A 60,948-nucleotide genomic window follows, 5' to 3' on the forward strand; every position below is an offset into this window, starting at 1 on the left:
GTCTTAGTCGGGGGGAGGGGTGGACTATTCGTTCGATTTGTGTGCTGGTGGTGTAAATTAATTCGTTCCTTTCCAAATGTTGGGTATGCTTGCGATTTTAATCAATTTTAAAAGTTAAAACTTTGGCTCTCAACTCAACTTTCAAGCGAGTGCCTTTTCTAAATTCGTTTGTACATGGGGGCTTGACGAATGATCGAACGAAAGACAATTTCGCATTACAATACTCCCCCGAACCTTCCCGGGAATCCATCTCTCGCGTTCGTCAACGCGGAAGGAATGATTGAGACGTTAAGTAGCTGGTACTTGGTAGGATTTTTAAAATTAACGAATGTTGACGAGGATCGCAGAGATTTTACAGTTTTTTTTTGTGTTTTGTTTATATCTAAGCGAATTGCGCGAACCCAACGTTCCTCTTCCTACCGCGAGCGGGAAACATGCGGACATGATTTCGTCCCTAAGAAATATTGCACAGAACTTGATCCATTTGTATCGAGAATCCGTAAGATCGAGGGATAGGGCTGGCTGCTATGCGAACAACACCAGTGCGCACTTTTCTTGGTTGGCGCGTGATCGAATTTTCTACACTGGGGCTTACACACAAGGAAAATTGTCGCGGGCTTTTCGCAGCTTTTCGTTGCCGGTTGTTAGGGTAAGGGGTTGCGAAAAATTTAACCCCACCCAGAGCACCATTTCGCAACTGCCGGCTGGCGCGAGCTGGAACTAAACCAAATGATAAAACAATGAACCAATTGTTCACGTACAAACGCACACATACACACGCACATACAGACAGACAGAGACAACACACACTCTCATCAACACGCACATCGCAAACTGGGTTTTTTAGCTATTTTTCCCCGCCCTTTCATCTTTAATTTTCTAATGTTATAAAACGAACAGATCACGTGCCGATTAAAAAATAGGATGTTGCTTTCCTGCCTTCACTTGGGCGCTACGGTCCTGGACACAGAGATGCACAGATGTACGTCTCGTCTTTGTATTTCTTTGTGTGTGTGTGTGTGTGTGTGTGGAAAGGTTGTGTGCCGCCCGCTCGTCCACGCGACAAACAAACACACACACAAACACACAACGGACATTTGTTTCTAATCGCTATAGCGAGCTTATCTCTTACCGCCTTAAGCACTAGGAATAGTTAAAATTATAATTTACATTCTCGCTTTGTTAAACCGCTGGCCACACTCTGTAGGGAAGAGAGGAACGGAGAAAAAAAAGGTTACGTTTGAGTTACGCAGTAAAAAAATTGTCTAATGAGACGAAATAAAACTGTTTTTGGTTCAGATAAAATAATTCACGCAAAATATGTCAATAAGAAAATGGCGGCTACTCACGTTAAAAGAGACGGGTTCGTTTCCGGCTGATACCAGTACTGAGGTACGTAGCCGCCCATCTGCGGTGCGTGGGTCGGTTGCGGGGGTGCGTGGTTGGGCTGCGGTGCCATCTGCGGTGGTTTGTGGTCGGCCCAATGCGGCGGCGGTTTCTGCTCCCAGGGTGCTTGCGAGGGCGGACTAAGACCTGGAATGCGGCCGGTAGAGAGCGAATAGCGCTATTAGTCTTCAGCGTACGTATGGGTGGGGGGAATGCAGCGAGGGTGGCGCCGCGGGACGAAGATGCTACTTACCAGGTGACAGCTCCGAGACGGGCGTACTCGACGGCGTTGGACTGTGTCCGGGAGGTAGGAAATGCGACGGCGATCCACTGCTCGATCCTCCACCGGGTCCTGCGCGCGGAGGGAAAAGAAAAAGGACACAGGCATGTCGATTAGAACAGGGGTCGTCCTTTGCCTCAGTGCAGCCATACGAATGGCAGCATCTGGAGCGTAACGGGAGCTCGCGATCGCACGGCCCAATTATTAGTTCAACCGAAAGCCCGAGAACCGGGAACCTGGGGCCGCCCGGAATGGAAGCTATAATTATATCCTAATTTACTTTCGGCTTTTCGGCTTTGGTGACCCAGGTTAGGTTCGGGTGGACTTGAATCGACCGAACGACCGGCGTTAGCTTTTCGGCGCCGGCCCCGGCGGGCAAATAGATTTCCGGCCCGGGCCAAGTTTTCCTTCCCTTACCTTGATGCATGTTCTGATGCTGCGACGGACTGTGCCCGCCCTGGTTCGGTCCACCCAATGGAAGTCCTCCGCCGACGCCCGGTGCCTGGGCGGCTTTCATCATTTTCTTGTACTTCGACCGTCGGTTCTGAAACCAGATCTTAACCTGCCGGTGGAGAGAGAGAAAAAAAACGAGAAAACGAAGGGAAACAGTTAACGATTGGTTCAAACGGTTCCGTCGGTGTCACGCGACACATGTATGTCGCGCGATGTGCCGCTGTAAGAAAAAGTATGTTTCACATGAACGCGTTCGTTAAGTGGTGGAAATCAATTTTCCTTGAAAATACAAACGAGAAAATCGGTATTTTATTTGAACAAATCAAAGGTGGATAAGATAAATTTGCAAAACAAAAAATCCTTCATATTCTGAAACCTCAGACGAAGTCCATGATCTAAACTGTTATGAGTGACTGTTGACAGTGCAGTGCGTGTTTTAGAAGTGCTCTACGTTTTCGGATATTTTTGCTCAGTCGAGGGCAGATTTAACATTTGTTTTCGCTGTGCAAATGTGTCCGAAGTGTCTGTTTAGTGTTTGGTAGAGTTTGTTTTTGTTCATGGTGCATCGTTCGGTGATAGCGGTTGGTTTTGTTCTTGGCGGCGTCGCTTATCAGTGGCGTTAGCTGGAGCGGTATCCATATCGCCGGTTATCGTAACGGTGTGCTTGTAGTGGTCTAACCGGCCAAACGAGTAATTTGTGTTTCGTGTGGGTGAGACGGCAGCGTGTGGAGCGGGCGGTACGTATACGGTGTTTGTTTATTTGCGTGCGTTTTTGCTCGGATTTTGTTTTACGGCCATGGAGTGTAAAAAATGCTCCGTGGTCGTTTCAACTAGCGATGACCCGATCGTCTGCAATGATTGCGGCGGTCATTTTCACCACCTGTGCGCCGATCTGACTAAATCGGCTGCAAAGGCGGTTAAAAAGTCAAAAAATGTTGTGTTTATGTGCGATACTTGTATCGCTTGCAATAAGAAACCGGGCATGCAGGATGTAGTGGTGGGAGAAAGCCGACCGTCAAGCGGAGAGCAATCCCAAGCCCTACAAGCAGCAGATTTAAAATTGTGTGCACTGATTGAGAGTGCTGTTAAGAAGGGACTGGAAGGAATGAAAAAAGAAGTGTATGAGGCGGTAAAGCGCCAAGTTACATCAACTTTGCGCGATGCCACCACCACTACATTGAGAGCCCCTCCTGTACCGAAGGTTATCATTGAGAAGCCTTCGCCGGTGAGTGCTAAGGAGAAGGGGAGTGAGAGCTTTGCTACAGTAGTGGCCAAAAAAAGTGGGGCAGATAATAGTTTGAAAAATAAGGTTCAAACTATTATTAGTAATTTTGACGTGGGAAGAGCTAATACCAAGCCCACAGCAACCAAGAGTGTTGTGAAGGAGGCTGGCTCTGGGCCCAAAATAGGTAAAAAAGACGTGGCTAAAGTGGCAGAGCAAAAACTCTCCAAGTCTTTAGTAATTGTACCGAAGGTGGATCAATCTTGCGACAAGACAAGAGTTGATCTACGCGCCCGTTTGGATCCGAGGAAGCAGCAGGTTTCGGACTTCCGTAATGGTAGAAAAGGTCAGGTTTTTGTACAGTGTCCTGCATCCGCGTTAGATGAAGTTAGCAAGGAGGTGCAGTCCAAACTCGGGGATGCTTATTCCGTTCGTTTACCGTTGTCCAGAGTAAGGATAATGGGAATGACGGAGAAGTATTCTGGTGAGGATGTGATAGCACTTCTGAAGGAACAGAATGCAGGGATCCCGTTTGCGACACTGGAGCTTGTTGGAATGTACGAAAGTAGGTTCTACAAGTACCAGAAGTACAATGTCGTAATCGATGTAGACAAGGAATCGGCACAATGTCTAGAGGACCTCAAAAAGGTCAAAATAGGTTTTGACAGTTGTGCGATAAGCACTTCTGTTCATGTATTGCGATGTTTCCGGTGCGGGCAGTTTGGGCACAAGAGCACCGAGTGCAATAAGGAGGAAGCCTGCTCTAGGTGCAGTGGTGCACACAGGACGTCGGAATGTAAGTCGGCGGCCTTAAAATGTGTGAACTGCGTGTTGGCGGGTTCAAGGGGGAGCACGGAACATGCTGCTTTTAGTAGCGAGTGCCCCATATACAAAAAACAGGTATCAAAGATTGCTAAGCATTCCCAATAGCAGAGATTGCTGGGGATAGGACAGCGATATGAAATCATGTATTGCAATGTCGCTGGCCTATCGTCAAGCTATGTTCTGTTACGCGACTCGGTAGAAAGGATGCAACCCGCGTTGGTCCTTCTATCTGAGACGCATATAACGGAGTGCGAAGCATTTGATCAGTTTAGTATACCGGGGTACAGGGCCGTGTCCTGTTTGTCCCACTCACGACACACAGGGGGGGTTGCAGTTTATGCTGGGAACTCGGTTGCCTTGAAGGTGATTCTAAACGAGTCGCTGGAAGGCAACTGGTTTTTGGGGTTTACTGTGACTCGAGGCATGGCGGCTGCAAACTATGGCGTTCTGTATCACTCACCTAGTTCAAGTGACTCACGATTTGTCGAAATTCTGGAGGACTGGTTAGACAGATTTCTAGATTTTGGCAAGCGTAATGTCTTGGTTGGGGACTTCAACATTGATTGGTTCAATGATGTGAGGTCCGAAAAATTGAAGAAACTTATGGACTCGGTGTGCCTGAAGCAGAAGGTTAGTGCAGCTACCCGTATTACGAACAATAGCAGGACATTGATTGACCATGTGTACTGCAACACAGACTCAATTAGCGTGGTAACAGATGCTTGTGCAAAAATATCTGATCATGAAACTTTGCTTTTAAACTTGAATGATGAACGTTTCAGGACAGTTCAAAAACAAGTTAAATGCTGGAATAGGTACTCTAAAGAGGGTCTTTGTCAGGCAGTCACTTTGGGTCTACAGAGGGAAACTACAAATTTCCATGAAGCTGCAGATCTATTGAAGGATACACTAGAGAGTGCTATGAATAGTTTAGTTTATGAAAGGACCGTGGAGACTAGATACTCTGGCAGATGGTATACGTTGGCTCTGGAACGTCTAAAGCGGAAAAGAGACAAAGTGTACAAAAAATTTGTTCGGACTAATCTGGCTTCACATTGGTGTGAGTACACTAAGCTAAGAAACGAGTACAGTAGGTCTTTAAAAACTACTCGTGAGGAATACTTCAATAGGGAAATTAGCAAGCATCAGGGTAATAGTAGGGAACTTTGGAAACTTCTTAAAAGCATGTTGAAACCCGACGAGAATACAGCTTCATGTGTGAAATTCGATAATTTCGAGTCCGATGAGGCGGTGATCGCAGCAGGGTTCAACAACTTTTTTGTGAATAGCGTCACACTTGTTAACAGCAACATTCCGACGGTAGACGAACCAGTCGAGCTGAGACAAGTTGATGCTCCCAGGCATAGATTTTCTTTTCAACCAATAGACATGAGCAAGCTTAGGCAGATATGTTTTGACCTGACCAAAACGGCAGGAATAGGGAATGTAAATGCAAAAACTTTGCAGGATTGCTTTCATGTAGCGGGGGAGACGCTCCTGGATTTGATTAACCAATCGATGGAGAGGGGTGTTTTTCCGGAGACATGGAAGGAGTCATTGGTTGTACCTATTCCAAAGCTGACTGGAGCTATCAAAGCGGAAGAGTTCCGCCCCATCAACATGCTTCACACTGTCGAAAAGGTCCTGGAGGTTGTTATCAAAGACCAATTGGTGCAATACCTGGACCAGACCGGACTGCTGGCCCGGGAGCAGTCGGGATATCGGGAAGGACATTCCTGTGAAACTGCACTGAACCTGGTGCTTGCGAAGTGGAAGGGGTTGATGGACAGTGGACAGCCGGTGCTTGCAGTTTTCTTGGATCTAAAGCGGGCATTTGAAACAATATCGAGACCCTTGTTGCTCACAACACTTCGACGATTCGGTATTGAGGGGAAGGAACTCAGTTGGTTCAGCGATTATCTGACAGGTAGAACCCAGAGGACAATTTTCAAAAAATCTGTTTCAGATCCCATTGAAAACACCCTTGGGGTTCCACAAGGAAGTGTTCTTGGACCAATTTTGTTTATCATGTATATAAATGACATGAAGCAGGTCTTACGTTCCTGCGAGATAAATCTTTTTGCTGATGACACAGTAATATTTATATCGCGAAAGGACGTGAAACAGGCAGAGTCCCTTTTAAATGCAGACTTGGTGGCTCTGGATGGCTGGTTGAAATACAAGAAACTCGCATTAAACATTAGTAAAACACACTACATGGTGATGTCGAGGAGGGAGTGGATCGGCCAGCTTTCCATTGCCATCAACACGGAACCAATTGACCGAGTCTCCCAGGTGAAATATTTGGGAGTCATTCTTGACGACGGACTTACATTCAGTGCACATATTGATGGGGTCATCGCTAAGGTGGCAAAGAAGTGTGGGGTGTTAAGTAGACTGGGGAACAACCTAAATTTTTTTGGGAAAGTTCACCTCTACAAATCCATTATCTCACCACATTTTGATTTTTGTCCATCAATATTGTTCCTCGGCAATCGGACACAGCTCAAAAGGTTGCAAAAAGTGCAAAATAGGGTAATGAGGTTAGTGTTGTGTTGTAGTCGGTACACGCCGTCTGCTGTTATGCTGGATGTTCTGCAATGGATGTCGGTAGAGCAGCGGATAGTGTATCAGACTATGATACTAATATTCAAACTCCTGAGGGGCTTGTTACCGGGGTACCTTGGAGAAAGAGTAGTTAGGGGTTCTGACGTTCACCGGTACAACACTCGAAGGGCTCATGATCCTAGAACGTCGAACTTTTCAACAGTATTTGCCAGAAATTCTTTGTTTTGTAAAGGTATACAATGGTATAACAGCATGCCTAGAGAGATTGCCGAGGCTGCAAACGTTCGCGAGTTCAAGCGCTTGTGTGCCGTGTACGTTAAGCAGGTTGTTAAGTAGCACCCAGTAGAATGTGCAATGTCTCGTAGTTGTCTATTGTGAAAATTTAATGTTTGTAAGCATCGCACTTGTCATCACGATCTCACAGATGATGATGATGAGATTTTTGTTTTGCAAATTTAAATGTAAATAAAAAAAAAATGGAACAACATATCTTTGAGACACGCGCGCGTAAAAGTGGAAATTTGAAGTTGATCTTTCTGTAGGAACTGCATCAGTCGCTCTTGTGCAATCACGTGGCAGGCGCCTCGAATTCATCCATTGATGATATTTTCGACGTGACCAACTGTTTCGCGGATAAGGTTTGCTTAATTTGCCAATCCTGGAAAGTGGTAACTCCCCTCCATATGTTGGATAAGGGAGATACCGGCTACACGAATAGGAGAGAGCATTTTTTGGCCGTGCACTCCGGAGAGCGGTTCCACGACTCCTGTCTTATGGAAGTTGTGCTAACCGCTGTACGCAAGGAAAAGAGAGCTGACTGGTCTTTTTCGTGAAGGGTCACTTTGATCCCACCACTTCGTGATTTGCCTTGGATATTGCTTACAAATATCTTATGATAACTCCGCCATTCTCAAACCTGTGTTGGGGTAAGAGGTGGGACTCATCATCATCATCATCATCAACTACACATGAAAACTGGAGTAGATAAATTTTCATCTGCAGATCTTCATCAAAAAGATCATCCACAAATCTATAAATCGCTTGTTCAATGTGTACTTGATATCTTTGGATGTTTTTGTAAGTTAGATCTAGTAAAGCTGATGCTTAACCATGTAATTTAATGTTAAACTAATTAAATTATTTTCTTCAAAAAAAAAAACGAAACATTTTGTCAAATCTCTATTTCAATAACATTAAGAGTCTATAGGAGCAGAAAATCTCAAAACTTCATAACTCTAATTATATGTTTCAAAGGAGTGTTCGGGTCTTTGAGATAGGGATAGAAAAAAAAATGCAATGTAAATCCAATGCAGTTCAAACACCAACATTAAAAACCTTTTTAAGTTAATCAAATGAATGTCCTTTGGATTCTATGTTGGTCTGTGAACAAACGCACCAAATCAACCCCAAATGTGAGATACCTTTAATTGTTTGTATATTCAAGCTACATCCTTTTACTAAAAGTAAAATGTGAAAATTTAAAAAAAACCAAAACTTTAAGTGATACAGTAGCGGTGCTTTTCGCTGGATAAGAAAGCAATAATGCTGCTGATGGAATATTCAACACACCACTCGCTCGGTTTGAAGCGTGACTCGACGAAGGGCGAAGCCAAACGGGAAGCAAACCATCTCGTACCCGATAATTAAAAGTATACGTGTATATGCTAGCGCTTTTATTGTTGTTTAGGAGGATCATTGTGATGGTTTGTTGTTGGTTTTCTTTTTTTCCCCCCATTCCCTTTCTCTCGAGCTCCTGTTTATGATTATGCTTTTTTAATCGTTACAAGGTCGTCACGGCACTCGAACTGCATCGATGGAACCATCGGACCGACGGCGGGTATACGTTGATGTGCTCTGGACATTTATTGCTCACTTCGGTAGAGAAGAAAAACATGATTTATGGCGATGCGTCCTTTTGGCTGGTTCAGTCGAAATTAATTTACTGACCCTTTACCATGGGTTCACAAGAGGACAGTACATTTTGTAACGAGTTTTTTAACACCTTTAATGGCTCGAATGTGAATGTCGATTCGAACGACCGGGAGTGTATCCTATGACGGGCAGAAATTATCATGGAAACATATTTCCTCATCAATAACACATGCGTGCATCATACATTTAGATCCGTTCATCGACGCAGTTTAGGCTAATTTGCATGCTTTTGGAAAGGGACGAAAAAAGAGTAGACTGTCACCCGGCGTAGTCCGTAGAGTAGTATTGGCGCAATTTCAGTCCATCCTTATGCTCGGACGGGTACAGAATTTATGAGATACATGCCGGTCAAACCTCGACTTTTGCACCTCGTCACCTCGTCGACGACACCATGTACCGTTCGGGCATCCCGACGGTGTTGTGATAAAATCGCCACTAGCCGCAAACTTAGTCGCGCAAATGTGCGTACACAGGCTGGTCCGGGCTGGCGGTTGGAGGGAATAAATTTTCCATTTTAATTGAAATATTATTTAAATGAGCTATGGATAAACACGAGACTGGAGCAACGATGTGTCGGTGTTGTCGTTGGTTTCGAGTTGCGGTGTGAAACAAGGTACCGGTAGGGGAGAAAAATGTGTAAGTTGAGTGGAAAAGGGACACTCTGTTCCGAACTGTGGGCTGTACTACAACTGATCAGTTTGGTTGATCGATTGCCATTGGAGGACTTTATTGATTCGAATAAGTTGAACAAGAAGGGTTCAATAAAGATACATGGATATTTTGAATGTAAAAAAAAAATGAAAAAAGCTTTTATAGCTCAAGTTCAGGACATTCTATTTGGCTTAAAATAGAAAAAAAACGTATAGCAAAATTTTAAGCCAAAACAGAAGCCAGCAAACGGACGACAACCTGGGACATCGAACAAACAAAACATGAAGCAAAAAATAAAACCCAAACATAACTCTCCATCAGTAAATCACGGCTGATTAAAGCTGATTAGAGCACGCCAACAACGGCCCGAACCAGCGCGACGATCCGCTCGCGAGCACCGACGGGCCGGCCGGGCGGTGGTGGGGACGGAAAATCTCCCATGGGAGTTATTTAAATCAATTGACCACAAGCCGCGATATGCCGGCTCGCGAGGACCGGGAGTGGATGCCCGAGTTCGAACGCTCCCGGGGCTAAATCAAAGAGGATCTTCAGATTTTGGAATTGAGTACGGAGGGATTATTAAAGCAGCCGTCGACGCACGGAACAAGCGGCTTGTCACTGCACTGTCCTTCTCCCGGGGACGACTCCATCCGATCCAGTTGCCGTTGGACGTCGGTCACCGCTGACACAGTTTTTGCGTCGACATTCTAACGCAAGCCAAGACGCCCGTACGGAGGCGCACAACCAAACCCAAACCCGGTGGGGTACGGTCCAACAACTACCAGCACCGTTTGAGTGGCGCATCTCGCAGCGAACGCACTTTGCGTCACCGCGTGGACGAACATAAATAAAAATTAAAACTGATAAACAGCGATTAATGAAATGTTTCCGCCTTTCGAAAGAGAGCAAGACGCGCACTCGTGTTGGGATGGCGATACAAACCAAACAAATGCTCCGGCCCTTCATGACCAGTTAGAGAGAGAGAGAGAGAGAGAAAATGGTGGAGTGTGAAGAGCTGGTTAGCATGGAACGGATTTACTAGCGCAGAGTTGGCGTGGTTAGACAGACCAGAGATATACAACCTCGGAAGTTCCTATCCGTTCGGGATAGACGCATTAGACCGCGGGGGATTTATGCTGTAGCCTTTCCTTCACAGCAGAGTAGGCGAGTTTCCACCATCAGTTGGAGAGTGCTATTAACGTCGTGGACTACTATGATAATTCAATTAGTAGCTACTTCGGGGAAGATCAGCTATACGCATGAGGTCTCATCAGGAAGGAACACGAAAGATCTTTCGTTCGCTTGAGAGACATTCAAAATATGACAAAGATTTAGAACTTCAAAAACTTCAAAACTTTAAGTTCCCAGCCAAGGAGTAGTAGCTTTAAGCTATATCCAATCCCTTGCTGAACCCACAAAGCCACACACTAACAGCATAGACCTACTCCTGCCATCCTCGTTTGACCCGTTTCCGTCGCTGGGAAATCTTCTGCGCCATGTTTTGTGTCACTCTACATTTCCGTACCAACTTCAGTGGTCCAGCCACAACTCAGGCGATGGAACGAACGATACGATTACTTAACCCACAGCCACGAGCGCCAAAGCCGTGGAGCTGTCCATCAAAGAGCTTGGATCCCCTCCCACCCCATCCGTCACGGTTCCACCGAGCGCCGAAACGTCGACCTGTCCTTGAGTCAAACGCCTCGTGTTCCATGCTACACCGCTTCTAGCCCTCTTCCTCCCACCTACTGACCCTAGGCTCTTATGGTAGGTAACGTGCAATACAAGACCCAGACCTCCTCGCTCCACGGCGGTAGTCCCCCGTTCCATGGAAAACACCCCACGAACTTCCTGCCACTAATTTATCATTTCGAAAGCAGCTCGGAAAGCCGCTCGCGGTCCCTTCGGATATTCGTGCACTCCATTCCGAGCGTGGTTTGGATGGAGGACTCTGGCGCCCTGCCACATGTTAGTTAGATGTAGTAGTTTCACCGGTGCTTCTTGAATTTCCCCCCCAAACCGCTTGGGGGTGGGAGGGCGGAACGTTGGCGGTTTGCAGGTTTCGTTTTGGAAGATTACAATCGGCAGTGACACACGGCGGTGACCGGAGACGGTGGCACGCAAACGTCGCTTCCATGTCGTTCGGGTGAAGAGCGAGTCCTCGCACGCAGCCGGTGCTTTTGCAGTGCGCTATTTGCAGAGATGACTCCTGTTCGTGCCTGTACTTCCTCGAGTACAAAATGGGGAGGGTACTACACTAAGAACTTCGTAGCCGGATACAAACATCAATCATGCCCGTGCCTTGGGGAACCCTCGGGGAAAATAATGTCACCGTGGCGAGTGTACCCCAGGAGTTCGCTCCTAGACCTAGTTCCCGCCTTCAATGTATCGACTTTCGTTTATGCACATGCGCAGCGTGTATCTTTCCACGGGAGTTGTGGAGTTTCCACCCTCAAAAATGATCCACAAAAAAAATACTTGAACAACCACAGCATATTTGGGGGCGGAGAGTTCCCTCCTAGGCGCAACACTACCGCAACCGCCATGATAAGAACCTAGATGAAGTCTAGTAGCAGGCAACCGGAAAGCTTTTATCATGTGAACAACGGTGTTTTCCCCCGGCACATCTATCCTTACAGTTTGGCTTTGGTGGGACCTCTGCAGCACAGTATACAAAGCCACCTACGAAGGGTACTACTACTATGGACTGCATATAAAATATGTAACTTCTGACCGGAGCTAGAACACCGCTTCCATAATACCAGGCTCCCACGAGTTTCTCCACGCCGCCGCCGCTGCCACCGGTTCACACAACCTTGCGTGGCATACAAAAACCCGAAGGAAACAACATGTTGATCAATGTTTTACTGACGTTTTATGCTGATGCCCGTTTTGTTTCATTCAGGAAAGGCTCGATCGGCCTCCCTCTCACCGTCGGCATTAAACCTCCAATCCAAGAGGTGAAGAGTGAGCTCCATAAAACAACCCGCTCTTTGGTTTTTTCTTATTCGTTTGATTCACTATCGTTTCCCTCCCCGCATCGGCGTCGGTTCGAAAAGGCTGAAACTTAACCCGTACCCCGAGGGGAAAGATGCGGAACATTTTACTTGCCATCCTCCGCCTTGCCACTCAACCGAAAACGGGGGATCTCTGGGACGGTCCTGGGCCATGGTTCCGCCGGTACAAGGAACCACCATCTTCTCCACCTCTTTCGAAGAAGACTAAACAAAAACGGTCGGAACAAGGTTCCCGCCCGGGCGCACTGGATCTGGACCGGCTTCTGTGCAGGCCGGAGGCAACTTCTCGGAACCACAAGCCGGGACAGCCTCCAATTCCGGGGTCCGGCGGTTTTTCGGAACGACCTCGATGTCGTCGACGGGACCGCTCGAGCTGTATGTTCTGTTGGCCACGGTTTTGCCCACGGCTGCCATGTTTACTGGAAGGATGCGCCAATCGTCTTGCGAGAACATATTTCCCTCGGAAGAACCGAACCGACCGACACCCTGTTGTCCAGTTGGATGATGAAGCATCCCTGAGCTCCCCGGGGCGGACGAAAAACCACAGAAGGTGGAAGATGTACCGGCCAGGAAGAACACTGAAACAGAACGACCAAACAAAACGGGACACAGGTTCTCCCCTTTCCCCGTGTCCGATTCGCCCTCGATGCGCACCTCCCTTTGGGTGGGGGGGAAAGCGTAAAGAAAATTTTGAATAATTGATGGGGTGCCATTACCACCTTATTTTATTTTTATTACCCACCGCACTCCGGATCGGCCCTAAAAAGTACCCTTACCAACACCAGCGCACTCACTAATATGGCGTACGTATGCTAAATTGCAACGCGGCAATGCAGTAGTCGTCGGCTCCTGGTCGGAAAAATTGCACAACCCTTCTGGGAGGTACCTGATGTTGCCTTGCTTAGGGTTACTGGGCTGGTTATGGCTGGTGGTAAAGGGATGTATTACAGTCGGCGTCGTTGGACATTGTGCAAGAGACTCCCGCGCGCTACCGATGCCATCAGTCCCAAGGCAACCTTCTGTCGGTTGGATCGCTGTAGATCGATTCCGAAGGGTGCACCACATAGCTCACGGTGATCTTTAATGAGAGGTATATTAGTACCGGCGTGTCTATTTGCTGTGTAAATAAAACGTTACCGGTGAAACCGACCGCTCCAGTCGAGTGGTGGTAATTAATTCAAGGAGCAATGGAGCACGATTTTATGCCACTTTTATTGCCAAAGATTTACGATAAGGTCGCTCGGAGGTGGAAGCCTTTGCCACGGCACTCACACACACGATTCTGCACACCGGATGTCGTTAGTTTGGTGCAGGTTCTCGGGAAGGAGGAGTTCACACTGCATATAGATTAATTACTTTTTTCTATTATTACTGTTGCCACGATCAGATGATCATTTTAATTGAAATTCATCCAACATTGCGGATGGTTCCTCCTTCACTTCATGTCGTAGCCGTCTTATTATTTCGTCAATATCAATCTTTCTCTTCATACCGTCCCATCGCATCGCGAAAGGAAAACATCAACATTACGATCGACGGACGGTATCTGGTCAACTCCCCCCAAAGCCTCGTTTACATCACTTACATGTACAGTGTACTCACTCAAAAAAAAAAAGAATCTTATGAAAATGATGGCTTTCCCACAACACTGCCTAACGGAATCTCCCAGCAACGTCCGGAGAAGAGTCAACTTTTTTGTCCACTTCTTCCAAGACTTGACCACCTGAAGTAGCTCGCCCCAACCCTCTTCGGTACCGAGTGTTTGATGAAGATTCACCTCCGAAGGTTCCCCGTCCATCCGCCAATTTCCCTTCTGAAATCTCAACCAACCGCTCTCTCCCTACCAACGCAATGCTTCCCACGACTTCGATAGCCAAGAAATATATATAAATTATAAATTGAAGTTTACATATCGGTGTGCGGTGTACCGTGAACGAAAGAACGCCGCGTCCTCTGCGGACCGTGACCGTGGAGGAAACGGGCTTGCCCGGGCTTGCAACTTCTTCCCTTTGCCTTTCTACCTCCCGGGAGTGTGTTTTACCAGAGCTCGGGGATGTTTTCCACGCTGCGCCTACGGAAGAGACGGCGATGACGGCCCCGGCAAACGACAAACGAGATGTTGGCTGCCGATGCTAATATGCCCCGGTGGTGGGTGTGTCGTTCGGAGGAAGAAAACTGTGTTGCCTATTGTGTGTCCGATAGGTGGTCACCTCCTTCTGGATCAACCTTGCTGTTGATTTCTTGCCATTTCTATTTCGGAAAACCCTCCGCGTAATCTTTTCGACCAACTGGTCAAGGTCGTGTTGGTGATTTCAAATGGCAGCAACACCCCAACCGGTGGGCAAGTCGTCTATAGATGGTATGGAACAAAAAACAAACAACTCTGGTAAGTAACTCTACCAGAGTGATCCACAAACCGAAAGTAAAAACCCACGAAAATGGTGTTCGTAATCGAATGAAAACATTAACCAATTTAAAATCAATAAAACTGACATAACCATAAATCATACCCTCGGGAAACAGAGGAACGGACACAAGAACCGGGAGTTTGTCCAAGAGAGCTATCGGAGATTGATATCGGTAGTGGCCGAAATGTTTGCCCGCTTGGAAGATGCCTTCGCCCCGGTCATCATCCGATCAACCGATCGACATTTCTGTCGCACGTCGCACGCGGATACCGCAATCATCTTGATCGAACGCGCCCGGAATGTAAGCCGAGAAAGGTCGCAAGGGCAGGGATGAAGCGAGAAACGAAAAGGGTTTGCAAAGGGAAGAGAGAGGGGAGAGGAGACGACACCACCGTAGCTACCGATCTGGCGAGATCTCGATCTCGCGACAAAACGTTTCTCCCCCCCCGGTTCGGGTCGGTTTCGATAAAAGAAAAGATAAACAGAGCCGTTTCGCCGGGCCATAATTGGCAAAGGCTCGATCGGTTCGCGAATCGATCCCACAGGCGCGAGCGCGTACTCAAGTTGCCAAGGTTGGCAAAAGCCACACCGTTCCGTGCCAGTGCCGTGCCCGTGACGCGGCGTTGGCAAAAGACAGTTGTCTCCACCGAGAAGAGGAACCAGGGCGTTGGGCGTCCGTGCGGAAGGGACGGAAGATGTTGTATAAAAAAACAAGGTTAGATTTATGTCTCGATTGTTTCCCCCTCGATGCCGCCGGATCGTGGACAACATGCCCGGTGAACACAACCGCCAAACCGCATGGGGACACATGGGGGGCAGTGTGGGGTGCGGGCTGCCAATGCCGTCAGCAACTTTTCGCCAATTTTCTTTCTGCCATCGTCTCGTCGGGCAAAGGAAAGGAAGGGGTCCCGGGAAGATAAATAAAATGTATCAATTCGCATGATAAATTTTTCGCTATTGATTGTTTCCCGGGCTTTCTCTCTGGTTCCCATTCCCTTCTGGTTCGCTGCCGGTCTCCCGGTCGTGAAACGGGAAATCGGGATCGAAGGGAAAAGTAAAACAAGTTCTCGGGAAGCGGATCCCGGTCCTTGCCGCTCCTGGGACGCAGGGGACCGGCGAAAAGCACGAAGAATAGAAGTGCGACGAACGGCACAAAAAAGGGTCCACACACCATCCAGCTACTACTACTACCGAAAATCGGGCCGAACAAACCCGGTGACAGAACTTTACACCGGTCGTGTGACAGTCTAATAAAAATATCACACCAACCGGTTCGCTTTGTTGTTACCGAGAGGCGGCCAGGCTCCAGTCGGCTCCGGCGGATCCTCCACCGGTGATCAGGTTTCAAGTAGCGAGCGGAACGTGTAGCCCGCAGGGATGCGTCCCTCTCTCTCTCTCTCACGCACACATGCTGGTCCTTCTTCGATCGGAAAGTGTCATGGATTTGATCGGTTGTCAAAACAGTTGCTCAATCATCATCCACGTCCACGGTCGGCCGGGCAAGGGAATGATCGATTACAGGAGGGCCACCGGGCAGGTTGATAGTGTTCCCTGTCAGCTGGATTTGGAACCGTGCTGACAACGCGGGATGATTTAATCGACCGATTTAAGCGATCAGCTAATCTGTCCACTTCGCTTATCTACTTTTGAAGTCAATCGGGAAGGTGGATAAAGTATGCCGCAGTGGTTTTTCAGCAGGAGCAATGAAGGGCCTAAAAAATAGTGAATCCTTAATTATTCTTAATACATTTTCTCAGCATTATTTTGCAATTTTAGCTCAAAACCATTCCTTTATATTTAGGTGCAACTTAAAATTACCAGTTATTTAAACAAACTGGTAATATGATACAAGGATTAAATATCTATTCGAGATTCCTCTTAATATGAAATTCATAACACAAACAATTCAGAGGAGCAAATTGCACATAGCGAAAGTGCGTCTAACATTTGGTCACAAGCCCTAATGTTTTAAGATTGGGAAAAGTTTATTCGAACCGCAAGTGATCACATTCAAGGAGCATTAGAAATGAAATAAAACAAATAACCAATCGACAGTATCGTAGAGAAGAAATGGAGAGTAAACGTGTATACTTTTTATGAAAACCGATCGCACGATTGAAAAACCGACTGTAGATGATCTAATAACTGTGTTCTAGAGGAAATTTGTCAACATCATTCCCCTGGTGGCAGCTTTGCGTCGCTGGGTGCCTCGGAACAATTGAACAACAAATCATTCAACTGACGGAACTCGGCACTGCCCGGCGAGACCCGGTGATCGACTTCCGTCAAGCCAAGACGGATAGCAATACCCATTCTTCTTCTTTCCGCTCGCTTATCACAATCACATACACGCTTTTGGTACCGGCTGACCATCTGTCGTCGTCCGGATCCGGGCCACCCCGTTCCGCGGAGGGAGTTATGCGCGCCACCCCTCTCGTGTGCTGTGTGATCTTCGGCCCGAAATGCGAACCCTCTCTCGCTCCCCCCCGTCTCGAATGCGGCACCGAATGCATTAAATGCATCGACGACGGCATTACTGATGCTGCCCTTTTCCCCACAGCGCACGCTCGAGGGTGATCTTCACCACCTCATTCTTCTCTCCGATGAGGAACTCGAACCCGGAGCGCGATGGGAAAACGTTAACCAATGCTCTAGAAAGAAAACAAACGGGGGTGAGAAAGAGATATAATGCTGAAGATGAGGCAACAAACGAAAAAAAAGATGACGGTGGCGACGACGACGACGACGACGACGACGACTGCATCAAATGCAGCCACACCGAGTTTGCGCAGTGTGCCGAGTGCCGCGTTGGAGCCGAAGATATAAAAATTGACTGATGCTGATGCGGAATACAAATGAGAGGCGGTTTTACACGGCCGCAATCAGGTAACGCGCCATGGGTGAAGCGTATGTTGCAACTGCAAAAACGAAGACGAAAAAAACGATCTTACGATTAAAACGAGCTTTTCATCTTGATGCTGATCGCACAAGGAGTGTTGTCGTTTTTTTCTGTTGTTGTTAAGTATGAACCCAAAGTAACGTCACTCGAAAGAAGTGGAAAAAGCGCGCGAAACATTCAGACTCCTCACGTGGTGATACAGTCTGAACTTCCTTCTCCTGCCGAGGCGAAAACGTGACGTCTATCAAGCCCGCCATCCCTTTCGATTAGGCCTTTTCCACTTGCCGACCTAGTGTATAAGGCAACTTGTAGAAAAACGCCTCCGACAACAGTCTTTGCACATTGAGTTGTAAGAAAGACACATGCCAGAAAGCTTCCGCCGACACGAGGCGACTTTGAAAACTGGGTAAACAACGCACAACGAAGCAATGCCGAGCTCGACGGCGAAGGGACAAATGGCAGAACGACTTGACAGAGAGGCCCCGGGTCGAAATGGTCTGGGAAAACTGTCGAATCCGACCGGATGTCCCGGGAAAACGCACTTGCCGCTCGCGCGCGCGCGCACACACACACGCACTTGAAGACGTTGACCCGCGTTGTCAATCAAGATGCCACACACAGTCGTCAAAGAGGGTGCTACATTGATTCGCTCGACATCGACCAAACCGTTCGTTTGAGTTGAGGGTCTCGTGTACTCCAAGGTTCGAAATCTTGATTCGACCCTTTTTTCTGGTGGCGCAGCGAGGCGTGCAATGGAAAGCGTGTGGGACCGTTTCCTCGGTGTCTCTTCTGCGCCCCAGAAAGCGTCTCCCCGGGTTTGCATGGAAATTATTAAAAACGAATAAAACCCAACTTACGAAGACTGTCTCTCAATTGTTTTCGGAAAAATCGTATCGCTACCGTTCCACCGTCGTACTAGCCACAATAAAAAAGCAACCGCAAGTTTTGATGATCCAAAAGATAGGAACGAAGGTTGCCCACAGTGGCTCTCGTGTGGGAAAACACTCCCATCCCGGTGGCGGTTGACGTTCGAACTCGATGCGGAGGCTTGTACCTTCCCGATCGCGACACGGGAGAATGCAAATGAGACCGATTTTCCACATTTTTATCGGAATCCCATCCCGATGCGTTCGACGTTCATCAGCAAACAAGCGAAACCCTTCCCCGGTGGCGGTCAGATAAGCGAGGTTGTTGCCGTTGTTAGGTTGGCGTTGGCGACAAACGCGACATGCAACGGTGACGACGACGACGTCGACGTCGATGGTGAAGATGCGCGCGCCCTGCGTTCGGTTTTCCGGTTACGCTAGATTTGTCAAGCGGAAAATATGCATTCATTATATGCACCGATCGAGCATCGAGCAGCGTCCCCGGGGTGGGGAGTCGAAGGGGGGGAGGGATGGTTTGCTGACGAGTGATTCGTTTTTTTTGTACCTTGCCTTCGAAGGGAATCGTTCCTCGATGTTCCAACGTTTGGTAGCCACAGCAGACACAAGCGAAACAATGTGTCAGGAATGAAGCGCTTCCTCCAGAACGGTTCTTCACGTCAGGTTGCCCTACTTCCGGCCAGAGAACCACATTTTACTCGCCAGTAAAAGCAAAAACGACCGATTCCCTTTCTTTTCCCGATGGTTGCGGTTTCGGTATGGCAAAAAGCGATTTCAATTATTTAATTATTTTTAATAAATTGAAACGACGTGGTGGGAATCATGCTCAATGTGCCATTTTTTTTTATTTCATCTTAACTCCAATCCTTTGGAGAACGGCAAACCGAACCACAACCACAAAAACTCGTAAGGGACATTTTATTGTTACCCTTTTAATTGCCCGAATGAAAAGCCCTCTTTCTCTCTCGCTGGAGGTTCCGGAATGTGCGTACCAGCTGCCTTCGGCGGGGAATGGTTTTATACGGTCGCTTCGTTCGACACTGGCCCTTTCTTCTCATTAACTTCTCAGGCAGCAACATTTTTCGGCGTCCGCCATATAACATGTGAGTGACCAGTGGGACTTGTTATCAGTATGTGAAACAACTTTATCAACACGACGGGATCGGTGGTACTAAAAATAAAAGCGAACATGAGATTGCGACATGAAATGCATGCGGAATGATTCGCCCGTCACTGCTGCGACGAAGACAATGTTTGATCGAAGCCCTTACATGCATGTTCAGCCAAAGTGTAACTGGCAAAAGGTGGCTCTTTGTGTAGTTTATCGTCAAATGCAAATTAAATCGGCTATTGGCAGAAGAAACGAGTCTGGTTTTTCTACTTACACGTCCCCTCCACCGACTTCTTGAAGCCCTTGAAGCTAGAACTCGTGCGCCGTTGCTTGCAAGTTCCCTTTTGCTCTTCGCCCTGCCATAAAGCAATACTTTGATATAGGAAAAAAAAGAACACATCTAAAACCTTGATCGTAACTATCGAATCGTGTTAAGCGCGGCGAACGGTGCCTATACATTAGAGGGACGAGTTTTGCGCAACTCCACGCGACGCACGCTCGCGCGTTATGAAAGAAATCAATCATTCGCCAAGCTTCCCTTCAATCACGCCATCGTCAGCGTCGACAGCTACGGCGGACGCGCGGGGACGGATTGTCTCCGACCCCGCCGGCCACCGTGTACAGGGTGGCACGGCACACAACCGCTTTCAAGATCAAGCCGGCTCGATCGAGCGGTGAACACGCGAACAATTTGCTCTCCGTGGTGTCGTTCCGGAGCGATCGAGACCGATCGAACGGGCACGAACGAACGCAGGTGTGTGGCCAAAAAGGTGGCAACTGGCAGGCAGAACCGTCGCGGCGAAGGACTTCCGGTAGGTTCAGAGAATTTTAAATCTCTTTTGCGAGATCAACATAACCGACCGTAGCAGCGGATATTTGTCCGCAAGCTTTGATGACATCGGTATAACTTCATTTTCGTCAGCATTAATTATTCATTCGATGCGTAACGGAACTGATCGATCGGTTCCAGTGCAGTACCGCTCGCCTACCGCCGGCGGTCTCGGTGACTGCAAACTATTAGGTGATCGCAATGGTTTGCAATGTGGAAGCCCCTCCCCGTCGAAGATCACGATCTTTTGGCGGATGATGATTTCGTAATGATGCCGGTGGAGGAGCGCGAATCGAACGCTTATAGACATTTGCCACGACGTGAGCAATATGAGTTTGGTGCAACGATATTCCCAGAATCGTAGAAAAACCACAGCACGTTAAAAAAAGCCGCCAAGCGAGTCACCCGACATCAAGAGACTGGAACCGGAGGTTGGCAATTCACCACAACCAAACAAATGTAGAAACAATGACAATTTTTCTTCGATTTTAAAATGTTCAAATTTTCATCTTGATGCAGAAAATATCACCCGGTCAGAAGATACCACTTTGAAGCAATTGAAATTAGTTTTATAAATCGTTCTTTTAAATTATTAAAAACAAAACAAATGCATTTAGATGTTCGTTCAGGATTGGACTGTAAAAAGCAAGTGCATAGGACACATTAATAATGTTTAATTAGAATGTGCCACCACACGGCCTTCAACAGTAATCGGTTGACAAATTATGTATAGTCGAATAAAAAAATGCAATATAAATTTGAGTTTCAAGAAGTTGGTCGCTTCACAAGCCTTGAAAGATCATCTCGACTATGATACTTCTAAATAAAGGAAAATTATTGGGACTTTAGGACTGACTGGTTTACCAAAAAAAAGGGCTCCAGAACTCGAATCCAGCTGTTGCTACCTCATCGTCTAATGATCTAGCTTTGAACAAGTTTGCCGAACACTGGCTGCCCAACAGAAGGTGATGATTTCAATCGTCTCCGTTGTATCTGAGGGGCCCCTGAGCTATCGGCCGGAATGTGTTACAATGTGGTGATTTTTCCTGCCTCCAACCATCGACGGCCCGCCCGCCCGCGATACGGTTCTCGTCGGGGGGGATGATTACTGCATTGTTGCATACCGGGAAATGAAACAATCTTTTTTCCCACATCGCACACACAACACCGAGCGCCACAGGAACCGATCTGTGTGTGTGTGTGGAGATGAACAAAACGACCGTGTCAGCACCGTGCGTCGATGTTGGCTTTGTTCGTTGGCCACCCCGTTTGCTCTGGGAGCTTCTGCGAAGCTAGTGACGTCCGGGCAAGGGAAAAGAAAAATAAAGCAGGAATTATTCCAAGTGTAACATTTTTAAAAGGGTGCATATTGACTCGCAATAGCGAAAAGGTTAACAAGGATTCACTAGAAAGTGGCGACCGGCGTTGTTGCCAACCACATGATCCTCGGCTGGAATGCGCCTTAGTTGACATCTAAACCCGAAACCGGTTCCTAAGCAGCTGTGCGGGGTGCTTCGAAATACACACGGACCCCGCAGTCACGGTGGCAGGAATAATGGGGCCTCGGCAGTGCGTAGATCGGGAGCTGGCTGCAAATTTCCTGCATCGATTAATATTGATGAGTGATCGAATGATAATTGTAGATTTTTTCTTCTCTAGCGCGCTCCCGGCGTAATCCATGCGACCGCGGGTGAACATGACCGATCGAGTTGGTCCACATTTCCATAGGCATTTTTCCGTGCCGTTCACTTGACTTTGAGATTTGACGCCGCGACACCGCTGGGGCCGGCATGTCGCTGCCATGGGAGTTTTCCTCCAGCACCGCACGCTGGCTCTCTGCTCCGATCAAGCTGTTTGCGGATGTGTGGCCTTGTAGGGCGTTCGCAACGTTAGTGGAGATGGTAGGGAGGGGTGCGTCCTTTGCCTGCGGTCTGAGGTGAGATACCAGCCCCAATGCAAACGGTTGCAAACGACAGCACACGCACAGGGTGGTGATGAGCGTTTTTCTAGCGCACACGGTTTGGAACAACGGAAACAACGACGCGATCGACAGCCGGATCGATCGAACGATTCACCTCCCCGGGCGCCACCACCGGTGGTCGAATGTTTTGGAAAGTTGTTCCAGCTGATTTCCATCGGTGGGCGAGATTTTTTCCGCGGCGTTTCGTTTCAATTTTTCCGCAACTCCACCGCGTGCCGAGGGGGCCGTATTTAATAGATTGAATTTTTATTCCTACTTTACCGTCGCTTGTTTTGCATTTAAATTGCTCCCGTAAATCGCCCGCCGGACAAGATGCGATCCGATAACAATAGTAATAAAAAACACACTACAACACCTTAACAGTTTAAGAGCACCCCCACAGCATCGGCACTACTAGCATCTTTGAGGGCGGGAGGACTCCTACCTTTTCTCCACTCAAACGGGGTGCTTTAGTTTTGTTTTTGCTTCCCCTCGCTAACCACCACCACACCTCGTCAAATTATTATTAGCATGAAAATGGCATTCCATCGCGATAACATTGTTTGCGGGTTGACTTAACTTTAAGCCCATAGACGCCGTGGACTCGCATCATGCGCAACCGCGGCCGGCAGATCTTTGGGAGCGCGATTTTGACGCGTACTAAACGTGTACATTAAGTAGTCAATTACGCAAATGATCGCCAACTCGGCCGCCTCGAAACTGGGCTGGCACAGACTGTCGGAACTGCCCCTGCTTGTTGTTCCGACTGGAGGCGATTAGTCAAAGGTATCACTTTTATTTATTGTTTGTTCTTATTTAAATCGTTTAGAGATTTCTCACGTTAGGGGTTTTCCTCGTCGGTACCCTGGCGTGATTAGAAGGTGGCCAGTGCGCTGACAGCTGTAATTACTTTCACTTAGCGGGGATGACTAGTAGGTACACCTGAACCGGGTGAAAAGCTGGTTTCCGATGTGGAAGGCATAACGTTTTCAGTGCTTTAAAAAATTATGATCTCATATGTGTCGCTTGGGTTTTCCGGCAAGTAGCAAATTCTCGGGGTAGAATAATACGAAACCAAAAAAATCCCCCGCGGATATACGCGATCGTCAACCATATGATCCATTTCACGACGTGCCTGGTGTCTTTTCGCCTGCCTCATTAGAATGATGATTGCCGTTGATAAACATCTTAACGCCGGAAATTAATGAATGAATCTTCTTTGACGCTTCCAGCACGCCACACGGCGCAAGGGTCTGCGAGTGCGCCATGTCCGACGTTAACGACCGCCGGCAGCAGCAGCATGCCGGACATTCTCTGTGCCACGGCAAAGAGCGGGTACGGAGACAAATGTTTTGCCGTTTCCTAGCTTCAGGGCCGTCCGCTAGGGCGAGTGCATTCGCGGTGTGGCTCCCCCCAAACTCACCCTTTCCCCAGCTTCTCCTCCTGGGGGACCGCGTGGTTTTGCGCGATGAAGATCGAGATAATTTATAGCAATTAAGTTTTACGCGCTTAGGAAGAGCCTCGTTGCCTCGCGACAGACGGGACCGGGACGGAGTGTGTTTGCGATCCGACCACCGCTCCCAGGTCGGAGTGCTTTCCCAGCCTATGGTGCGTTCCACCACCGAGCGGGGACTTCGAGGATCTTGGACATGTTAAACTTCCGATCCGGGCTGAGGCAAAGTGAAGAAAGAGAAAAGAAAAAAAAAGCAAGAGGGATCAACATCGAGCTCCGGTGGAGCCCAGTCGACGAAGGTGAAGGTCAATCACGGTGCCTTCCACGAGAGTGCAGCACATCAAAACCCCGGGACCATCTGCGATCGTTCGGGGAGGGTTTTTTTTGTTGTGTTCCACCGTGCGCTGTATATTGCTTCATGTGTTTCTGCCGCCCTCGCCCTGCGGTTCACAGTGTATGGCGCGGGTCGGGTACTACCCCCTCGACACGTCTAGATTGAGGAAGTACACAACAATTGACGCGTGCTCGGCCGGTTCTCTCCCGTCCGCCTGCCATAGCGGATGCTGACCGTTCGTCATGCAAACAGTGTGGACCGCCTCCACCAGCCCCCCACATCCAACGCTCGGCAATGACCCGGACGCCACCTGATGCATCTAACATCGAGTCGGAGAGTTCGCAAAAAGGGCCGCTGGATGTTTTTTTTCGATGCTGTGCTCCGTTGTGTTCGGTGTGATTCATAGTACAACACACGCTGCTGTAGGTTATAGTCTCCCCCCGGACGAGCGAACACTTGTTTGTTCCCAGGAAGAGAACGCGAGTAATGTAGTTTTAATGATAAAGATCGTTACCTTGAAGATCGCTTTTACAAACACAAAATAACACTGCACAGGTATGAAACATTCACGACAATGTTGATTTCAATTTTTCAAGATCGACCACGGAAACTTTGTTGATCGAAACTTATCGTTTGCAATCATATCGTGCAGCTGTCACAAATTAAAATATTCTGCACAGTAGGCTCTGCTGGCGGAGCTATGCAACCGATGTAGTATTTTATCAAGTGTTTATCGAAATCTATAATTCTTTATCGATATCGAAACTGAACATTTTTTGATAATCAAAATCACACATCACACGTGCTTTGGCCGATATCATAGAAGTGCTATCGCCCCAGGAAAATTAAAGAATAAACCCCAAGAACTGTCATACAACTACGATCAACTACCCAGTGATCACTGTGCGGAAAAGGCGGCATGGCGTGTTGCATAATGCGTCGTCCACTAGCAGAACGCCAAAACATTCTGCCGGTGCTTCGCGGTGTCCTTTACGGTGGCAAGTCGAATCGAATGGTGAAAATTCCGGGCGAAGAAAATCGCGTCTGAATGTGTGGTGCGGCTCGCTTTTATTGAGGAAACGCGCAAAAATGTTCGCAAAGCCGTTGTTTTGCTTTCGGTACTGAATCGGTCGCGGTCCCGTGGCGTTGTGCTTAGTGGAGGGTAGGTGTTGCACCCTCGTGTTTGTGTGTGCCAGTGCTGTGATGTCGTTATCGGTGTGAAAATTGCAATGAAATCCCAGCTCCATGGCTTCATCGCCATCATCATCAGCAGCAGCATCAACATGATCTTCGCGATCGTGCCCTGCGTCGTCGTACGTGCAGCGGTGGTATGTACCCGGTGTTTGCCTGTGCCCGTGTGCGCTTTGATGTTGTCCGAACCAGTTCAGCCCGGTCAAGTCCATCCATCCATCCATCCATCCGACGAGGAAATCCTCCGCCAGCTCTTGATCATCCACGAGCGTCGCATGCAACGTCAAAGCGAACCGCTATCAACAACTTGGAGATGGTTGAAGGTTTACTCTGTACCGCTGTTTTTGCTCTCAGATGCAACTTACTTCAACTTATTCTTTCTTCCCTCGGGTTTCTTAAGCGCTGACCAGATGACAACACCAAGCTAGCGTGCTATCACTCGGGCAAAAGGGAGGACAACAATAAAAAAAGACCCATCGAGGCGCATAGTTTCGGGAAACGTCCGTTTTATTGTCTCGCCTCGCCGGAACCTTCTCAGCTTTCTTGGCGGCGATCTCCGGCCTTCCGTGTGTGTGCGCTCACGGCAAGCACGTCACCAGGAAGCCTAACGTGCGCGCGCGCGCCCGCGTTTCGCCTTTGGCCGTTTGCCGAACTATGTCCTGCCGGAATTCCCGCCCGAATGCCAGCGAACAAAATGTACGCACAAAAAGGGCAAAACTTGACCGGCGGTAAACGGCTCCGATCCGGTCGTTCCCAGGCGCAGGATCGCGTTCTGCGCAAAGGATGCTCCAAGCGTTCAATGTTGCTTTTCCTACGCGTCCGTCCCCAAACACTGAACGAATCTGGTGTATTTTTGCTCACTTTTTGCGGTTGTAGAACAATTTCATTTTCCAACCAGCGACATGATCGCCTGCTGTCGAATCGTTCGAAGGGAACGTTCGCCGGAATGGCCACATTCGTATCGTCTCTCCGTTTTTCCCTCCCCTCGCCATCAAGGATTGCTTCGTTTGTGAATGGAATTTTCTGCTACCGGAAAGAATGGAATGACTCCCGGTCGGAAAACAAACCTCCGTAGACGGCGGGCGAATTGGGGGAAGCAATTGGGTTTACGGACGGAGTATCGGACAGGGTGGAGTTTTAAAATCTTCACCCCATTCCCAGTACGCCTGCCCGGCCCCCTTGAACGCTCCTTGCACTACAATGTCCGCGAACGGGCGGTTAAATGGTAAATGTAATATCATATACAATTATCACATACTGGCCGCGAAAGGTTATGTTCCGATAAGATGTTTACATGCCTCATTACACTCGTAGGCTTTAATGAGTCGCTGCGACTGTCAGTCATTGGCAAAAGGCACCGCTCATTGTGTCCGCGATATGTTTCCGACTCATTTAACAACTCACCAGATAGCTTTGTCCGTTGGAACAAATGTACAATCGGAGGAACGAGGCCGGAAAATGGAAGGAATCGAATTGTACTTCCTTTGGGACAATACGTCCGCTTTAATAAAATATGTCATAATGCAGCCTTAAATATATCATACCGGGGAGGAGGGCGCACGTGTCTCGTCGTCCATTCCATTGTGAAAGCTTTTGCAGCCCGTCTAGGGTCACAGGCCACTGTGTGTGTGTGTGGGTGCGTGTGTCAAGGGCTAGTTATGCTTTCTCCCACTACCGTCCGCTGCCTTATTGATAGACGAAAAATGCGTCCATTGACGCGATTAGGCAATGGATACCGTCTCGTCCCGAACAGACCAGACGACACGTGAATATTATTTCCTCATAAGCCACACACACTTTTTTTTCGGGAGAGGCTCCGATAAATTATTGATCGTCTACTTTTGGGTAGCAATAGGCCGGGTGCGTTTACATTTGGCCTTACTTCCTTGCCGGGGGGAGAGGACACACGGTGGCAAACAGTGACGGGATGGCGAGCCATTGCCACCCATCTATCAAGAATCGACAGACCCTTCGGAGCGTTTGGCGTGGGCCCAACGTCGTTTGCGGCAACTTGAAGACCAATTTTCCCACCGCTTCGGTAAAGGTGGGTCGAGTCAGTAGGAACGGTGGAAGGAAATGACAGGGCGACAGTCAGTCCCCCTTCCAGCACAACACGGGCCCCCTCGTAGATGGAAGCATTGGTATGGTTTGGTTGCCACAAGACATGGTAGAAGTAACTTACGCGAAACAATGGAAAAGCAATAGTAATAGCGTCCGATGGTTTTATGCTGGCTCGATGTTTAGATGCAAGGGAACATGTCCGCCCGACTGCGGGGTGCCAAGGGTCACCGAAAAAAAAGGAAGTGGGGCGGAGAGTCAAACAAATGAGCATTGTTTAGCTGCAGTGAAAAGTGTCGCGTAGATTCACAGGCCAAAACTGAGTGAGGAAGGGAGAGAGAAACCAGAGAAAAACTAGGGAAAACCGCTGTCGGGTCGCGGGAGGAAATGCCTTGGGGTGACAACAATAAAGATTCGATTTTTTGTTTTTGCTTGTTGGCACTGGAAACACAATGTGACAGTACTGGTGCAGGCGCGAGTTCTTGGACGTTGGGTGGGTGGAAAAACTCGCGCCATCATCGTACCTCAAACCAAACAATCAGGTGTGTATGTGCCCTGCCAAATCCACCGCGCCGAAGATGATAAGGACACAATCGTCGGCAATACAATGGTCACCAATTGCCAGAGGTGGGAAAATGTCAAAAAAAGAGAAAAAAAATGCCGGATGGAAATATGAAAAACAAACATCCAACGAAAACGGACGCGGTGGATGCGCACGAGATTTTCCAACAAGCCTCCCAATACGGAGGAAGGCACTCGAAATAATCACCGGCAAGGGGAAAGCAGAAGCGACAAGAAACAAAACAAAAAATACCGCTCCACAACACAACACGCAGTCGGGCCACCATTATTCAAAACTATCGAGCGAAGAAAATATGATCGAGGCCTTTTTTTTCTTGGTTGCCTTGTCAAATGTCACACACAACCGCCGAATGGGAGAACCCGGGGATTTGCTCAACGGCCCGGTTGTTGTCAAATAATAATTATTTATCATTTTTCTCCGTCCCGCCGCGCGAATGGCTGCCAGTTTTTCACACTTGCCCGGGTTTTCCGCTGCTTCGGTTTCCTGCCCCGGGTGACATTCGGTCGGTGGCGCACATTAAAATAACATTTGCGGGCTTGTTTCTCTTGTTGTTTGTGGGACCTTCGAAACAAACAAAAAAACAAGATTCGGTGGACATCATGCGGCACACACAGGGACACCAGTTCCCAATTGTGATTGCCTTCCGCGGGTGAATTTTGGAGGTTTCGCAGCGAAAAACCAAACTCAAAAGTTATGACAATCGCCAGCCTTCGTTCTGGGTCAGTTCCGAAGACTCTCGCATGGTTAGGGAGAGGAGGGCGCACCTGGCTGTGGCCAGTTTTCGGTGTGTGCATGTGCTCTATTGTGATCCACATCGTTGTGTTTTTCTGGGGGTTTCCGGCGGGCTGGTTGAGATGTTGTCTTTTCCACGGTTGGTGGATCGTTTGTTAAGGGAAACTTCTAAATCGCTGCATGAAATAGTAAAGGCGCACTGAATCAGTAAACCACTTTTTTTTATTATGATAATATTTCATTGGGTAAAATTGTCCATATTCTCGTACTCGAAACGATTTCAAATTTCAAATATCGTTTCCTGAACCATGAGTGCAAATCAGATTTAAAAATAAAATCTAATCAAAATTGGTCTTTAAGAGGAAGATAGAAAAATTAGTAAAAATATGTATTGGTATTTGGTAGTTTCTAAATTTATTAAATTTTTATAAATCATTACAAGTTGCATTTTTCCCACAAAATTTCAAATCTCCAGTTGGTCCTTTTGGGTTATATTTTTGACACAAAACGAGTTAATATACAACTATACTAAAACAACGGTTGAAGATCTAACGGTTTTTTTCTTTTAGAACCCCCCGGGTCGGAGACATAGTGGTACGTCGTCGAGTACGCAAAACAAAACCGCTTCACATTCGAAGTCGACTCGCTATAATGATGTGCAGTTTTACACCGGAAAAATTAGCTACCCTTCGAGCCGATTTTTACAAGCTTGTGCACATTTTCGAACCAATTAGACACCAAACATAAAAACCCCAAAAACTATCATACAACAATAAAACGCCACCAGTGGAAACATTATTAAAGGAGAAAGAATGGGCCGGGACAAAAAATGGCCAAAAAACGAGAAGAAAAAAACCACAACGAGACAAGGCCCGTCAGATAGCCGATCACGCGGACGCCAGTCGGTCCCGAAAAAAACGGGCACACCGAGGAAAAACCGATGGGCGTCAACCCCGCGGGGCCCGCGGGTTGCCGGAGCCCACAACAAATTCGGGAATCGGCCCCCTTTTCGGTCGGGACGGTCGAACGAAGCGAACAAGCAAAATATACAACCTCGTGCGCGTCTCGGGCAAAAGCTGGCTGGTTGTTCTTGGTTCGACTTGGGGCTTTTTCCACCGCAACCCCTCCCGATACTCCGTCGAATCTACTCTTACGGCGGTTTTTCCCTACCCTTTCCCCCAGCCCTTACGCTTGGGCTCCGTTTCGGGGTTGAATATCTTTTCGTAGGATTTGTGAATTTTATGTACTGCGCCTTGGTTTCGCCGAGATGCCCTACCCAACATGAATGGCCCGCAGCGGTATGTGTGCGTATGTGTGTGGATATGTGGGTCTTCTTCCCACCTCCCCCTGCCCCGCGCCCTTCCTCCAGCAGATGTGTCTCGGTGCGCAGGACTCCGCTGCATAACAAGCAACCATGGGAGAGTACATGTACATGCATAAATTAGAATTTCATAAACAGAACACTTCCCGAAAAGGCAATCGGATCTATCATGCTGACGATGGCGTCACTGTCGAGGCATCAAGGAGGGATGGGGGGGGCGCTTTCCTAGAGGCGCCAGACACTTTTCTGCGCGAATCATCGTCCGTTCGAAGGGAAAAGTGAATTAATTAAATTTGATTATAAGCGAAAAATGAGCCGAGGTTCAGTTCCGGAGCCGCTTTACAATTTGTTCTAGGCTCGCAGGCGTCGTCGGTTTGTGTGTTCATTGAAAAGAAACGCCCTCCCCCCGGACGTTCCACCGGTTGCCAAAGAATGGCGCTCCTCAAAGGGGGCCACGGTAGCGCCTTGGCGGTTCCGCAAGACACGGCACCGCAAAGGCACCGATGAGAAACGTCCGATCCGCCGGTCCCCGTTTTGGGGACGCCCGGTCAACAATCGATTTCCGTATCGGGCTTTCAGAAAGCGGTCGGCCAGCGAAGGAATGTCAAACGTCAATTAAACCGAAGCGAACGCGGTGAATCCACCGAGCTCCCGTCGGCGTCGGCGAACAGTTTGTTGCAAGCATTTTGTAGCGGAATTGAAGCGCAAAAGCATGATGCTTCCGTTTCTCCAGCTTCGAATTTTCCCGCGTGACATGCGGATGGTTGCACGTTGGTCGGAGACGTGCTGCCGCGCAAATTATGAGCCGCCAGGGAGTCGTTCTTGGAGAAAAATCGCCCCAGGTTCGTTTGTGTGATCAATCTAATTAAAGCATTCCCAAGGAAGCGAGCGCATAGAGGAAAGCGTGGCCCGGGGTAACAGTTTCCCATCGGATCGTACCCTTCGATGTTCTAGCGTTTCCATTCTAGGACTATCGCCTGGATTATTGGTCGTGGATGTACTTCGCTTCCAATGACAAGTCCATCCACTTCATCTCAACGAACCGGTCCTGGCGTTCCAGCACTTTGTTCCTTGCAACCATTTACGAGGTGGATAGGAGAAGATAGAGACATCACCACACTCATTAGAACCGCATCCCATTCGACCAACTTCGATACGGTTTCGTTTGATGTTCAATCGAATCATCCTCCATGGTTGTGCGTAAAAGCTAAGATATCCTGAACTTCGAAAAAGGCGCGAGCGGACTGACATAAACCGACACTTCGTTCTAGCGAGATCCGATGTGAATTTGGAACTTTTCGACTGACTGGAATCGATCACCGGGTTCTTCCCAAGCAAACATATCTCGCTCGTTTCCAAACGTGGCTGGCAATGCGAGGAGCGGCCCAAAAGTGGGAAGGAAAGTTGAAATGAAATTCACGAAATCTATCAACGGCCGCAACGAGCCGACGAGAGCCAGAACCCGGGACCGAATCCGCGAAGCGTGCGCGAGAAAGATCGGAGCCGCGTTAAGCGTGCGTCCGGAAAGGATGCGTTTTGATGTTTTTTTTTGCGAGTTCCTTTAGTTTGTTGAAGCTTGCTCAAGAAAAGAGGAAAAACTCTCAAACTGCCGATCGGTTCCACCCTGAGGGATCAGTTGAGTATTGCTTGAAACCATGGAAGATTAAAGCCAATTTAATTTTCATATAAATTGTGTGAGTTTATATTATTGTTTTAAAAACATGTTTTTTGGCGAAGTTTGCCTCTACTTTGAAGTAAAATGTGACTTAAGATTTTTTTTTTAAACATTTTATGAATATTTTTCATCAAAACAAACATTGTTAAAAGATACTAGAAATTATTCTCACGCTTTGTCTGATTTCATTTCAAGAAAATTTGTGTTAATTGAATTTGATTAATTTTGTTTAATATTTTATAATTTTGAAGAGAAATACCAAACCGTAAATTTTACTGGAATTCTAATTTGTTTGCCAAAAACCAGATTCAATTTTAGGGCAACAGCTATGTGTTGTTAACTTTTTTAAGAAAGAAACAGCCTTTATTTAAGAAAACTGTTCGTTTGCTCCGGCTTCGTTTATTTTTTGTTCCATAATAAAACTAATTAGAAATGAAAAGATATGTTCCAAAACATAAAACTATAATTTATAGTTGCCTTCAACTGAAACATCATTCGTTTGTCAATATCTGTTAGCAGACGATCGGTTTTGAGAACTAAAACGCACCCTTCTAGTTCTCGAATCGTTCCATAAAATGTGATTTACAACTCTTTTCCCCGGATTGTCCCGAAATCGTCTGCTTAAACGCATACCAAAAATAAAAAAAACGATAGACAGCGACTGACTGTGAAGTCGCCGGTGATCGATTTCTCGCTGCCAAACCGATTGCCAAAACCATCCACACCGTCGTTCTCATTAGCCAAAGCGCACCCTTTAAATGGTGTGTGGATTATTCTTTTCGACGATGTGTGTCCTGCCCGTACCGGGCGTTTATGCTTTAAACGTTTATGATCCCGCGAAAAGAAAATACGAAAGACCAGAGCGGCGACCTCGGGCCGGCCGAAATGAGAATAAGATCTTCAGCGCAACGGGGCCGATCGGTGCGTTGTTTGCATCCGGCGGGGAGTGGACGTTTCCCGATTCCCGGGGCCGTACCGGGGCCGCACTCGCAAAAATGAGAAGATACGGTTTTAATTGTTTTTCATCAAAGGGTGGTAACGCGCGTCTTCGGGTTCATTTGCACGGCCCAGCGCAATGGATTCTGGTGGCTTGAGTTTTTTTTCTTCTTCCCTTCCCTTTGTTTTCGTCTCTCCCTTCTGGTTAAGTTATTTTTCGCCACATTTTTCATTATCATTTTCCATTCCACGCGAGGCTGCGTCAAGTTGAAGCCAACGAGAAAGAATTGCAGCGCAAAGATTCCTTTAAACCATAAAAGAAATGCTGCATTTCTCACAGTGTGGGAACGGGCGTTATTTCTCTTCCGTTCGTGATGTAATCGCAATTGGGTCCACCGCACCAAGGGGCCCATCTGCATCGCCGGGTATTGATCCTCCCGGGAGAGGCTTTTGGGTAAGAAAACAGAAAAGCTGAAACGCTAAACCTCTTCCGAAAGCGGACCTCAGTGCTGCACTTGTTCCCCGTGCATCTGTTTGTATTAATTCGCAATACATCATTTAGCCGAGGAGGTGATAATATTATTAAAGCAAAATCAATACATTTATTACTATTATTATCGACCGGCGTGCGGCACGGAGGCACTTTCTGCCACGCGGTTAGCGCGGTTGAAGAAGTGAAAATGATTATTATTAATATTTTTTAAAGAGTATAATCAAACCGTTTCCCTCCAACCATCGATGATTACACACACACACACACACACAGAGGGAACGCTGTGCAGACATATCCTCCCGAGGGGGGGTAGGAAATAAGGGGTGGCAAGCTGAAGTTGGGGTAAACCGTACCACGCTTTAAGGCGCATGTCTGGAGAACAAACCCTTCCCATGGATCGAAAAATCCTCCCTCGAGAGACAACCAATGCTGTACCACCTCCCGGTACGGGTGCGTCTCGCTCCCTCTTTCCCCTCCCCAACCCAACTGATGGTCAACCCGAGGGCGGGCGTCATAATAGTACAAGATGCCGGGGAAGATCGCGAGAACAGTTGCCACAACATTGAGCAGCGCCACTACCGCGGCCCGACACCGGGACCGCGGTTCCAGGACGGCGACAGCCGTAGGCCTCCCTTTGTTCCCCGTCACCACCAATACCCTGCCCCCTCCTCCGCTATCGATCCGCTCGGTGGCGAGAAGGATGGACCCCGGTACCCATCATAAATGCATCGTACCGTGGTGGTGCTTTTTTTTAAAGGATCCTTTTCTGCCGAAACGAAAGAACCTGCCGAACGTCTTCGCTGCACGGCGGTCGGCTTATGGAGCTAAGTTGGGGTCTTTATTGTTTTACGATCGAATTCTGCTTCGAAGGTTTGTTTCACGTTTACCAGAATTCGAAGAACGGCATTGTGGAAACGGCGCAAATCGAACGATAGAATGGAGTTGCTTTCAAAATGTTGTGGTTAGAGACATATATAGATACTACAAATTGACATCTTGCACATCATTACGATGAGGATGCACCCCCCAAGCATAGATTTCGTCATTAAAGCGTTTAAGAATAAGTGAGTTTTCCTTTTCAAACCGAACTAACAACCAATTCTCAAACCCAACCCCAACTCTTTGGGACGTTGAGAGTTGGGCCACCAAAACAAAACAGTTCTTCAAAAACGCATAAAACCGCCCCCCCCCCCCCCCCCTTCCCCCTCTTGCGTTGAGAGGACCACGACAAGAAAACTCCAAAAAATGTTGGCCAGTTCTTTGCTCGTAAGGCTTTCCGCAAAAATCTCTTGCACTTTGTGTTCGCCCGCCCGCGGGAGAAAAGTCCCGCCAGAAAGGCGCTGGAGGAAGTGAACACATTTTTATGGACCTCCACACACACACACACACACACCGAGGATCACCGGGTTGGATCCTCGCAAAACCATGCCGAAAAGGTCGATTGGTAGATGCCGACTTTTGCGCTTGAGGCTTTGTTGGGTTTTTTCTTCGTTTTTGTCGGTAAAATCTTTATGCCCTATGTGTGTGTGTGTGTGTGTGTGTGTGTGCTGCCCGGCTCAGAATGCTCCTCCGCTGATGGTGGAAAATTCTCCGAAACATCATCGGCCGTCGATCGTCCTTGGAGATCAGGTTTGGTTGTGTTGTGTCGGTTCGGGCCGCGTTTCGGCAGAGTTCTACCTATCCAAACTCCAGACGGGGGAATTCGTCGAATGGAGACGAAAGAGGTCTGACTCAGCCGCTTAGAACCGTTTTCCGGTGACGTGATGATAGAAATGTCAACCCGTCGCCGGGAGATACGTCAATGGAATGTTATAAATTATGGATGGTTTGATACATTAAATCGATTCGCGTTGGCGCGTGGTATTTTAAATGTCACCCGTTATACTTTTAAATAACCGTGTCTTGAATAGAACTCGTTCGCAGCTAGATCGATTAGCGGGGACCTTTTTTTTTCAAATGAAGAAACCGACAGTGTTACTTGGAAAGGTGAGACACAACCTGGATGGGCTGCTCAGTCTCAAACAGCTGAACCTGATGGTGGTGGAAAACCATTCTTCGCGACGCCACGGATGGAAAGCCAGCACGTCATTTGTGGCTAAAAGGTGTTTGTTACCGAAGGTACCGTACGGGGTTCCATAAATCATTGACAGATGAATTTCGAAAAGATGGAAACACACCTCTCGTTCGCAAAAAAACGAGGGGGGCGCAAACAAGCCCGAGTATCTTCTGGCCCATCAACTCAGCGCCTTGGTCGTGAAAGCTCCTCTGGCCTTCGCATCTCGCGACAGCTGGCCGAACCGAACGCTGGTGCTCCACCGAATCCGCGACCCATCCTTGGGTTGGTGTTTTTTCCCCCTTTCCTTTTCTGTTGGCAACCACGACCGGGGCATTCGGGGCAGGTTTGGTTCCAAATGAGCAAATATTTCATGTGCATTATTTGTTTACCTTTCGGTGTGTTTTCGGGCCCGTTGATTGAATGAACCGAGCGCCATCAACCACATGTGCGCGCGCGCACGCCTGGCGATATGCGTGTGGCGTCCGTTTTGCGATGTTGTGTCTGCCGATGGAGGCCGTGGCTCATTACCGCACTTTTTTTGTTGCCATCCCCCCTCCCGAGTTTGTACCCTTTTTCAGCGATCGTGTGTGTTTTGTTTTCATTTTGTTTGACTTGCGTTCACCGGGACGGTAAAGTATCGTGTAGTGTATGTGTTTCGAAGTGAAACTAAGACTTCTTATATCTTTGCAGGTTCCTCGGCCGGTTCGAAAGATCACCTCGAGACAGATACCGTGCCTTCCTTGACACGCTCTCGCAAGGGTTAGGGGGCACACTGTATGGCTAAAGATGCTGTCCGGCTGATTGTTTCATCACTTCCACACACACATACACACACAGTTCATACAGTTCGCGAGTGTGAACCATGTCCAGGCACCTGGAAGAGAGGACACCCTTGTCGGCCGGATGGAGAGTGCTCTACCGATCGGGAGTCAATATGTGTTACCCCACCGGGACCACTGGAAGGAGGAAACAATAGTTCAGCACTTGAAAAGATTTAACGTCCACTTGTCGTAACGTGTCCAACTTTCCAAGCACGACCGAGGCTGAAGCGCGGGGAAATTCCTGGAACACATTGCTGCAGACACCCGGACAACTCCCATCCGAACGATTGTGCCAACTCATGCTCACCGGGTTGATGGTTTTGATGGTTTCATCATCCCGAAAAGAAGAAACAACAACACACGCAAGTGTTGCGAGCCATCGATCGACGAGAGTTAAAAACAAAACTCCAAACGGCCTCTGCACCGAACGGGGGGTGTTCAGCAGGATCTTTTCAGGATTTCGGGACACCGCCGTCGCCGGCACCGCTCCCGACTGGAGATAATGAAATTAAACCCACTACATGATTATGATTGACATCCAAATCAATCCCGGCCCGGGTCCCGAACCGAGCGCCCCGAAACCCCTGGGAACTGTACGGCCATGCGGACACATGCGGATGTTTCTGTTGCCTGTTGGCCTGTGCACTGTGGACAGCTACTTTTTTGTTGTTGTTGTCCGGGGTTCCGTTTCCTCACGCTGGGCCCTGGAACCTTTTCACGAACCCATTTGGGGTCCTCGTCGCCGCGCGCGGCGAAGAATAGATGAATGGACGTGTGCGTGGTCGATGAAACCCGCGGAAGAAAGAGAACAATGCCGTCCATGCCGGGTACCGCGACGCGACGGGTCGGCAAAGGAATCCCCGGTGCCGGGTTGAAGTGGGAAAAAGGAAATTTAATTAACGTAGATTAACAACAACAACATCAACAGCAACTACAGCAGCAGCACCAGAAGCGGCACCAAACGGCCGGACCACGCATTTGCTCCTCAATGGGAAGCGGGTTCCCGAATCATTTGTCTCGAACCAAATCTCAACTGGTCGAGATCAAAGGAATGCAATGATCGATCTCCGTTCGGGTTCGGTTCTATTTTTTTCGACTGGCGGAGAACGCTCGAACAAAAGGAACGAGACTGATCCTTGATCCACCCATCCAGCCTTCAGAGTGTTTTCTAAAGCGTACACCCCGGTGCGTTTGACAGCATCGATTGGTTTCACGTCACGATTGGGGCTCGTAACTTGCTCACCTTCTTTTCGGCCAGCTCATTTATTAGGCAAATGATGTAAACGATGATGTGAAGAGCTTCTGTTTCTGTGCCGGAGTCATCATTAATATCTTCGCCAACGCGCAAGTACATCCTGTTTGGCACATTCGAAAGCTCCTCGTGTCACGTTCAACTTCCCAAAACGACCTTATTCCTCGTTTAATCAAAAATGATGCGTAGTTAAGAATTAGCATTTTTATACAACCAGCTCCGGACGGTTTCGATAAGCCCAAGTTCAGGTGCGTGCTTTCCTTAATCTCTATTACTCACGTCGCTTTCCACCATCGACCATCGTTGCGTATAATTCGAAGGAAAATTGATTTCTTCTTCCCACGGGCCTGCAATCTGTAGAGGCAAATGCATCCATCCAGTTACTAACCTGCGTTATCGTAAGGGAGAGAGAGAGAGAGAGATGAAGAGAAAAAGAATCAGAAAAAATGGTTCAATATCATGCTACCAATTCAGTATGGAAATAGTGCCCGGCCAGTGATGGCCTGCGCGGGTGATTAATATGATAATGCAAACTGTTGCGTATATGTATATAAATGAGTTAATTAGACAATATTGTGCACCAAAGCCGTTGCACGCCGGGAAATCCGGATTGGCGGGCTACAGACAGCGGCCAGTTTCCGAGCGAGCCGAAGAGATTCTGCTGCTCTGCTGTCGAACGGCGGCTCCACGACCATATGTCAATTATTGTGTTCTAGTTCACGGGCTTCACCAGTTTACCCCCCTCCCGGGCATCCCCGCGTGTGTATCTCGATGACCACCGGCATCTATCCGGCTGCCGAACGAAACCAAACCGACCACGATAAGTCCCTAAACGCGACTTCCGGTCCGGGCGGCCACATTCGACCACGCCAGTTGCGAGTTGCGCGCTGCAGATAGAACTCATCGTAAATCATAACGGTTGAGGCTAATTAAATTTATTACAGCTCAATTGCCCGCGCTGGCCAAGAGCCACCGCCGAAAGGGGGTGTCGGGGAATCCAATGCGTTGCTGCGTGTCCCCCTAGGGGCGCCCTTTACTGCGTAGGTTTTCCAGTTTCTTCTTCTTCGTGCCTGGATCGTGCCTTATTTGATCGGCGTTGTTGCGCCTGCGATCGATCCTTCGTGTAACCCTTTCTTTTAACTTTTTCCGATGAACCATGTTAAATTCCCCCCGAGCCCAACCGATGCACTTTAGTTCACACACACACACACGCGCTTTCCTTTTCTTTTTTCTTCTACATTGGCCATCCGCTTTCTCGGCAAGGGTTGATCAAGGGCGGCAAGTAATTGAATACAATTGACCTTTATCGATTTTTGGGCCCCGCGTGCGTGCGTCCGTAATTTATTTGCTAGCCCTGTGTTTCGTTCTGTTTTTATTTAACGATTTGCATCCAAGCGGAAAATGGTGATCCGATCGATAAGGGGCAGTGGGGCGTTCCTTTCGAATTCCCGCCGGAAGAAACACGGATGAAGTTATCAAAAGGGGGAGTTGTGCGTTGAAAAATTGCCTGTCGAAAATTGGAAAATCGTTACTAGCGATGCCTCTTGGAATGTGGTGCTAATGATTGACACATTGTGTTTGACGGAAATGAGAAGGACGAATCAAACGGTTTGCAATTGAAAAATGTTGGTCTTAAATAGGTCAACGGTTTGAAATCAATTTCTGATTGATAAAAATATTTTCCTTGCATAATAAGGAAACGTAAGAAAAATGTGTGTTGAAATGTCGATGTGCCAAGGCGATCGGAAAGAACTGGCGCCGCCACGGTTGATTTGTGGCAAATGGAAACCGACCGGATATAAAATTAGTCTCGACACATCGCACCCCGGGTCGGGCTTCGCGAAAAAGGGTTGCTTTTTTCCCGGGGAACCCTATGCGGAGGAAAAAGCCCGCCACGACCCGGCGGCAGGTGGCCCTCATAAAATCAACTAATTTGTTTCGATTATCCTCTGTCCGCGGCTCGTCGAAGAGAGTGTGGGCTGTTTTTTTTTCTTGTTTTTGTTTCTTAGTTTTGTTTCCTTTTTTGTTTTGGCAGGCGAAAGAAGGGTTGGCAAAAGGTTCCCGTACCTCAGCTGACGGCAAGCGGACGTCCAATGTCGGGTCGTGCTGTTTTGCTGGCCAAACTCGAGCCTCGAAACCCCCCGCCGTGCGTTGTTGTGATCCATTAGGAACCGAGCCGAGAAGTGGCCTGACGCCTGACGGTGCCGCCGCCGCCGTCGTCGTCGAAAGGAGCAGCAGCAGCAGCAGCAACATTGCATACGTTATTAACCCGGCAGGGGGTCCCGCAAGCTTTTTAGATCTGCTGCGGTCAGCTCTCTGGGATGCTGAGTCGAATCATCTACCACACCGGAGCACCATGCTGATTCGATTGTCCGATCCGATCATTAAACGGAAGTCGTGGAAATAACAAGGACTTCTTCTGCAAACGATGCTGTAGGTTGGATTTTTGGACGATCGCAACGTTTGAGATGGCACGTGGTTTGCATAGCGCTTAGCACCTTCTCGAGCGTCGATGTTGATTTTTAATCGAATAACACCTAGGTGCAACTTTTGCGATGATTTATCTTAAAGAGATTGTAATGTGTTGAACAGCACATTTGTTTTTCCCATTCAAAAACGATTTCGTGTACTGTTATATTGTCTTTTTCCTTTTGTATTTGTAGATCTGAATGCTCTCAAAAACGGTGAGCCGCCATTTTTGCAGCTACCGTGTGAAGTTTTGCGATGATTCAGCAATCGAGCCGGGAAGGAGTGCATGAGAACTTCAGCTCCTTTCAAGACAGCAAACCAGCTCACACTTCTGAACGTGGAAAGCGTTGCATCAAAAGAATGAATGAGCTTGAAGCCGATGGGCTTCATGGATCCCCTCGCATTGCTCGTGGACGTGCGAAACAGAGTGAGAGTGCCTCCGGAAAGGAGAAATACAATCGATCCCACCCGGCCGGTCGGGGCCAAAGACGCTGTGTCATTCGAACTAGTGAACGCCTCCCGGCGGGCTGCACTTCACCATTTTGTATCGATCTCTTCTGTTGCTTCTGGCACCAGAAATCGTAGAACTCACTGAGTGTGTGTGTGTGTGCCCTCGCTGTCCCGGCCAAACCGGGAGCAAACCGTCGACGCATCTAATTACCGATTTAACCCTAAACCAATTAGTGGTGCCGTATCTGTGCGTAGTAGCATCATTAGCCTTGGGTTCTGCCGGTCGCAGGCGTCAGGTTGCTTGCTGCGTTAGGGTCGGGCTCTCTCGCAGGCCGCGGATGAAATCCGGCTCGGGGAGTCCTGTTTCAGCCAGCACCCGCACGGGGTGAACTGTTTACTACGTCGCTATGCAAGGGCGCGTCTGATCCGACGGTTTTGCTGGCAGCGGGGAGAGTCTAATTAGTTGAAAAATTGTTCCAATTTCACCCCAATCGAAAGAGGATCTCATGGTTGGGTGTCCTTTAAATCGGGGGTGTTTTAAAGTCATGCTGCTGGGATTAAATCAACCTTCAAAAAGTGAATTATGGAAAGATAGTTTAATGTGTATTGATTTCTTTTTAGTAATCTCGCAAAAAGGCTTTCATGAATGTTAACACAAACATACGCAAAACTCAACTCTTCCCATGGTTGTGTGCAACTTAACCAGGTCCTTCACGCAAAAAAACTCCTTTCCGTGCAAACCGAGATAGGATAAACTACATTCGACAAACCATCAACAAACTGAATTGACTAACTACCAGCCATCAGAAGCCCTCACATGCCCGGGGACGTCAAGAGGCGACCATAATCCAATGGATGGATGGTATGTTGCTCCTGCTGCTGTTGCTGGTGGTGGTTGTTGTTTGCCGTTGAAGTTTGCAGAAGTATCGTACCGGTCCCGTGGCGCGTACCAATCCGCTTCCAAGAGCAAGTTCATTCCCCGGGACGCAACGTGCTTTTCGGAGGTCGATTCACCAGCGGTGTTCCGTTCGACTGGAAACTATTGGAAACGCACGGAAACTTTGGGAGACGTTGGCGGAGAAGCGGGAAGAAAAAAAACGGCAACATAGCACAATAATTGAAGCAATTATATTCGATGATAAATTGATTTTTCAACGGGTCGCGATCGCACGCATCAGCACCATCGTACCGAGCGGGTGCGGGTGCTCCCTGTGGCTGCTGTCCGTCCGTCCGGTTGTGCTTATCCGTCAGTGTATATATTGTGTGAGTCGTCGCCGTCGCTTCGGGTTGGCTGTCAGTGGACCGGGCCGTCTGGCAAGTTGGCAGCCGCACAACGGACCCGGTCCCGCACAGATGGTATGGTGCCCGTCACTTCTGACTCACTCCCTACCGGCTTGACTTTGGCGCGACATTCGCGTCAGGTTAAGAGCAAACTTTGGAAGTTACGACGAATCGTCAAGTGGGAAAGCTAGAAAGCGAACATTGTGCATAGCGGATTGTCTTGGGGTTAGGTATTAACATACACTGCTAGATTGCAAAATAAAATATCCTACAAAAATCTTGGACACTCAAATCGCAATTGGTAAATGGCAGTAAAATTGTAAAAGTATTTTCAGTTCCTTTATTATCAAAGTCAATCAAATCTTCGATATATATTAAACATTAATTAAGGGATTTACGATCACGCCTATCGTTTACTCTTTTTCTAACACCACGTTAAAGGGCACTGGAGAAAACATTAACAGAGAACTAATGAATCAGTAGGGCAAATCATACTATTTTCCCTGTATTTTCCATTAAATGATTCATATTGTTTTAATGACTAAAGAAGTCCACCATGATCTAATTGTCAACGGATCGTTGTCATAGATCACTTTCCACCTTCGGGTAAACCACTGTGCGTTGAATCTTGATGATCGGAATGGGCTGGGGATTTGCCAGTGGATAAACAACAAGCTGACTAATCTGGATGCCAATCGTGTTCGTTTCCAGAAGCAGAAACTTCTGATTCCTATTGTCGATAGCCGCTGGCTTCTACATCTAGTTTCCTAGAATCTTTACACAATTCCACCCTCATCGGAGAATGTCGTTCTGATTTCATTACAGTGCAATGTTTGGTTTCTTTCCTTTCCTTTCAGAGTGAGCCCCTACGAGTCCAATCCAAAGCCCATAGGGCACCGTTTATGGCTGCCATTCACCCGCTGCTAAGGTATGTGAAAAATCTTCCCCTTTCCTTGACGGTCGATTTATGATGACCGATAGATTTATGTTCAACGAGTCATGTTTTTTCACGCGAAATGATTCACTCGTAGTTGATCTTTCGATCAATTAAACTGTCGCAGGATCACGCACGAAAAAAAACTCCCCGTGGTCCCAACGCGAGCATTAGCTGTTGGTTTCCAGCTGCTTTTCCGCAAGCAGCAGCAGCAGCAGCAGCAGCAACAACATAATAAACTTCCAAACAGCATCGCCAGTCAATCATGCATTCCGGTGCAGCAACTGTCAACTGTCCCACCGTGGCGTGGGGGAAAGAGGAAAAACGCGTACAAGTTTTCAAAATGTCGCGCAAGTGTCGCGACGCATTAAGCACCACACACCCTGGGGAGGGGGAAGGAAAGTAGCTCCTCACCCGAGGGGTGGGGTGGGTGAGAAAAGAGAGGGGCCGCGTTACTAATTGAAACGATAATCGTCAACCAGCAATTACAAGCAATAAAAAGTGACCACCGAGCTGAAAGATGAAAAAGAAAGGAGTGCTTAGTGAAAAGCAATAACACCACCCGAAGTAAAGGTACAGGTGAGAGTAATCGCCATGTATAAAAGTGCGCCGCTAGAATGACGAGCCGTACCGGCTGATGATGATGTTGATGTGCCCTGGTGGAATTACTCAATTTTTGTAAACGTTTTCAGCGCGTTTTCCCGTCCCTGTACTTCCGTAGGTCTCGGTTCTGATCGCAGGCACAAATTGCCAACCTGTTGGGCGAGGAATTGGAAGGGTTATTAGGTTCGGTGCGCCATGGTGGTGTGCAAATTGAATTATAATTTGCCATTGAACAACCTACCGGCTGAATTATTTACCCGTCCCGGACGAAACGGTCGAACGGATGACACGTCCGGCGGTCGTTGTCCGCTGGAAAAACCTTCCAACGACGAAAGAAAGTGTTTTTCGGCTCGGGGTGAGCGAGCGGGCATTAGTTTTGCTTGACATGAGTGCTAATTTGTCACCCGTGACCGACTACTAGTAGCTACCCGGTCCCCATCAATCGATCGTCTTATGGCGTCGGTAGGTAAATGATAACCCTCCCCGCAGGTTGTCGCCAATCCTTTGTGCGGAATGTGTGCGGTCATCACCTAATCAATACCATTTGAACCACTCAACAAGGGTGATGTGAATGTAAGGGAGCTTTCCACACCTACCCCCAGGTGGGCCCAAACAATTGCTCCCCTACCCCCGTAACGCAAAGGATCGATCATGGGCAGGTAATTGTAATGATTGTAATGTGTACGAACTTTTTTGTTTGCTCGACATACAGGGGCACCCACATTTCAGCACCTCCCAGCAAACGAGATCGACGTGGGGTCGCCTAGGGAAGGAGACGGTTTTGGCTAATCCTAACCCCCGGTGACTGCCCAAGACGACGAGACAAATGACTGAAAAGGTGTCGAAAGACGTCGGTCCGGATGATTATGATGGTGGTGATGATAGTTTTGCCGTGAGAGGAGCGCGCTCGCTTGCAATTATGCCATGCTCGTTCGGGCTTGAGCTGGCACTCCTGTTTTCTGTGTTATTTTCAACCTTTTTTTGTTGGTTTGTGCCACGGCAAGGCGACGTAAAGCAAACCAGAAGCAATCGAATATGGCAAGGAGCTGGCCGGTAGCAATCAACATACGGGACGCGTAGTAAGGCAGGTGCTAAAATACCGAGTGTTAATGCTTTCAAGGAGGGTCCTGATGTGGTGGTCCAGGACTTGCATTTTTACTGCGCGAATCTACAGTCAAATAACACAAGTAGATGCTTTGGGCAGCCAGTTTTAACTCTTTCTTGTTTGAGAAATATTGTTATCTGAGTTTAAACTTAAATACTTTTGAATTATTTTTAGTTTTAAGACAAAAATGTGAAACTTAACAACGTAATTTTCGATTTTAATATTTCAAAAACGGCAGAATATTAAAAAAAACGGCTTTTCTTGAAATCCAAAGCTATATCTAAAACAACAGCGGAGTGATGAAGTGGTACATGAAAAAATTAAAAACGCCAAAAAGATAGCCAACTAATATGCTAAAAAGTAACAGTTTCCAGATTTGAGGGTCAAAATGACCCCTAAAAAGCATTCGGTCAAGATTCCAAATTAATATATTCTAGTGTTAAACACATTTGTAAGAGCCTTTACTTACTTAGGACAATTGTAAAGTTCCTGCCGTAAATATTTAAAGACACTTGTGATTGAAGTCGTTGTCATCAATCTCACTTGCTTCAGCAGACAGCAGTCATAAAACGGAGACCGCGAAGGCAACGTCCCACCCAGAGCACCCATTTTGCTGGTGAGTCACCAAAGGCTTTGATACTCCCTTTCGATTCCTGCACAAAATGGCGCCTCCCGTCGGCGGAGGGGGCGAGACGGTGAATGTACACACAAACACAGTTGGATGATAAAACAAATTGTCAACCACCATCGGCTCAATCCATCGTTTGCATTTCATCGGACCAATGGGGCCGAGAACGCCGAGAGAGATCGGTTGGTGAGGTTTTCCGTTTTGGCGTCGTGCGTAGGCGAACTGGTTGGATCGCTTTCGCCGTCCACACCGATCCCAACGTCTGGGAGGGCAACTTTATTATATCGACCATTAATTTAAATTAATTTAACCCATTCCAGGTCCGACCGGACATCGGGCACATGTCTCTTCGGGTAGCTCGGGCTTCGCTTCCACCGAAAGGAATCGCTACTGGATGGGCTGGACGAATAAATAAAACCGAACGGTCGCTTCCCGGCGGCAAACACCCCGTGCTAGGTGTCGGTGTGTTTGGCTAGAAAACCGAGAGGCACAAAAGTTCGAGTTCCACCCCCGCTCTACTGGGACCGTTTGACGAGGGCACGGCCGGGAGAAGGAAAGCCACCCAATCGTGGTGGAGAAAGGACAGTGGACGTCCGCGGCCAGCCCGGTTGTCATAAATTATCCACGAACGCACTGACACAACAGCACATTTATCATGGCCCCGGCCAGTAGCTCTAGTAGCTGCACGCATATAGTGGCTTGCTGCCGCCTGCGAACGGCCATGTGGGCGACACTCATGGAAAGGAATGGATCCAAAGTTGTATAAAAACTCGTTTTCCTGGCTTTGCGACACTGCGGAAGGCTATGAAAACGTTCATCGCAGCGTGTTGCATTGCAATTCGTTTGCGACAACGAAGGAGCGCATCCTTGTTGGCACAAAATTAAACAAACAAAAGATTCTTAAAAAGAAAATTCGAATTAATTAAATAGAACACTAGATGATGGATGAATTTATTAGTTTGTTATTTCGAATAATATATAGGAGTCCTGGTGAACGAGCTCCATATTTTTCTGTTCGCCAATTCATATCTGTGATGGGAAAGATTTGGTTGATGCGTGTTAAATGTTTTTTTATGTTTTTATTTCCTATTTCATTTTAACGTACAAGATGTACTGCCCAAGAAGTATGATGATATAACGTTATATTCCTTTAACATGTTCCATGCCGTATCACTCAAAAAATGGGTAACAGCATCAATATTCATCCGCCCTTTACTCTAATATAGAAAGGGACTAGATAAGTCCTAGCAGGTAGGTTATAAAGATAGCTAAAATGTATACTTTGGGTAGCCTAGTTTTTGGTTCAATAAATTTGATAACTAAATTTAAACAACACTGATTGCACTGACAATCTGTATTAAAACAGCGTGGCGGTTAACGTGTTAACAATTTTACGATTGCACAACTGATTGGTTTCGTGTTTTGGGAAGATGACTAGTTTGTAATTTTTATAAATCTTGGATCTTCTTCTCAAATTGTCTAGCTGCCCTGTTCTGGATAAATGCAAATCAATCTGAATTGAAGCTTTAAAAAATCGGATGATGATCATTCAAATTTTTAAACAAACCTACAAATATGGTGTATTGATGTTTTAGTTTTGTTGTTACCGATGCTGTTGATGATGATGTGCCCATTTTTGTAAATATTGCCATCGGTTGTCTTCGAGAGAAAAAAAATGTAACTCCTCTTTTACTTGTCCAAAACGTGTTCCAATGTGCTTCGCTTCTCGCTTTGTTTGGAAGCCAACCCCGAACCCGTTCTCCGGGGATGCAAGGGGATTGAGAAGAAGCTGCAAGAGGAGCAAGGAAGTGAGCACCATCTGGTGCGTTGGTTTGGTTTGTGGGGATGGATGGGGGCCCTGAGCGGTGGCCAGTTAGCGTCAGCGGGCGGACACGTCTTCTTTTGTTTTCAATTCGAATTTATTGATAGTGGGCGGGCAGGTTACGTTAATTCAATTTACCATTTCTACCACCACCACGTCGGGGCAAGGTATCCCCACCACTCGCGCTGCGTTCGGAAGGGTTCGAATGAAAAGCAATATAAAAAAAAAAAAACAAACAAACCAGCGAACATGTTGTGGAACATGATGTCAGTAAAGTAAAAGGGAAAAACAAGACAAAAACAATGCCCCACAAGTTCCGGCTGGCGGAGAATGTACCAAGACTGTTGCTTCGAGCACAACGGATCCGATCCGTTCGCCACAAACAACCCCCGAAAAAGTGCTCGCTGACACTGATTTAGGACCCCCGATGAAAAGGAATAAAGAAACGAAACTGGCCCGGCTCAGTAGGGCTTTGATAACAAAGTTTTTCCGGCCGCTCGATTGTGTGTCCTGGAAAGGGCATCAAGTATCATGTTATATTCATGCGCGAAAGTCAAGTTGCCATTCAACCTTTTGTGTTTTTCCGACCTCCCTCCCAACCTCGGTTCCGGGGAACCACAAAACTAACCCACACAAAGCATCATGTCCGGAAAATCTATCTATCATTAGAAGTGGAAACAACGGGGCATACGATTGGTTCCGATTGGTTTTTCAAAAAATCGATTTCCCTCCCCCCCCCCCACACTAAGGGTCTGCCATCATGCACGCTAGGGAAAACGCATCCATTTCCAACCGGTCGCCCGGGGTTGATACTGTTTGTTTGGACTACCAAGTGTTTCCTATTTTTTCCACCCACCTCCCGGGTCGGAGGGGTGCAAATGTTTTCACTCCGGAAACGGGACGGTTGGAGGGCCAGGAAGGGAAAGAAAAACGCATCACCGAAGGAACAAACCTTCTGTCTGCAATTGGAATGAGCATGCCAATGGAACTCAAACTGGGCCGGTATTGGTTGGAAAGGGAGTTCTTGTTGGGGGAGGGGGAGGTTGCCTCTCTACAATACACTTGTCAATCAAAAGGAAAACCAAAAGCTATTCCACGTCGAGGGTTCGGGAAAACTCCGGCCAATACACCGCACACCCCTCCAACCAACGTCAAAGGTTGTGTGAATCGGTGCTAATCGAATCGGTTGCCCCTGCTGCACCTTCCACTCCTCCCCGCTCAGTGACCGGAGGCAACTTAAATAAAAATGTTTTGCATGAAATTGACTCAATCGAAGTCGAAGCGACCCCCATTTTTCTTTTCCTTTTCCTTTTTGCGGTACACTCCGAAAAGTTTCCAATCCAAAAATCTACCACTCGAGTGTCACGTTACACCCTTTGGTGCGGTGGAAAACCAACCAACACACCACATCTGTGCCACGTTGCTCGGTTTTTTCGTGGAAACATTTTCCTTAAACCGAATGTTTTTTATTATTCAACCTGGTTTCGATGGCTTCCCGGGAGCGACGAGAGGGTTATGGGGATTGGGCTGGAAAGTTTGCACCTTCCGTGTTTTTTTTTTCCAAACAGTTTTGTTTTTCATCAACCCGATTTGTTGTTTGCCGCTGTCGCAAATTAGCCGTTATTATGTCGATATCGATATTCGGCACGGCTTTTCGGGGGTTCCGCGTGTTTCCGTTCGGTAATTTGCTTAATAAATCTAATAAAGAAATTTGGCCACAGTGACGTACGCGGGCGTACGGTGACGAACCCCCCGGATTTTGGAAGGAGGGTTTGTTGCATGCGGAGAGATTTGTTTTGGACGTAAATTAAAAATAAGTTTGATTGGGAAACAAATAGAAAAGCAACTTTTGACTGAGTGATACAGTAATATTATGTTTGTCTATTAGATTTGCAACAGACAAGTTTGACCAGTTTTGGTCAAATGCGTTGATTTTTTAAAAGAATTACTCAACAGTCGCCAAAGAATTCGTGCACTTGGCTGTTGTCAATAGCTTTTCGCCCAAGTTTGAGCTAGTTGGAAAGGGAGGAGAAAACGGGAAAAACACTTACCTGCGTTTGCGTCAGTCCGAGGCTGGCGGCGAGCTCGGCCCGCTCCGGCAGCGCCAGGTACTGTGTTCGCTGAAATCTTCGGTTGAGCTGCTGCAGCTGCAGGGAGCTGTAGATGGTGCGCGGTTTGCGCATCTTCTTGCCCTTGCCGTTTACCCGCAGACCGGTGTCTTCTAATTTATCTAGCAGGAAATGCGCGTCACCGTCGGCGGCGTTCGGGCCGGACGCAGCAGCGTTGTGCGCGTGCATGGCGGCGGCAGCGGCGGCGGCGGCGGCGGACGTCGGTGAGGGTGGTGGTGGCGGATACGGGGAAAAACCGGTAGTTGGAGAGAGAAGAGAGAAGAGAAGATCGATTGCAGATGATGAAAATTGAAATTACAAACCGCCCGTCGCGGATGTGCTGGAATCGAGGGGGAGGGAGGGTGGGAGAGTGATAAGGATTTTTCCGCGAGCATTCCCTGTGGGCGGTACCAGACCTAAGCGATGTAGCCGACGACGACGGTGAGGCGACGCGAGCCCTTGCATCCACCAGCGGTGCGCAGAAAGAGACGATAATGATTTCATTAACACCGTTCCACCCGTCGTGGGGAGGGTGATACAAGGGGGCGGGAGAGGAAAAGATGCACCGGATGCACACCGATACTGCCGCAAATGCAAACGTGCACAGTGCGTGAGTGCATCGGAGGCGCGCGCGCGGGTCCGGCAACAATGTTGACGGGTCAACGGGACACAACACGAAAGTATCGATCAAACGCGGTCGCGCTGGTTTCGGTTGACCCGATTTGAATTTGCCTTCCCGTGGAAAGCGGGCCACCCTGGATGACGGGAAAACTGAAGCGCCACGTCACAAGACTGTCCACGACGGGCAGCCACACCGCGCCCGGGGTGCGTGTTGCAGAAAGTGCACAAACTTCATTTGCATCACTTCGGATTTTAGATTCTCCACCCAACGGCTGGCAAATCGCCCCACCCTTCCCTGGTGGACGGGACTGGTTGGACCGGATTGGAAAGCAATTGATTTCCATCGCAGTTTTGAACAGTTTCGCCGGTGGAAAAGTTTGACTTCAACTCCTTGCATCGTTTTAGGCAACATTGTTGCAGCGACATTTTCTCTGGTGGTGAATCAAGAATTATTTCTTTGCATGATTTTGAATTCAAATTTTGACTGACCATTTATTTTCCAGCATAAATCTATACTGGTTGAAATACAAATTTCCCATTTTCCCATCTTTCTAATATTTGAAAAAATATTGTTTAGTTGTGTTTTTTCTAGTTGCAGAAAACTTGAACTTCGACGTCGGTTGAACTTAAAAATGTATTTACAACTATAGAATTGAAGTCTTCTATAAGTACAAAAAAAGCTTGTTTTGATGATATTGTTAAAATGTTTTATTTTTAAATTCGTGAGGTTGAAAAAGACGAATAGTTTTGTGTTAAATAATTAGCCATTTTTACATCTTTGGTTTGTAACCCCATCATTCAGTTTGTTTTATTTTCTTGTGATATAAAATGTCTCTGTTGAATTGGAAAATGTATTTGCTACTATAGAAGACAGCAACTAGGTAAACAAAAGTTTCATTTGATGAATATATGTTTCAACTCGTGAGTCTCGAAATATCGTTCAGTTTCCAAAACAAAACCATTCCACTAAATAGCGTGCGTGTTTTAAGTTGTTCCAGTAAACTCTTCACAGCACCAGCGGAAGAAAAATGAGCATATTTGTTAAATAAAGTGTTAAAAGAACCAATATTCACACATACACACACACGCACACGAACAACTATCACACCCTGGAATGCATCCATCATGCACACATAGAAGGGGAGAAAAAAAAACCCCAAGCGCACAAAGGTGCATTAAATACGTTGCTTTATATTTAATCAAAAATGTTAATTTATGTGTACCAACATACCCCCCCCCCCCCACCTCCTCCACCTGCGCACCAAGCACCCATACAAACGCACTGCACCGACGCGATCAGCGGGGTTGGTATGCGCCCGCGCGGGCCGGGAAATGGAGAAGCCATATTGCGTGGTGCGTGTTTGTTCGTCCATTTCGTGTTCGTGTGTCTGCCCTACTGCTGGCTCCATCGTGGAGTGTGCTACTGTACTGTGTCGTACTGTATGCACCGCAGGTTAAAAATATTGAAACATTACCCCCGTTGTTTACCTCCGTTTGTTTGGTGGGTGTTTCTTTGGAGGCCACCAAATTGATATCAAACTACATCTGATTTGAACCGAATTTGAACGATCACTTCTCATCGCTCGCTACCATGTGTTCCATTCATTTCGTCAACACATAGGATAATTTTCAATTTCCATCTCTTATCAGACAATACTTTTGGGCGGGTGGGATGTGAACCCAAAACGCATCTTCCAGCAATTTCAACAACACGATTTGATTACGATCTTTTTGCGTGCGTTTCCCCCCCAAAACGATGCATTAAAAATCTGCCTCGAGAAAAAAGCGCCAACCTTTTCACAACAAAGTATTTTTGAATTTTGTCTTTCATTATTGCTGACGAGCATCAACACATCTTTTGCCGGGTTGTTTTTTTTTCTCTTTTCTCTACAATCCGTCGATCTCCCGGGGAGGGTTGTCGTTTTTTATTTATATATTTTTTCGCATTTTCTCACTCTTGCTCGCGCGCGGGCTGAACACTTGTGAAGGGGGTTTGAGTGACTGCTGACGGAAAAGCATGACGCGCATGACACATGCGTAGATGAAGCAACTACAAAAAAATACACTCCGAACAGGTAACGAAGACTCCTCCGATCGCGACCGATCGCGAGCGTGCGGGGAGGGAAGCTGGGAATAAATTATTCCAGCGTGCACAGCGTGCTCCTCGAAGGAGACATGTGCACGGTTGCGTACAACATACGCACCGCGAATTGTTTCCCGGGTTTCCGAAAACCAGCGGAAGGGTGCGACGCATGGGTGCTCAGATTCGCGGGTTTTTTTTTATCTTCGAAACTTCGTTTTCTTTCGATACAAAACCACCGAGGACGCACCGAGGTTTTCGCTCCGGCACTACAATGCCCTTCGTACACCGATGTTGGTTGTGTTTCTTATTTTCCCTTCAGCAGTACGCGCTTTGGTGGCCGAGGTTCTGCCTTTGGCAGCGGGATGTGTTCGATTTTGTATCGTGATTTTTATCCACCTCTTCGTCACTTTTTGCACGAGAAAGAGACGCAATCCGCGTCTTCCCCCCGAGTGTCTTTTGTGTCAATCAAACTCATTCACCCGAGTCGGCGATAAAATATTCACAAAATGCAACTGAGGGCGCGATGTTGGACGAAAGTCGGTCAAGTTTAAACTGGTTGAACACTTTTCGGGGTTTTATTTTCTACAATGTTGTTCATCAATGTGCAAAAAGGTTTGTTTACATATGACAACATATTTTTCTAAAACATTAATTTTGACCACTTAAAACAAAGGCACAGACCCAGTCTCCCTGGGAGGGGAGTGAGATATGCTCACGCAGATCCCGCACACCATCTACGGGAAACTGTCCCCGGAAAGCGAAGGCGTCCGAAACGCCGAAGCCGAGGGCCTAAATCCGCTTCGCGGCGGGAGCTTGCCGGTTTTTCGTAGAAATCCTTGGCGACGGTCCTTCGCCTTTCGGTATGCCCTACATATACGTAAAAGGTGTGTTCGATGTTGGGGTCCGGCTCTGGGCGAGCCTGTTGTGGCACGCATTCCCAAAAGGCTACGATTTCTCCCGGGAGTCCTCCTTCGCTCGCCGGTGGAGAGCTTTAGGCAACGAACCGTTTTCCACACAGTTTTGGCGATCGTCTGTCGAAGCAGTTGTACTTTGCGATCGAGTCGGAAAATGCAAAATGTGTGGATGTTTGTTCTTAAATCATTTTTAATGCTGGATTTTTGGATTTAGATGTTAATTCGGGTACGAGGTTATTTTGAGGTTACGGTATTTCATGCTGAATCAGAACATAAGAACCAATCACACAAATCCACTTTCAAATGGGTTGAAATGTGTATTATTTTTATGTTTCTGCCAATATTGTAAACCTTTTTGTTGTATGTTCTACCATGAAGCGGGAAAAAAGACGCAAAACGGTTCTTTCTTTGACTGGCGTTCACTTTCATTCGTTCGCAAAAGTCATCGATAAAATTGTTATATCATGCCTATCATAAGAGGCCGCGCCACACAAACAGTCGCTGATCGTCGCGCGAATTTGCTCGCCGGACGCTTCCGGTTTCCGGTTCGGGTTCTACCCTATGGTCCTTCCCGCACTTCGTCCTAGCCCTCCATATGGGTTGACGCACTTTTATTATTCAAATGAGAGAAATCACATCCGTCCCCGACACTTGCGACGACTCTTGGTCTTCAGTGTCGATGCGTACCATTCGTCGTCCTTCTGTGCCATCGGCTCGGATTGGTCGGAAAATGGTGCCGCAACCGGAAGCGAGTATGAAAGGGGGAGCGCTTTGAGACGCACACAAATAGAAGAGAACCGTGGAAGGAACCCGAATGGGAGTTCAATCGAAGCGTCGTTCGCTGTGGACAGGACACAGCTGAAAGCGTTCACATTCCGCTTGATGTCAATGCGATCACATGGCGTGGTTCGTCGGAGCGTGTTTTGCATGACAAAAAAAAAAAGAAAATACAAGCAATCCTGGGAGCTGGCCGGGATCGTTGGATGTGTTTTTGTTCCGTCGTATTTTTTTATCGTTTTCCCCCCGAGGACGTTAGCCGTTCCCGGGAACCGCCTACCAACCAACCGATCCGGCACGCCGGTACCGGAAATCGTCCGCTGAGGAACGGAATTCTTTTGAGAGAACTGTTCCGAACGAACCGGCGCAACCTCGGCCCGGGGTTTTCCTAAGGGCACCACAGACGCCAGCCGTCGGCGTTTTCATTCCGAGCGACAGTTGCACGGTGTTATTGTGTGCTTCTTTCCCTTGCGCCATTTTATTCCGCTCTCAGCTAGGGAGGGACGGTCGTGGTGTCGATTCGATTTGTGCCCGCAACAAGGGTCCTTTTTTATTGTTTCGTGCTTTTTTTTCTATCGGTTGATCACCTTCTCTTATTCGAACCATATTTTATTATTTAGAGCAAGCTGTTTCGCGCTGGCGCCAAATTTTTTTTGCTCGACTTTTGCAACCCTCCGACGAGCGCCGCGGTTGGAATCTAATTTAATTTGCACCTTTGCGCCCTCAAACAACACACAACCGTGGCACGAGCCAAGGTGCTTAGAAGCGAAACGTCTCCGTCGAACCTTTTGTATATTCTTACTTCTTTTGAAACACAAAAACTATCTTGCAATCCTTGCTGGTCTGGTCGTTTAGCAAATGTTTTATTACTTATTCATTTCAAGCTAATATGAACAAATGGCCGTAGCATCAATTTGATCCGTCCGTAAAACTTAACCGAGTTAGTTTATCTTTGGGTCATTATGTATTTTTTGCGACTTATTTCTTGTTTTGAGTTTTGCGAATGAATAAAACTGGACAAAAAAAATACGCAAACTGTTTTATTTTGCTATACTTGATGGTGCATCAGACAAATGTTGTGCAATTTATAAACCCAAACCTGGCGGTTGTTTTCCCGTTCCGTCAACCGTCCTGAGGCGAATATTTAAGGTGAAGTAGAATATTTATCAAATGCCTCTTTAATTATTGTCTGAATGAATATTTCATTTGACGTGTTGGTTCATTATGAAAAAGCTCGTCTTTTAGTCCGCTTTGTTTTAGCTAATGGTAGTCGCATCTTGATCAAACGTCTCCTACCCTGAATATTTGGGTTCAACTAATTAAGTCTATTAACAAACATCGGAATAACTCCCTCCACCGAATGGGAAATCAAACTGTCATAACGATGTCACCGCTAGCTTCGTTGAAAGAATAAAAAGTCCCATCCATTTCTGCACATAAAAAAATAGCCTTTTTCACATTTACACTCGAACTCACTCGAGTGAACACTGAAGTAACACTTTAGAAACGGATAAACACGTTACGATCATTCAACCACATAGCATTTTCGCGATCGCTTCCGCCGCTCATTTTCTTGTCACACTCGTATCACTTTTGCACACATTCGCTTCAGGGGAGAGGAAAAAAATCTGCACACTCTTGGAGCACTTTTGAACACCAATTTTGCGGTTTTTTTGTTTTTCGTTTTGCCGGAAAACTTACCATCTTTTGGTGGACTAGCGCAGGGTGGAGCGTAACTGCCTAAGTGGTAGCCAGAGTACGTGTTCTGGTGCATCGGTGGAAACGGGTAGCCGAGGGCACCGCGCGGACTCGGAAAGCCCGAATCCTGGCCTCCCTGGCCGCTGAAATGTTGATAGCCGCTCCGGATGCCACCGTACCTGCCGGGGAGGAGTTGGAGAAAAGCGCCCGGGAGCAGAGAAAAAATTAATCAATAAATGTTTTTAGCTAATGCACTACCTTTACAACGTTACAATTATCGCGCGCACGATCGTGTGCTGGTGTTTGGTCGGAAAAAGGTTTGGTTATCAAGGTGTAATGGTCAACAGACGCACCATTAAACGGTTGTGCGCGAGAAATGCATTCCCAAAACCAAAGATTGAATTTAGCCCGCGAACCCAAAATGAAGGGTGTAATTTTATGCATTGTGTGCTTCCTATCAAACCTTTTTTCGTTGTGTACGAGAAAATATATACTTGAAACGGAAGGCGCCACACCACAAGAAAAAACAAAATGAACTGACGCATTTCTGTCCCTGAGTTTTCCTTTCTCTCCTATTTGCGTTTGTGTGTAGGCAAGGGAAAATGATTTCATTGGAGCAAAATGGAACCGGAGGGTGAAAAAGAATAAACGCCACCTAGTGCGGGCTACCGGATGGTCGGTTTTTCCACCATGGCGTCCGTCAGCGTTCAAATGGTGTGTGTGTGTTCAAATAGACGCGTGGGGAAAAGCGTACCAGAAAAAAAAAACTACCAAGCAACAAAACACACCGAAAAGCATAAACGTGCTTAGCAACTCGGTCGGCGACTGCGATATCTAGGGCCCGATGGGGAAGGCGAGCTCCGACTCCGTGTGCCGCGGAGTGAATTAAACAATTTACGTATAATTCAATTTTCGGCAGCGAACCTTCAATTTCGATCGAGCCATTACCACCCGAACAGATTGCTCCCGCGCGCCCCACATGCCGGGAATGATGCACAGCTGGAGGGGGAAAAGCAGAAACCACCCGATTTAAACCCAGAAAAGCAAGAGCAATTAGATGGCTCCATTTTTCCGGCTCCTCGGGAGTGTGGAGTGCCGACCATCAGCCATTTGTTGCGAGAGTGTCTGATGGTACACGAGTTTTAAAACCAATGCTTAAGAAACGGCGTGATAAAAAGATGGGAAAGAGCCACACTCAAAGACATATTTTTATAGCGTATATAAAATAGCTGTGCAAATATGAAATTAATATTAAAAAAATGGGCAACATTTGGTTTAGTACATTTTTAAATAAGTTAAACCTGGGAAATTACCCATTTAAGCCCAAAGAAAGAGATAGACATTTTTATCGCATGATAACATTCAAGCATCTCAATTGACTGTATTTATAGACTCAATTGAGCATCTTAGTTCCTAACATCGCTTCTAGCTAAATTTTACGCAAATGAAGTTAGGAAAATTTTCAATTCTACTTAAAAACATTAGAATAAATGAAATGTATTCCGATATTACAGAATATTACGATGACAACGATAAAACGATTGAGTTCTATGAAAATGCACACGAATGCTTACTTGGATTGATTTGTGGAAGGAGAAAACATTGGAAACCCAAATTTTGGTTAGCAACTGAAACATGTCACGTGCACTTCGTTTACAAAAGCTGATTTAATGTTTGACAGTTAGCGCGTACAGTAAGAAAGCTATCATTTAAAGAGACTTTTACAAAAATATTGCGTGCGGTCAAGATGGAGTGTGTCTATAATATCTGAAGAAAAATTAGCTATTGAAACCGAATGATTACGCAGGACCGTAGCCCGAAGAAAACAAACTCAGCAAAATGGTCCACAAAAACAAACCGGGCGAATTAGTGTTGACTGTGAGTAAATAAATCACATCCTCTTCAAGGCTCGACGGGCAATCGAGACTGCTTCTCCCACAGCAAGTCTCGTTGTAAAGTAGCGCAATAAAACTATTGTTAAGGCCATAAAAAAGCCCCGACTGTTTTTCACCTGCCATTCCCTCCGTGGCCATTTAGCTGCACAAACATTAAACGCAAATCTTGATTGAACTAGCATAAATCAATCCTCCGGAAGCGCACAGGAACTACCCACGTACGAGCCCATGGTGTGCGTGTGTGGCTGTGTATGTGCTTTTCTCCTATCGCCGGTCGGTAGACAAATTAGCAGCAATGGCTCATAAAAGCAGGAGTATGGTGTGTTTTTGTTTCGTTGTTTATCTTTAGTTTTTATTTTAGCCATAAACCCCCCCTACCCCCCCCGCGCCCGAACGACCTGCAAGAACGAAACGGGAGCAAAAAGTTATTACTTTTAACGGTGGAGGCACGCAAAAGTAAAGCTCTCTCCGCGTTGGGCGTTAACTACCCGGAGCTGCTTCGGGTTTGGGGGGCTGCTGGTCCGAAAGGCGCGAACAAAACCTCGTTGCGGAACGTAATGGAAAGAGGGCGGCTTTGAGGGTAGGGAAAGGCGCTTCTTGCAGGGCACCGATGAGGTACTAGACGCGTGTGCGGGCCATAAAACTTGACAAACTGTATCGACACGACTGCACCAGCGTAAAGGCGATCGTAAAAAAAACTGGCAAAGAAAGCAACGGCCTTTCGGATGTCTCGACGAGTTAAAAACAAACAACCGTCGACCAGCATACCGGTGTCGATTTATGTTACGCTAGACAACTCCCGGGGTCTGATCCTTAGTTGGAGCTTGTAAAAAAAGAGAAGCGTGTTGTGTGAAATGGTGCCCAGCCAAATCGGGCATCCAACAGGACCTCCCGATCTCATTGGCGATCGAGAAACTATCCGCCCGCAACCGGGTCCAGAATGCTTCAGCTTTTTTTCCCTCAATCATCACGCGACAACGGAACGATCACAATCAATCCATCGATCATATCGAGTCGCTCAATGCTCGGCTTCTGCTGCTAGCGAGTGGATGGTTGTGTTACTTTTATGCGCACATTATGCTACCGACCCGGAGATACGATCGGAAGGTTATGGTCGGTTTTTTCTTCCCTTTCGTGCCTCTTTTTTATTTTTACTACTTCCACAACGAGTTCCCTGCGAGTGACGACGTTTATGATCGCTTCCCACGACGCGAAGGTGGGAAGGTGGTAGCGCGTGCCACCCAGACGTCGGTAATCATTATCATTAGCCGTGTTAATTATCGCTGCAAATAGTAATGGTCGTTACATATATAAATAACATTTGCCCGCCAGTTACTGACATTCGGTTTGAGTTGGGATTTTTTTAAACCTCTCTTTTTCCACTCGGAAAGTCTGTTTGGCTTGCGATCGGTATTTCCTGCGATTCTGGTTCCCTTTAGGATACACGGTTTCCGCGTGAGAACTTAACGGTAATATCTTTTAACTGATGCGAGCCACTTGCGGAGTTCGAATGGTGCGAAATGGAAATGTGCATCACCGAAAATATGTCACAACACTTGCGCACCCCATTCCGTGATTCACTTTCACCAACCACCCTGCACCAATGCCAGGACCTCAGGGTGTGGAACGAAACAAAATTTTTATCGTCACCTCCCAATTGCCTCCCAATGCGTGATTTTAACGGTCCTGTTGCTACGGTTGCTACCTCGCCTGACGACAACAACAACCGTCCGACCGGCCACGACGATGATGATGCACCATCGATTGGGTGCTAATTGCACCGGCGGAAACCGGTACAATTAAACGCCTAATTGAAGCAATTCGGTATTGATTTTATTGTACACCGTGACACACCTCCACACACACACACAAACATGTGCAGCATCAGCCGACAAACCGACGGAACGGAGGAAACGTCTGATTAGTGCACGAAAATTTGACTTATTTTGTTTTCAAATGAAAATCAATAATGGCCTCAAGTAAACAATTATCTTGATTATTAATTTAACTGTTTTTCCCTTAGTAATGAATTATTATAATTTTCTATACTTCGAGATGATTGCGTTGTTGTTTTTATAATTTTATAAGAGTGTTTCGCATAGAATTTAAAAAGAATGCTTCAAATGAACAAAGTATGAATTCTCAGTGCGTAATGAAGTTTTTGAAAAAAAACAAACCCAGTGCATAATGCTGCTCGACTTGTCTTAACACTTTCAAAATGATTGTTATTCCCCGACTTCTACGTTGATGGCATTCAAGTCTCTCATGGGCGTCGGAAATAAATTTAAAATTTGAGGTTTTTAGTATCAAACCACTTAGGGTTAGGCCTTTTGGGAACTTTCAAATTCTTTGCCACATTAAAACGTAGATGTTGCACATTTATAGATGTGCACGAGAAGGTCGTGAGTGAAGAACTTTTAACCCAGTTAAATTTAAATTGTTTTCTTTTTTTAATTCAACAAGAAAAAATAAATCATAGCGTGTAAATAGTAATCATTCAGTTGAAATCAGCATCACTACTCAGCAATGACTGAAATTTCGTTCTTGATTGGTTTAGCTGGGTTCTTGGTTTTATATTACCGTTCGAAAGTTTTTATTTTTTGCAGAATTCTGTTCACTTTGAGAAGAAAATGTTGAAAAATATTTCCTCCGTTAGGCTCAAATTATTTTTTGCGAATCACAAACAAGCAAACTTTGGGTTTTCATGCCATGATGATTTTCATTCGGTATAGAATGCACTTTTAAGAGTCGAAGGAAAATGTTTGATGGGGTAACCTACTCAATGTTAATTATCTTTGTCAATTTGTTTGTTTTTGGGCCCTGTTCGTTTTGTTTAGTTACACCTAATTCTTGAAGATACAATCACTGCTTGGGATAACGAAGGTGGACACTAACCCGTGCTGCTGCAGCTCGACGAACGCCGACTTGCCGGGCGCGGCCGCCGTCGCACCGCCATCGATGTACTTGGGCGTGTGCGGCGCATCCGGGGCGTCCATGCCGGACTGGGGTGTGCTTGGGGGGCCCTCGTAAGGGCTCCCCAGGTCCGTGAAGTTGAGCGTGTTGGCGCCGATCGAGGCCACTTTATCGAAATGAATTGTAAGGCCGTTGTTGTAAGCGTGGTCACCTATTTCACTCTCTATCTTGCTCGCTGCGTGAGCACTCGAGCCGTGTCACAACCCCTTTACCGAAGGATGATTTTCTATTTCTTCCCTTCGGTTCTACTCCTTTTTGCTGCACTGTTTCACCCCGGGAACGCTTACTGTACAACACGGTACGGGTCACTATTAGCTCACTTCCTTCGGCCTAGCCGGCTTTTCACTGCTTCCCAAGTGAGGGCCGGCACGAGAACCTTTGCGACACTTTGCGTAGTGAAATTTCCTCACCGAGGAAAGCTCACACCAGAACACCACTTTTCGGACGCATTCACCTTCACCTCCGACTGAACACACTCATGTAGCAGGATCGGCGGGCTTCGGAAAACTGAAGCACACCCGCTGCCGGTTCGTTGCTTCCACACTAAGCCAGATCACTTTTCGGGACGGCGAATCCCTTGTCGAACCGGACCAATCGGGCACAAAATCACATTAACACGTCGGTTGGTTCCTTTCTTGCCTCGGGTGTCTTCACGCACTGCTTCCTTTTCTCTCTGACCGGCGATCGGAGGACGATCGAGTTCGATCGTTTTTCTTTTTCTATCTTTCTTTTTCCCCAAAAGGATCTTCCGTGGACCGCACACAATTTACACCACGCGCGAACCTGGTTGGAACGAATCGAAGCGGCTTCCCGCTGTGCTCCGAACGGTTCCGAGGGCTTTATTAGGGTCGCCGAACACACTCTCGTGGGACACTTTCACGCGGTCAATCTTGTTTCCTTTTCTTTTTCTTTCCTTTTTTTTCTTTGGACACACTTTGGGAACTGAAGCCTTCCACAAGCGCGAGCTGCGGGGCGTTTATCTCTACTTCCGGCTGGCAGGTTGTTTTGAAGGTGAACCGAATCCGTTGAATGAATTCTCCGATGCCGTTGGAGCGAATCGCGCGTTGGATCGAACAACCTTAACTCCGTGCAAGCAGTATTCTGCAAACACTTGCAGCAATTGTGAACTCACTGTGGAAAAACAAGTTTACCTCCTTTCGGCAACACCTTTAACCCGAGCTCTTCGGTATGCTACAAACACAAATTTCAAACACCATCCGCTATTGTTTCGTGCACAAACCGTTTGGTATGGCCGAT

General features: G+C 47.3%; 1 protein-coding gene across 1 annotated transcript; it reads right to left on the bottom strand.

The window, feature by feature from the left end:
• Window positions 1–1,052: 1,052 nt before the first annotated feature.
• Window positions 1,053–59,714, bottom strand: LOC131282164 (homeotic protein distal-less). The gene is made up of 7 exons (XM_058311568.1): window positions 59,614–59,714; window positions 54,827–55,002; window positions 48,674–48,852; window positions 2,084–2,228; window positions 1,640–1,738; window positions 1,350–1,533; window positions 1,053–1,201 (listed from the first exon to the last, which is right to left on the bottom strand). Exons 1-7 carry the CDS (start codon window positions 59,712–59,714, stop codon window positions 1,183–1,185), a joined length of 903 nt encoding a protein of 300 aa, XP_058167551.1. The 3' UTR covers window positions 1,053–1,182.
• Between the last annotated feature and the right edge of the window lie 1,234 nt (window positions 59,715–60,948).

The sequence above is a fragment of the Anopheles ziemanni genome, chromosome 2, assembly GCF_943734765.1.
Source record: "Anopheles ziemanni chromosome 2, idAnoZiCoDA_A2_x.2, whole genome shotgun sequence".
In the NCBI taxonomy this organism is placed as follows: Eukaryota; Metazoa; Arthropoda; class Insecta; order Diptera; family Culicidae; genus Anopheles; species Anopheles ziemanni.

Bases quoted from the DNA above. Each gene is read 5' to 3' on its own strand.
- LOC131282164 (XM_058311568.1), bottom strand. From the start codon at position 59,714: ATGGACGCCCCGGATGCGCCGCACACGCCCAAGTACATCGATGGCGGT. The intron at 1,739-2,083 runs GTAAGGGAAGGA...CTCCGCGCGCAG, and splicing joins GCATCAGAACATGCATCAAG to GACCCGGTGGAGGATCGAGC. The intron at 1,534-1,639 runs GTAAGTAGCATC...GCCGCATTCCAG, and splicing joins CGTCTCGGAGCTGTCACCTG to GTCTTAGTCCGCCCTCGCAA.